The following is a 72,089-nucleotide window of genomic DNA, read 5'->3' as shown; positions in this document are numbered from 1 at the left end:
TGTCCCTGACCGGTCAGACACATCTATTACACAGCACATAGCAGGGGCACATTTATTTCCGCACAGGAATATTTTTTCATAAACACATCCAATTGTGGAGCTTATTTTTATTCCAAAATCTATGAATTAAAATTTACTTTGTTTGTGGGAAAACCCTATTAAATCTCTCAAAACCTATATAAATCATGATATGCGGTTCCTTTCAGCTTCGGTACAGGCTCAAAGAATATTCTAGGAATCTAATGCGCCTTATACTTAAACGCGCTGAAGAGGAATATGAAGAGGCCGCTGTTGAACTATGCAAGGTACGCATAGAATTATGCACTCGCGCTACTTAACAGCAAGCACAACTGTACATAAAAAATATAGAAGTCAGTTCCTGTACAAGCTGATATAAAATGGAAACATATAAATTCTTGCATAATAAGCAAGATTATGAAGCGGGACACTTTTATTGTAGAAATCCAGAAAAGGCAAATAACTGTGTAAAAAGAAAAATGCAGATTATTGGAAGACAACATAGGAGGACTTTCGAAAACAACGACAGTAGGCGGCCAATAAGGAATGTGACTCATTTAGGAAATCTACAAGATGGGGAAGAAAGAAAAAAAAAGAGCCAAAGCATAGATACAAAAAGAAAAGAAGTCTACTGGAGATAAGTATACATGCTCCAGAATGTAGCGCCGGCGTCCCTGCCCTCTGTTAGGCAGGGACGCTGTTCCCCTCACCCCTCTGCTCCGAGCCCGGCGTCGTCCTCCCGCTCTGCTGGCAGCGCGCGCTCCTTCCCGGCCACTGTGCTTAGGCCGCGCGCGCTCCCTCCCTCTTAAAGGGGCCGCGCGCGTCGTCCTAAGGAGTCCCCGGCCAATGGCCGGAGGACTTCACCATATATAAGGCACCTCCTCCAAAATGGAGGTGCCCGAGCAATGTTGTTGCACTGTTCACTACTCTGCTTCAGCCCTCAGGTCCCGTTGCCTGTTACCTGCCAGTTTCCTGCCTGATTCCTGCCTGATATTCTGCTTACCTGCCTGCCAGCCTGAGGTCCGACGGTCTGCCCTCCAACTCCTGTCAGTCTGTCTATGGACCAGCTTGCCCGCTCACCTGGGAGCGAAAATCTGCTACCTGCCTGCTAGCCTACCTGGAAGCTCCGCCGTCATGTGCTGTGACCACCTGCCATTCCAGAGACTCCTGCCCGCTCACCTGGGAGCACACACCTGTTACCTGCCTGCTAGCCTACCTGGAGGCTCCGCCGTCACGTGCTGTGACCACCTGCCATTCCAGAGACTCTCGCTTGCTCACCTGGGAGCACACATCAACCATCTGCCTGCTAGCCTACCTGGAGGCTCAGCCATCACAGGTCGTACCTACTCTTTACCCAGAGACTGCCCCGGTCACTTGCCGTGACCTCCTGCCCGTTCATCCAGAGACTGCCCCGGTCACTTGCCGTGACCTCCTGCCCGTTCATCCAGAGACTGCCCCGGTCACTTGCCGTGACCTCCAGCCCGTTCACTCAGAGACTGTCCCGGTCACCTGCTGTGACTGCCTGCCCGTCTTCCCTGGTCGCCACCCGCTCCCTTACAAGGACCGCCCCCTTGTATAGTAGCTCAGAGGTTCCGCCTCCCAGACCCGTTACAGTTTGCTCGGGCCATGGAACCCGGTGGCACCCAAGCTTCCTCACTCTCGGACCTGTGTCATGAACTGTCCCGTCAGAGGTCCCAACAGGAGTCCATCCTGGGTCACCTGCGGAATGTCAATACTCGCCTGGACACTCTGACTGCTCCACCAGCAACCACCGCTAGAGTCATGACTCGCAACCCGGCAGCGCCGCTGCCCACCAATACCATGGTATCCTGCTCCGGACCCCGGCTTTCTGCACCTCCTCGCTTCGGAGGCGACTCCGCTCAGGCTCGGGGCTTCATAAACCAGTGCACCCTGCACTTTGAACTCCTGTCCCACCAGTTTAATTCCGACCGGGCCAAAGTAGCCTTCATCATGTCTCATCTCACGGGGGAGGCACTGGCTTGGCTGAATCCTCTATGGGAGAGAGGAGACCCCCTGGTGTCCGACTTGCCTGCCTTTCTCACGGCTTTCCGGAAAGTCTTCGACGAACCTGGACGAAAGACCTCATCCGCATCGTCTCTGCTACGCCTCCGTCAGGGAAGTCTCACCGTGGGCCAATATGCCATACGGTTCCGTACCCTTGCCTCGTAGCTGGCCTGGGATAACAACGCTCTGGTATCTGTCTTCTGGGAGGGTCTGTCCGGCCGTATTAAAGATGAACTCGCCGGTCGGGACATTCCTACCACTCTCGATGATTTAATAACTCTTGCCACCCGGATTGACCTACGGTTCCAGGAGCGTGCCAAAGAGGTCACCCGTGAGAGGAGGTTTCCACGTTTAGCTCCTTCCTTCCAGAAACCCGTCACTCCCTCCGTTTCTCCCCAGGAACACCCTCCTGAGCCTATGCAGGTCGACCAGACCAAGATGGTCAAAACCCGTCAGGACTTACGCCGTGCCGAGGGGAGCTGCTTCTACTGTGGCAGTAAGGAGCACCGGATCCGTACCTGCCCGGAGAGGTCGGGAAACGCCTGTGTCTAGGTTCGCTCAGAGAGGTCGACCTAGACAAGAATAAATCCTCTCCATCTCTGCTGCTGTCAGTCTCAATCGTCTGCGGGGAGAACCGTTATTTCGAACTAGCCCAACTTGACTCTGGAGCAGCCGGGAATCTTATTTCACAGTCCCTGGTAGAGAAATACCGCATCCCCACCAAACCTCTGGCTGTACCCTTGTCTGTTGCTGCCGTGGATGGGGGCCTCTTACCACGTCCCATCCAATTCATCACCGAATCCATTACTCTACAGGTGGGAATGCTGCATTCTGAGAGTATCTCCTTTCATGTTCTGCCTGGACTCTCTCACGCCCTCTTGCTAGGCCTACCTTGGCTCCAGAGACATGCACCCGTGCTTGACTGGCAGACCGGAGAAGTCCTTCGCTGGGGGCAGGACTGTCATAAGTCTTGTCTGGTTCCCGTTCATCCCGTCCGTCCTTCTCCTACCCCAGCTAATCTACCTTGACTTCCTATTCCTTATTGGTCATATGCTGATGTCTTTAATAAAAAGGAGGCAGAGACACTACCCCCTCATAGACCATACGACTGCCCTATCGACCTGCTACCCGGTACTACTCCTCCCCGTGGGCGTATTTACCGATTGTCCGCTGCTGAGACCCGGTCTATGTCCGAGTATATTGAGGAGAATTTGGCCCGGGGATTTATCCGGAAATCTACCTCCCCGGCGGGAGCAGGCTTCTTCTTTGTTAAAAAGGACGGCTCTCTCCGTCCCTGCATAGACTATAGAGGCCTAAATCAGATCACGGTGAAGAATAAGTACCCCCTTCCGCTCATTCCGGAATTATTTGATCGTCTGAGGGGGGCTAGAATCTTCACCAAACTGGACCTTCGTGGGGCATACAACCTGGTCCGTATCCGTCAGGGGGATGAATGGAAGACGGCATTCAACACCCGGGACGGCCACTACGAATATCTGGTAATGCCCTTCGGTCTCTGTAACGCTCCCGCCGTCTTTCAAGAGTTGGTCAATGACATCTTCCGGGACCTTCTCTACTCCTGCGTGGTGGTGTACCTGGACGACATCTTGGTCTTCTCTCCGGATCTCCAGACTCACCGGAGGGATGTTCGTCAGGTCCTGCTCAGGCTCAGGCAGAACCACCTCTTCGCTAAATATGAGAAGTGCCTCTTTGAGCAGACCTCGCTTCCGTTTTTGGGCTACATAATTTCTCAGACCGGCCTACGAATGGATCCTGAGAAACTGTCTGCCATCGAGAAGTGGCCTCGACCGGAGGGGTTGAAGGCCATTCAGCGGTTCCTGGGCTTCGCCAACTACTACCGCCTCTTCATACCGCACTTCTCTTCCCGGACTGCCCCAATTTCCGCGCTCACCCGTAAGGGCACTAATCCCAGAGAGTGGCCGCCCGAAGCAGAGGAGGCCTTTCATTCCTTAAAACAGGCCTTCTCTTCTGCCCCGGTGCTGCATCACCCTGATGGCAACAAGCAGTTCTTCCTGGAGGTTGACGCCTCCTCCTCTGGAGCCGGAGCGGTACTTACCCAAAAATAGTCTTCCTGGAGAATGGTAACTTGTGGCTTCTTCTCCAAACTCTTCTCCTCTTCTGAGCGCAACTATTCCATAGGAGATCGAGAGTTATTGGCCATCAAGCTGGCATTGGAGGAGTGGCGTTACCTGCTCGAAGGGGCTCTTCACCCGGTAATAATTTACACTGACCACAAGAACTTGGCTTACCTCCAGCATGCCCAGAGACTTAACCCGCGCCAAGCCCGGTGGTCCTTGTTTTTTGCTCGCTTTGATTTTGTTCTTCATTTTCGCCCGGCTGACAAAAACATCAAGGCGGACGCCTTATCCCGATCCTTTATGGTGTCTGATCTCGAGGAAGAACCAAAACACATCATCGATCTAGCCAGAGTAATGCAAGTGGCTCCCGTGAGTCTAAATCGTCTCCCTCCCGGTAAGACGTTCGTATCAGTACCTGATCGGGAGAAGATCCTACACTGGGGTCACTCGTCTAAACTAGCTGGCCACGCCGGTCAGAAAAAGACCCTCCAGCTTATTTCCCGGCACTACTGGTGGCCTACCCTGCACAAGGACGTAATAGACTTTGTTTCTGCCTGTGTGTCCTGCGCCCGCAACAAGGTTCCGAGACATCTGCCAGCCGGTCGCCTCCTTCCGCTCCCAGTACCTGCTGCCCCCTGGCAGCATATAGCAATGGACTTTATAACTGATCTCCCCGTCTCTGCCGGTTGTACGGTCATTTGGGTGGTCGCTGACCGCTTTTCCAAGATGGCTCATTTCGTTCCCCTGCCAGGCCTCCCGTCTGCACCCGAGCTGGCTAAAGACTTTATCCGCCACATCTTCCGTCTTCATGAACTGCCCCTCCACATAGTGTCGGATCGTGGGGTACAGTTCTCCTCACACTTCTGGAGAGCCACTTGTAAACTGCTAGACGTCACCGTGGACTTCTCCTCCGCTTACCACCCACAGTCTAATGGTCAAGTGGAGCGGATCAATCAGAACTTGACCAGTTACCTCCGGCACTTCGTTAATGCCCACCATTCAGACTGGGTGGATCTCCTGCCATGGGCCGAATTTTCTTACAACAATCACGAGAGCGAATCTTCCTCCAAATCCCCGTTTTTTGTTGTCTTCGGTCAGCATCCTCGGATCCCATTTCCCGTCTCCACCTCGGTGGACAATCCGGCTGCGGAATCCCTTGTTAACAAATTTTCCTCCATATGGGAGAGCACCCGGTCCGCACTCCTTCTGTCATCCGAGCGTATGAAAAGACATGCTGACAAAAAACGTCTGGATCCTCCTCAATTCCGTCCAAGGGATAAGGTCTGGCTCTCGTCCAAATATGTCCGGCTCAAGATTCCTTCCTATAAGTTAGGGCCTCGGTTCATCGGTCCTCTGGAGGTCATCAGTCAGATCAACCCGGTGGCCTATAAATTGAAACTCCCGGCCAACTTGCGGATCCCTAACTCCTTCCATGTATCTCTCCTCAAACCTGTGGTACTTAACTCTTTTTCCAAGTCTACAGGTACGCCTCCTGCTCCGGTTTCCGCTGAAAACTAATTTGAGGTAGAGAACATTCTGGCCACCAAAAGGGTAAGAGGGAAGACCGTTTTTCTGGTAGATTGGAAGGGGTTTGGTCCGGAGGAGAGAACGTGGGAGCCCCGGGAGAACATCCATGCCCCTCTCATCCTAGCTAAATCTCTCTCTGGCCTAAAAAAGGGGGGGCCTAAAGGGGGGGGTACTGTAGCGCCGGCGTCTCTGCCCTCTGCTAGGCAGGGACGCTGTTCCCCTCACCCCTCTGCTCCGAGCCCGGCGTCCTCCTCCCGCTCTGCTGGCAGCGCGCGCTCCTTCCCGGCCACTGTGCTTAGGGCGCGCGCTCCCTCCCTCTTAAAGGGGCCGCGCGCGTCGTCCTAAGGAGTCCCCGACCAATGGCCGGAGGACTTCACCGTATATAAGGCACCTCCTCCAAAATGGAGGTGCCCGAGCAATGTTGTTGCACTGTTCACTACTCTGCTTCAGCCCTCAGGTCCCGTTGCCAGTTACCTGCCAGTTTGCTGTCTGATTCCTGCCTGATATTCTGCTTACCTGCCTGCCAGCCTGAGGTCCGACGGTCTGCCCTCCAACTCCTGTCAGTCTGTCTATGGACCAGCTTGCCCGCTCACCTGGGAGCGCACATCTGCTACCTGCCTGCTAGCCTACCTGGAAGCTCCGCCGTCACGTGCTGTGACCACCTGCCATTCCAGAGACTCCTGCCCGCTCACCTGGGAGCGCACACCTGTTACCTGCCTGCTAGCCTACCTGGAGGCTCCGCCGTCACGTGCTGTGACCACCTGCCATTCCAGAGACTCCTGCCCGCTCACCTGGGAGCGCACACCTGTTACCTGCCTGCTAGCCTACCTGGAGGCTCCGCCGTCACGTGCTGTGACCACCTGCCATTCCAGAGACTCTCGCTTGCTCACCTGGGAGCACACATCAACCATCTGCCTGCTAGCCTACCTGGAGGCTCAGCCATCACAGGTCGTACCTACTCTTTACCCAGAGACTGCCCCGGTCACTTGCCGTGACCTCCTGCCCGTTCATCCAGAGACTGCCCCGCTCACTTGCCGTGACCTCCTGCCCGTTCATCCAGAGACTGCCCCGGTCACTTGCCGTGACCTCCAGCCCGTTCACTCAGAGACTGTCCCGGTCACCTGCTGTGACTGCCTGCCCGTCTTCCCTGGTCGCCACCCGCTCCCTTACAAGGACCACCCCCTTGTATAGTAGCTCAGAGGTTCCGCCTCCCAGACCCGTTACATAGAAGCACCTGTAACTGTGATCAATGTACCATACATACAATTTCGCAGGTTTAGAAAAATAGATATCAATGATATTGATTTTATGTCACAAGCCTAATAACTAAAAACTAGTGTCAGGCTGTGTGCCACCTATGCAGTTTTTCAAGCGTTTTTGCCGCGGAATTTACGCAGTGAAAACTCTTAAAAACCGCTTGGTAATACGTGCCCCATGGTCCCCAATGATAATCCGCATGTGCTGTGCACATACTGTGGAAATTTCCGCTGCGGATTATCATTGCGGAAAAAATCCGCAGCATGTCCATTCATTTTGCGGACCCGCAGCGTAATTGCCGCCATTGACTTGCATTAAAATACATAATATCCGTGTCAGTACATTTGTACACACGGATATTATGCGTTCCTATGTGCGGATGGTACCCGGGTTTGGAGAAGAAGAGACTCTCCTCCAGACCTAGGTACCATAGACCATGTTAAAAAAAGAATTTATAATTAAAAATAAAGATTATACTTACCTTCTGATGTCCTCCCGGTGTTTTCTCCGCTCCGTCTGGTCGGCTGTATGGGTCGTGGTGTTGTGAAGGACCTGCCATGACGTCATTGAGTCATGTGACCTGACACATGACTCAATAACGTCACCACGGGTCCTTCACACCACCGCGAGCCGCCCAAGACACCGGACGCAGCAGAGAAAACACAGGGAGGACATCGGAAGGCAAGTATAAAATGTATTTTTTACCATTCTTATTCTTTTTTTTTTTTAACCAACTTGGTCACACTAAAAGCAACCAGCATAGCCAGAATAATAAACAGAATTTTTAGAAAATTTCAAAAATCAAATTAGAAAATAGCAAAAAGGCAATGGAACTTACCAGCCACAGGTTCAAGAGAAATGCACACCAGGATGCGCCCCCCCCCCCCCGCCGTAGGAAGGAGATGACACAGGTGCGGAATGCCATGAGCAATCACTCTCAACCACTCACACTGGAGGAGTGACTGCCCAGCGTATAACCGCAGCGGATGAAACCTGCAAATAGGGTGCTATTCACACTTGCGGCAACCGTGCCTGGCCGGCATCCTATTAAACGCCCTTCCTGTTCGATTAGGCGGGATGCCCGGCACCCTCTCCGTGCATCGCAGAGGTGCAATGCCCCCATTCACAGGGTCACCATTAGTCACCTGTGTCATCTCCTTCCTACAGGGGGGGGGCGGCCGCGTCCTGGTGTGCATTTTTCTTGAACCTGTGGCTGGTAAGTTCCATTGCCTTTTTGCTATTTTCTAACTTGGTCACACTACTATAAATCCATGCCGGTTGCATGGATTTATATAGTGTGACCCAGTTGTCAAGCACTTTTCCAGGTGATGCTAAAATCGCTTGGAAAAGCGCTTGATAACCCGCATGCAGAAATGCATGCAAAAACACTTGACAAACGCTTCTACCTGGCAGGAAAAACGCATGTAAAATCCGCATGCGTTTTTCCTGCCAGGGAGAAGTGGAAAAAATATGCAGCATTTCTGAATCGTGGGAACATAGCCTCAGGATATCGCAGCCTGGGAAGGTCACGCAGAACCACCCACTGTGATCTTAGTGTTGAACACCTCTCTGCTGCCCCCTCTGGACAATTACACGATTGGCTGACTAATAACGGAGGAGGTCGCAAGCTGTTAGCACTAATAGACCTGTTATCACAAAACTAACAGTGTGCGTATGGTATATATACCGCCGATTCAAACGCCTGGTAAAAATGTATATATCTCCCCGATACGGTCATTGTGAATTCCACAATAACCCAAGAAAGATTATTAGCTGCCACCACCAGTCGTTTTTTTTTCTTTTTACAGGCTGACTGGAGGCCTGGTAGGTAGCGTATGGCTCAGGGGTGCGGTTTACAGAACAAAACTATTACATTTTATATTTAATCCAAAAGGAGGCAGCGTTTGTGAAAAAAATAAAGATTTTACAAAGGGGAAAAAACAATACAGCATATACAGTTACCGAAAATAACAGGGATTAACAAAAGAACTTACTATGCCGATCACAGAGATGAGTCAACTTAGCCAAAGGAGAGCGCTTCGCTTGGAGACATTTAGGGAACGGGATCATGCAGACACGATATGCATCTCTCTACAGGAACCAAGATCATCATAATTTGCATTGATCTTTTATAAGCACCTGAGTTACACCCACACATCCCACTCGTGATTGCCTCACATGGGTCGGGTTGTGGGCTGTCCTCAGCATTTGAGGATTTTATGAAATCCCCAACTTATGCGATAACTTCACTCTTAATGGTCGCAGAAGTTCGAGATCGTCGCCATATTTTTTATTGGGATTTTACCATTACCTAGAGACCAAACATGACATGGCTGTTGTCAATTATCTGTTCACTATTGATTTGTGGCTTATAAGCAAGGGTTACAGTTATGAGAAAATATGCATCTTCTTCCCTGGTTCACCCTAGCATGGAAAATGTATGTCCCATCACTATCGGATTTATACAAACTTCAATATTCAATTTTTTTTTGGGATAGGTCACATCTAGCTGAAGCTATTCTTATGAAATAAATGTGTATCCTGGGTGGGAATAGCCATTTCAAAAAAGCGTTAGCCATTAGCTCTAATCCTCTCAAAACTTAAAAAGGCTTTTCCTGCCTATTAGGTAAATCTCAGTCTTTCATCATAGGAGCCTTATCCTGCAAGGACCAACAGTTCACACTAGGGGGGGCCTGGGCTTCAAAAATAATTTCCTGCATTTTTAATTAAGATTCCTCACTACACCATATGTTAACTGTGTGGTCCTATTATCAAAAGAGGCTGGTAGATTGTCAGCTCTTGTTTCCTTACTGCAAATGCAAGCTGGGAGGAGGGAGAGGGGTGAAAGGAGTTTCCAAGATTTTAATATTTTCTAAAACAACTAGTTTCTCCAAACAGGTTATCCAGTTTCACAAATACATACAGCTTGTGATAAAGAAGGCAAATGATAATCACACCAAATATTGGTTTAGATTTCTCTACCAAATAAACTAGTAACACTTTGCAAAACCCTTTCTAAATTTTGCACACTACTGTGTGTGTTAGATACAGTTATATGAAATAGTTTGGGCACCCCTATTAATCTTAAGCTTAATGTTTTATAAAAATTGGTGTTTTTGCAACAGCTATTTCAGTTTGATATATGTAATAAGTGTTGGACACAGTAATGTTTCTGCCTTGAAATGAGGTTTATTGTACTAACAGAAAATGTGCAATCTGCATTCAAACAAAATTTGACAGGTGCATAAGTATGGGCACCCTTATCATTTTCTTGTTTTAAATACTCCTACCTACTTTTTACTGACGTACTAAAGCACTTTTTTGGGTTTTGTAACCTCATTGAGCTTTGAACTTCATAGCCAGGTGTATGCAATCATGAGAAAAGCTACTTAAAGTGGCCACTTGCAAGTTGTTCTCCTGTTTGAATCTCCTCTGAAGAGTGGCATCATGGGCTCCTCAAAACAACTGTCAAATGATCTGAAAACAAAGATTATTCAACATAGTTGTTCAGGGGAAGGATACAAAAAGCTGTCTCATAGATTTAATCTGTCAGTTTCCACTGTGAGGAACATAGTAAGGAAATGGAAGAACACAGGGACAGTTCTTGTTAAGGCCAGAAGTGGCAGGCAAAGAAAAACATCAGAAAGGCAGAGAAGAAGAATGGTGAGATCAGTTAAGGACAATCCTCAGACCACCTCCAGAGAGCTGCAGCATCAACTTGCTGCAGATGGTGTCACTGTGCATCGGTCAACTATACAACGCACTTTGTACAAGAAGCTGTTTGGGAGAGTGATGCGAAAGAAGCCGTTTCTGCAAGCACGCCACAAACAGTCGGCTGAGGTATGCAAAAGCACATTTGGAGAAGCCAATTTCTTTTTGGAAGAAGGTCCTGTGGACTGATGAAACCAAGATTGAGTTGTTTAGTCATACAAAAAGGCATTATGCATGGCGGCAAAAAAACACAGCATTCCAAGAAAAACACTTGCTACCCACAGTAAAATTTGGTGGAGGTTCCATCATGCTTTGGGGCTGTGTGGCCAATGCCGGCACCGGGAATCTTGTTAAAGTTGAGGGACGCATGGATTCCACTCAGTATCAGCAGATTCTTGACAATAATGTTCAAGAATCAGTGATAAAGTTGAAGTTACGCAGGGGATGGATCTTTCAGCAAGACAATGATCCAAAACACCGCTGCAAATCTACTCAGGCATTCATGCAGAGGAACAATTACAATGTTCTGGAAAGGCCATCCCAGTCCCCAGACCTGAATATCATTGAACATCTGTGGGATCATTTGAAGAGGGCTGTCCATGCTCGGCGACCATCAAACTTAACTGAACTGGAATTGTTTTGTAAAGAGGAATGGTCAAAAATACCTTCATCCAGGATCCAGGAACTCATTAAAAGCTACAGGAAGCGACTAGAGGCTGTTATTTTTGCAAAAGGAGGGTCTACTAAATATTAATGTCACTTTTCTGGTGAGGTGCCCATACTTATGCACCTGTCAAATTTTGTTTGAATGCAGATTGCACATTTTCTGTTAGTACAATAAACCTCATTTCAAGGCAGAAACATTACTGTGTCCAACAGTTATTACATATATCAAACTGAAATAGCTGTTGCAAAAACACCAATGTTTGTAAAACATTAAGCTTAAGATTAATAGGGGTGCCCAAACTTTTTCATATAACTGTATATAACTAACTCCTTTTACGACATCCACTGTACATGTATGGCGCCAGTCGGTAGCATGTGTTAACCAGTTAAATGCTCCTGTCAAATTCTGACAGTGGCATTAACAGCACGTCAGCAGATCATTCTATGCACCCATCAGCGCCCCCATGACGCGATCACAGAGTGTAGATGGGTTGCTATGACAGCCAGGGGTCTGTTGAAGACCTCTGTGCCTATCATTACGGAGATTCCATGAAACCCAGGGTTTCAAAGGAGACCGTGATTTTTACTATATGCAGCAACACTGTGCTATTGCTGTGTATAGTACAGGCGATCAGCCAATCACAGATTAAAGTCCCTTAAGGGGAATAATAAATGCAAGGAAAAGTTAAAAAAGAAAAGTTTTAAAAGACAGATAAAAATATATAAAAAGTTGAAATCGGGCTCCTTTTTCCTCATTAAAAAGAAAGATAAAAAAAGTACACATGGCATTACCGCGTGCAGAAAAGTCTGATCTAAAAAAAATATAAAATGAGCCTGATCAGTAAATAGAAAAAATTAAAAACTACAAGGTTGCGCTTTTTTGGCTGCCGCAATACCGAAAAAATGCAGTTAGAAGAAATCAATGTGTCATATCTATTTCAAATATCCCATTGCCACATAATTTTTACCACACAATGCATGCTGTAAAAACAATTCCCAAAATAACAATGTCAGAATTGAGTTTCTTCACTATTTCACTGCACTTATTTATTTTACTCACTTATACAGCGCCATTAATTCGACTGCGCTTTACAGACATCATCATCACTGTCCCCAATGGGGCTCACAATCTAAATTCCCTATCAGTATGTCTTTGGAGTGTGGGAGGAAACCGGAGACCCTGGAGGAAACCCACACAAACACAGGGAGAACATAAACTCCAGATGTTGTCCTTGGTGGGATTTGAACCCAAGACCCCTGCACTGCAATTTGTTTTTATTATCACCCATGACAGCACCGGACATAGAGTGTGGATTCGCTCTTCAAAGATAGGAAATGTACAGAATAAGAGGGAGGAGCCTCTCTAATGCATCAGTTAGTTTCCCGTCCTTGGTTCGAGTGTTACCGTGGGAAATCCTGACAAAGAACTGTGCATTGAAAGAGGATTAACTATCTCTTCAACAACGATTCAGTCTCTTCTCCAGTAGCTAGAAACAGAAAACCTGTTCAAAGTGGTTTCCTGGACGAATCGGATATTTCAAATTATTACAACAGATGCGAGCCCCCGGGGATGGGGTGCACATCTAGGGGATCTCTCAGTCTGGGGTCTATGGTTGGAAGAAGAGAAGTCTGATTTCCCCAACCTGATGGGGCTTTTGGCAGTAAAGCGAGCAACTTCCGTCCATAGAAGGCCACCATGTGAAAATTATTTAAGACATCAGGATAATTGTGGCCACTCAAAAAAAAGAGCTAATCGGACTCATCACTATAATTAAAATGGGGTGGAGGGCTGAACACTGTGGTCAAACATATGTGAAACCAAAGATCCGGAGGTGCTCAGCTAACAGTCCCAAACGGGGAAAGCAAGTAAAATGTCCAGAGCAAAAAAGGTTTAGCGGCACTCGCTGGCATCGGTGAATGCTTCTAAACCTTTTTTGCTCTGGACAAGACCGCTTTTACTCATTCCAACACCATGCTTGTATTGCGCGGCTGACAACCCAGCATATGCAGGGAGGAGAAGAAGAAGGACTTCTTGTTCACCTCCTCCCTGGGTAGTAATTGACAGTGCTTCGTGAGAACACATGAATTAAAAATTGTATAAGGGTGTGTTCCCCCATAATGTTTGGGTTTTTTTTTGTTTTTGTTTTCAGGCAGCCAAAAAGGTTAATTTTTCAAGCAGATGACGCTTCTGGAATCTCCTCTGGCGTTTTGTAAACCCAAAGAATCTTTTCTTAAGCGATTTTTGGTAGTTTCCTGAACGATTTGTCTACGTTTTTTGACTGCTTGTGGTTTTTAGAGCATGTTTTTTACTGGCATTTTCCACATTTTTAAATCAATGAAGAAACCTTTAGCGGTTTTTTAAGCCTAAACGCTGACAAAATGCTCAAAAAGAGGCTAAACGAGCTTTTCAGCCTTCCCACTGACTTGTATTGGAAAGTAGAGTAGAACGTGTTCAGAGCAGAAAACACCTGAAGTGCATTTCTCATGACTTTGGAAGCCTGAAGTGGTTAAAATATACTGAAAAGCCTGGATATATGAACAGCAAGTGTTTTTTACATAGTCCTGAAAATGTTCATTATTTTGAGAGTTTAGTTAGCGCTTTTTCAGGAGGGGGTTTCTGAGCAGTAAAAAAACCAAAAACGTAACATACTCTTATGGGGCTGTTAAAACCCTGCCAATCAGACTTCTAGGCACTATTCTTTCTGTCAAGTTTCCTTTTAAGTAACAAGTGTATTGGAAAAAAAATTGCGGCTAAAGCAACAATTTAGTGTAAAAATGTAGTTTTTATTTTTTTTCACTTCGCTTTGTATTAATTCCTGTGAAGCACTTGAAGGGTTACATTTTGTGACAGCAGGTTTAAAATAATATGGGGGATGCAGTTTTTAAAAATGGTATCACTCTTGAGGGTTTTCCTATATAGAGGCCCCTTAAAGTCACTTCACAAGTGAATAAATACCATCCAGCCCCTTCCTCCCTATTTGCAGCATTGTAGCATTGCAGAGGTATTAACGCAAAATGACAAGTCAGATTTGAAAAAACAACATGCAAAGTAGCCATTGCCAAGTCATTTTCAACATGTCTGGCATCTTTCATACACTTTAACAGGAATTAGTCTGAACATTTGTCACAAGAGTTTTGTCCTACAAAAAGTGCTACTTTTTTATAGAACATTTTATTTAAATATTTAGCAGAAGTGCAATGCGAGCACTTGTTCTGGCAGTTTTAATCCAGGAAGAATAATGATGTTTGGTTAATTTATAGTTTTTTGTCTTTATTTTCTTTTCAGTGGACTTTCTTTTTGAATTTTCCACCTGTGACTTTTTTTCTCACTCCCAAAGAACCTTCTGCATCATCTGCTTCCTCGTCACGAGGCCGTTTCTTCTTTTCACCTTGTTCTCGTAGTTCCTGTAAAGAATAAATGGGAGAATCTCATTTCCAACCCTTTAACTTTTTTGGTCTTTCAGCGATTAGTCACATCAGGGCTTGCATTTATTGGTATGAGCTGTATGTCAGTGGAATAACTTTATATAGCTTTTAAATATTACACAATTTGTCATGCTGCACAAATAAAGAGCTACAATTATTCTATAGTTTAGTACAATCATGGCAATATTAAATTTATAGTTCAACTATTATTTTGGTACAATAAATTGCGATTTTTTTGTTATACTTTTTGGAAGCGAAATGAACACAGAAATAAAAAAACGTGTTTATTTTAATTTCTTTATTTTTAATGTAGAAAAATGGGGGGGTGCAAGTCAGTTTTATATTTTATTATATGTTATTAAAATACAGATTTTTTTAGTCCCTGTAGAGGACTTAATTGCTTGTACTATATACTGCCTGGGCAGAGACTCACTGGAGTACAAATTTGGCAAGGACTGGGGCCCTTCAGCTGCCATGCTAACCCACTGGTGCCCTATCCCATTACAGGTGGCTAACGGGAGCTCTGATTCGCAAGCATCGGAGAGTGTTCTATTTAACCCCTTCACCACCAGGCTAATTTCAGTTTTTGCGCTTTCGTTTTTTGCTCCCCTTGCTCCCAGAACCAAAACTTTATTTATTCAATATGGCCGTGTGAGGACTTATTTTCTGCAGGACAAGTTGTACTTTTGAACTACACTATTGATTTTACCATATAATGCACTGTAAAATGGGAACAAAAATTCCAACAGCAGTGCAATTCCACAATTTTTTTCTTTTTTACCACGTTCACTAAATGCTAAAACTGACCTGCCATTATGATTCTCCAGGTCATTACGAGTTCGTAGACACCAAACATGTATAGGTTCTTTTTATTTAAGTGGTGAAAAAAAAATCCAAAAAAGTAAAAAAAAAAAAAAAAAAAGTGCCATTTTCAGAGACCTGTAGTGCCTCCATTTTTCACGATCTGGGGCCGGATGATGGCTTGTTTTTTCTGCGCTGAGCTGACATTTTTATTGATACCATTTTGGTGCAGATGCGATGTTTAGATCGCCCATTATTGCATTTTATTGCAAACGTAATTCTAGCGTTTTGATTTTATTTCTCGTTACGCCGTTTACAGATCGCATTACCGTTTTTTTCAGACTATAAGACGCACTTTTTTCCTCCAAAATTTCGGAGGAAAATGCGAGGTGCGTCTTATAGTCTGAATGTTGGGGGGGGGGGGGTGTATATATATGTGGGGGGAGCGGTAGAGGAGCGGGGCACAGGAGGCAGGAGCTGCCCGATGCAGCCTACACTGTCCCCGCTGCTAAAGAAAATGAATATTCCCTGCTCCCCACGCCTGTGCCCGCTATTAAAGGGCATGAATATTCAACTTCTCTCCACGCCCATTGGCGTCGGGAGGGGTGAATATTCATGCCCTTTAATAAGTGGGCACACGCGATAGCCCAGCAGCAGCGCAGCTACACTGTGTGCCGGCTATGAAGGAGAGTGAAGTCACTGCTCCCCGCGCAAACAATCCCGGCGTGGGGAGCAGTGACTTCCGGCAGCTGATCTCTCCTTGTGAGCCGCGCATGACAGTGACGTCATGCGCAACTCACATGGAGAGATCAGTGCGGGCAGACAGGACGCAACGCTGGAGGAGAGAAGAAAGGTGAGCATAAGTGTTTACATTTTTTTTATGTGCAGCCTGATGGGGATGGAGGGGTGCCATGCATACCAGGACAAGGATGGAGGGGTGCCATGCATACCAGGACAGGGATGGAGGGGTGCCATGCATACCAGGACAGGGATGGAGGTGTGCCATGCATATCAGGACAGCGATGGAGGGGTGCCATGCATACCAGGACAGCGATGGAGGGGTGCCATGCATACCAGGACAGCGATGGAGGGGTGCCATGCATACCAGGATGGGGATGGGTACCACGTATAAAAGGAAGGGGGGGGGGGGCATATATACCAGAATAGGGGATATTGTCAGAATTGGGGGATATTACCCCTAAACCAGTGTCAGCAGAAGACCCCCTCCCCCTTAAGGGTATGTGCCCACGTAGCGTTTTTTCAAGCGTATATGCTGCGGAATTTCCGCAGCGTAAACGCTTGTGAAACGCTATGTAATCCGCCCTCCATGGTCCCCAATGAGAATCCGCAAGTTCTATGCCCATGCTGCAGATTTTTCCGCAGCGTTTATGCTGCGTTCAAAAATCCGCAGCATGTTCATTAATTTTGCGTTTCCGCATGCGGAATTGCCTTATTCAATGCATGAAAAAACGCAAGGCAATTCCGCATGTGGAAATCGCGCGATAAACGCGTGCGGAATTCCGCATGCGTTTATCCGGGAGAGGACATGCAGAAATGAAGCAGAAAATTTCTGCTTCATTTCCGCAGCGTGGGCACATAGCCTAAAAGTGCATCATGAACACAATTTTTACTTAATTTTTTTTTTATTATTATTATTATTTTCCTCCTCTAAAACCTAGGTGCGTCTTATAGTTCGAAAAATAAGGTAATTCTTTTTATATTTCGACAGATCGAGAAACTCTGAAGGCGGCGATACCAAATGTGTATTTATTTTTATTTTGAATGGGGCAAAAAGGGAGTGATTTGAACTTTTATATTTTTTTAAAACATTTTTTTCCACTTTTTACCTGTTCAACAATCTCCTTAGGAGACTTGAAGCTGCCATCTTCAGCCCTGTGTTGCAGAAATACTCATCTGCCATGAACGCTGACCCAGGGCGGCGCTCATAGCAGATAGGCTATGACAACCACAGAGGTCTCCTGCAGACCCAAAGTTGTCATGCCAACCCATTGGTGCTCTGCAATCATGTGACGGGCGGGTCTTATGGCACGTCCGATGGGACCATGTTAATTGCCGCTGTCGGAGATTGACATCGGCATTTAACATGTTAACAGCTGCGGGTGGATCGCGTTTCCACCTGCGACTTTTAGGGGCACATGACAGCTGATCAGATCAGCTATCATGAGATTGAAACGATGAAGGCTCAGCGCCAGAGAATGCATCAAAGGGAGAGAGGCGACATATGACGTAAATATATGTCATATGTCGTGCAAGGGTTAAATGCATATAAATTGTTAGCAATCAGAGTTCAGCTCTGGCCACTGACATTAGAGAAAAATGTAACAGTCAACATTAGCCGGGTGTGTAGAGAGCAGAACTCCTGAACCATGACCCTGGTATGAATGTACATCTACATATACATGTGCAAGGATTTAAGCATAGCTATGCTGTACTGTTTACTCATATATTGAGCCATCAAGAAAGATATCAATATCTGTACTTCTGTAGCATAAGGCAAAAAGGAAGACGTTGTGTAGGTTGCTAAAATAGGTAAGGCTGGTTTGACACATGTAACATTCATGGTCAGAATATGGACTGACTGCCTATGAGGCTGTCGAATTCTGGTAAGGAGAGGCGCAGCTAGTGCTGTACTCCGAGCAGGAATGTCAGACATGTGAGACCGGTGTAAGGATGAGAGTGCAGCTCCCCAATTCCCTGATCATGCCAACTGTGCAACATCTATAGAGACTCCGGAATGACATACTTTGCATCACGACTCATCCTGAAATGTTAATTGCCTCCAACCCTTTATTTACGAGAATACTTCCAGCACCAACAAGAATCAACGTGACAGAGTATAAAGTTCATCAAATGTCATCAGAAAACTTACTATGCGAGCAAATCTCTGCGCCTCAGATACTCTCTCATTTAACATCATTACTTCTTCTTCTTGTGTTGGAAAGGCTGGAAGCTTTTTGCCAATTAGATGTTCTATTCTTTGAAACAGCTCCACGTCATACCTAAGAAATGCAATGACAAAACAAGGTTACATTTTTCATGACATGATTTTCCAGGTTAATTTACTTCAATAGAGCAACACTGTAACACAAGGCACAGACCTGTGCCAGCCAGAGAAAAGCTTTTCGAACACCGTGACACCATCAAATAACTGATCGTTGGAAGTGTCAAGAGTCAGACCTCCACTCACGCTCGGATACTCATGGCCTACCCCATCCTGCTGCACTAGTTACAATCATTTATAAATTGTTTATTTTGAAAACCTATTGTAATTAGGTTGCTGCCGGTCAGATTTACACTGCATAACTGTGGAGAATAAATATGTTAGAGTATGTGGACAATTTTTGTCATCTTAAGACAACCCCTTTATCTGTACATACGTCAGAGCAGCATCCCCAAGTTAGAACCTCCTCCGTTATGAGCCAGAAAATGTATAGGCTTTGGTCATATGTCCGAGATTAAGAACAAAGTGCTCAAAACGCGTTGGTTTTTCTATTTCTTGGTTTTCCTCCTGTCCAACAATTTCCATTTGGATGTATCATCATGTTATACTTTCTTTTCTTTTTTTTAAGTGACCAAATAAAGATTTTTCCTATATTTTAAACTGGAGCTGGATCCACTTTTTTCTTCATGGAAGTTCACTCCACGTTCAGCAGGAACGGGACTCCGTGCCCAGCACCGGAACATAACCGGAATTTCTCATAAGGGTGAGCTGAAAAAAACATATTTTTTTTTTGTCTACTACATAGGCTTTGGTGGACTTGTGCCCACCACTTACGCTGCATTCACACAACGGTGATCCATGGACTGGCTTTGGGTCTTCTGACCTGAGCTCAACAGCCTCGTAGGAATATAGGAGGATGTCAAGTTCGAGTCAGGAGACCCATGGCCAGTCTGCGCACCTCAGTCCGCACTCCAGCGGTGTCACAAATTTGTGAATCTGGCCTTACTTGAAAAGATATTCATCATGTACTGTGTGCTACATTTCCTCTACATGGGCAATGTATGGAGATACAACTTTACTGAGTGACAGCAAGAGGTTGTAACATTACTACTGTTAAAGAACAGTCTTATTTTGCCCTCTACTGTTCAAAACGGGAACCTAAAGAAACAGAGTGTTACCAACCTTCCCGTAGCCAAACGCTGTGGGGAGAAAATGAACTGTATTCCCCGCCTCGGCAGCATTTGGCTTCAGTCACGGGGATGGTGGTGGCGCGGGTTCAGTCACTGCTATAAGTATATAGAGCGGCGGCTGTAACCGCACCCCCGGTCCAGACAGAGCCGACCCTAATGTAGAGCCAGTGTCAGTTGGGGCCAGGGGCGTAGTTAGAGCCGCCGCTCTCTGTACAGTGCCAGCAAAAAAAAAAATCTTTACAAGTTCAACGAAACCAAGAAATCTTAAGATTCAAGTGTTTTATTGTGTATATTTCATTACAATTAGTATTTCATCATTAATTAATATTTACATTTTATTAAGCCAGTTTTGCTATCAGACAGTTTTTGATTATCTTCCCCATTGTGTGCACTTTAAAGAAGTAAAATCATGATGCAGATTTTACATGCATAGTTTTTTTTTTTTGCTGCACAAGTGAAAAGATTTTTTTTTTGCAGACACTATATACTCAGACTGAAACCGAATGCTGCCAAGGGGAATAAAGTTCACTCTCTCCTCGCAGCGTTCGGATAAATGCAGGCGCCGGGCAGGTCAGTGACACTAACAACCTGCAGATTAACACCATCTGCAGGTTAATAGCGTTTTTGCTGGTGACAGGTTCCCTTTAAACCCTCTCAAACCATCATCTCAGAGAGCCCAAGCAACAGTAGAATGGGGGTCCTGAGTTTCCCATACTTCTTCATGCTTAATGTATTGTCTATAGGGCCAGCAGAGGGAGTTCAGCATTGCAGTGTAGGTGAATACGTTTTTCTGTGGGATCACCCCCTATTGAAAAGGCTGGAATTAAAGTTTTAATCTTCATTCTTCATCAGAAGACTAACATCCTTTCTTAATGCAAGTCTATGAGAGCGTCATTCTGAATCTCAGATTTACATTGAGAAAGTTACTTCTGGTCTACACAGAAATGCTGTTGTGAGTCGGCTGGTCATAAGCATGGTCCAGGAAAGGGAAAGGAGCATTGACATCACTGGAGAAACATCGGCAGTACACTGGTATTTTCATTAGCACAAAAAACATGCATTACTCAATGCTAAAAAATGGAGAAATAGTATAAAAATGCTGTTGTTGTACATTAAATACAAGTCTGTTAGATTTTCAGAAAAGGCTTTCATCAATTTGAGAATGTTATAAACTGGCCACACTATGGAATAGTAGCTGCAGACCTGAAAGGAAGATTGTGGGCACTGACTGTAAAATCTCTCTCGGAGCCTTTATTGGGGGACACAGGAAACCATGGGTGTATGCTGCTGCCACTAGGAGGCTGACACTATGCACAAAAAGTTACCTCCATACACCCATGGTTTCCTGTGTCCCCCAATGAAGCCACAGATAAAAACATATTAAAAATCAAGACAAAATGTGCAGAGACCAAAGTATTTGTGAATATGTAAGAAATTACATCTATTAAAATATGCAATAAAAGGCATAAATGTGTCCAACATAAACACATACATATTGGTTAGTGAACCGACAATGAAACCCTCATCGTAAGATTGCCACTAATCACAAAAAATGCATATATCCCAAAAAGAGAAAATATATAGATGTAAGAGTATAAACATTTAGTATGATAAAACTGCTAAAAAATTCTCTTAAAGGCCCAAAATTCTGTTGGTATCCACAGGCAATTGTAACCCTTCTGTCAGAAAAAAAAAAGCTTTCAATGGGCAACTTGGTAAACTCAGAGTTACAGTGCTGGGCATTGTAGCAGTGTGAAGCCTAGACACTCTGATCAGCCTATGGAGCAGTAATGACACCAAGCTGCTGAAGGTCGTGTGCCATACAGAGGCTGCTAAATTTAAAGGGGTTGTCTGGGACTTTTACATTGATAACCTAGGATAGGTCATCAATATCCGATTGGCAGGGGTACGAAACATGGCACACCACAGATCAGCTGTTCCCGATGCCGGCCGAATGTGCAGAGTTGCGGAGCTGCACGGAATAGTGGTTGTGGCTGGGTACTGCACACCCCCCTCCTATACGAATCAAATACTAGGAATGCCCGCTTCCTGATATAAACAGGCTGCCAATCACCTTATGAAAATAAGCATAGAATGAAAGGAAAGTAGATAATACCAACTCCACGTCCTAATGGTTTCCTGGTCTACTCACCCAAAATATATATTAGTATATCAGCAAATAGTGAGTGATTTAAAACATATATTTTATATAACAGTTATTAAAAGTTATTTGCAGCCACAAACCATATTTACAGGAAAGAACACAGAAAAATGCAATATTCACAGTGGTGGAGTCAAACACGACAATCAGACTTGAGGAAAAAGGTCGGGAGGCACGAAGGATATATTTAGGGTGTCTTTTGCATAGGGAAAGCCGTGGACTGCCCCTGTTAGGGCGGAAGTCTTGGGGTAACCAGGGCCTTAATAGCCATTATAGGGCCTAATAGGGTTATTTCCAGACTACTGCATGGAATAACATGCAATGACTCCTTTGGACTGACAGATGGGCGAAATTCTCCTTTTTTATATATTTCCCTATACACATCAATGGTTTTATGGATATTTGCTTTGAGATGGGATTTTGATATCCCTTAACAGGATTGGTGGGTCCTTTGTATTTTTAAATCATCTTTGTAAAGCTGACCACTGTCAGCACAAAACTTTGATATTCATATATACCATTGTTAATGAGTGATTGTTGTGTTAGACTCCACCACTGTGGATACTGCATTTTCCAGTGTTCTTTCCCGTATTGATCAGGTTGTTTTTGTTATGTGCGATTCATTATATGGTTTGTGGCTGAAAATTAATTTAATATAACATTAAAAGTTATGTTTTAAATCACGCACAATTTGCTGATATACCAATCGCCCTATGAACTAGAAAAATGCTTTTCCGTGGACTGAAAAGATTTGAAAGCTCGCTTAAAAATAATCGTTCTTGGCAGCACATCATCCTATGTAAATGACACATTTGCTCCCGAGTACAATGACAGTTTATGTTGACAGAACGATCTATTACCGTTCTTTTGTGACAATGGGAAGTATGGTCAGCCTGTCTAATAAGGCTATTAACCGACCACCACTCAGCTAATTAAAGGGTTTGTAATGTGACAAAGCTAAACTCTGCTGTGCTGCCCCTCCTCACACTGATTCATGCAGGAGGTTAGAGCAGGAGATCAGGGCTCTATCATTACATCTCACACACAGACGCCAGCTCTAAGCTATGGTGCTGCAGTGTCGTCCTTTCTTCTGGGTGTTGCTGACTGCTTATGATAGGTCAGTATCCTACAGGGGAAGTAGTACACGCCCTCAGTGAAAACCGTCTGATAACACTCGCTTGGCTGTAAAGAATTTGACCCCTAATGAGTTCATTTTCATTGAATTGATGTAAATAAAAAAAAAAAAAACACCTTTTCTTTTGCTCTGCAGACACTATTACATCCTGTTTCTAGTGCAACATGAAAAATTTGGTGAAATGTCCACTTTAAGCAGCTTTATACAAAAATAATAATTATAATTATTATTATTTACAAGCTTAGCAGTGTTTGCTTGCTATGGGTAACATATAACTATCTGCCCCATGGGCGAATCTTTTAGTCTTACAATTTTAATGCAGAAAACAACTTACTGTGTCACAAAAGTAATGGCTTTCCCGGATCTTCCAGCACGAGCTGTTCGGCCTACTCTGTGTATGTAATCCTGTAAGAGAGAAATCAGAAGCTAAGAAAAAGAAGAAACATTTCTATTCAACCTTCAAAATTACCAAACCAGCAAATGTTCTTTAAGTCCTGATCGAATGCACAAAACCTGGAGTAGCCAAACATCCAAAATCATACCCAAACATATATAATCATTTTCTATCACATTTATTGATCTGTAGTAACATATCTGCCAAGTAATCTACACTGATATAGATACTTTTTAAATGCTTGTAACCCTTTTCTGACGATCTTTTGTGCAGCCTAAAAGAATATTTCACCCGACGAACAATAGTTTTGCTCGTTCATCGACTGCCCGTTAAGACCGCAAGATTAGTGTGAAACTAATGTTCCTAGAAATGCTGGTTCACAAGTATATTGAGAAGTAAATAGACCTTAACAAAGATCAGATTAAGGTTCTGAGGATAGATGTCAAGCCCAACATCTGCACTTGGTCTAAAGGTTCCTAAAATCAGCTCTAAAAGCCAATATCAGAACCTGAAAAGAAACCATATGCTAGTGTCCGTAACAGATCTTTATCAAGGTAAAAATTAGTCTCAACAAGAATCCTTAGTGGGCTGGATATATCCGACTGAATTCTGTGCTATGAAAGGAGATTTTTGTGTACTCACCTTAAAATCTCTTTCTCTTAGCCTCTAATTGGGGGACACAGGACCTTGGGTGTTATGCTGCTGTCCACTAGGAGGCGACACCATGCTCATCTGAAAAAGATTAAGCGTGGCTCCTCCTCTGCAGTATACACCCCCGGACGGCATCAGCCTACTCCAGTTTTGTGCAAAAGCAGTAGGAGGAACGTAACATAGATAACATAACCATGCCTATAAGAAGGCAACTATGTAAGAACTCAAAGGAAAACCAATATGAGAACTCAACTTAACAGCCCGGAACGGGCAAAGGGTGGGTGCTGTGTCCCCCAATTAGAGGCTAAGAGAAAGAGATGCTACGGTGAGTACACAAAAATCTCCTTTACTCTGTCGCCTCATTGGGGGACACAGGACATTGGGACATCCCAAAGCAGTCCCTGGGTGGGAAGCAATGGACGAATATTATGAAGACGGGTCCCTACAATTGGGGCACCGCCACCTGCAGAACACGTCTGCCCAGGCTCGCATCTGCTGAGGACTGGGTATGAACGTTGTAGTGTTTTGTAAACGTGTGTAGGCTAGTCCAGGTGGCTGCCTTACACACTTGTTGTGCCGAAGCCTGGTGCCGAAGGGCCCAGGAGGCCCCTACCGCACGTGTAGAATGTGCCGTAATACCTGCTGGAATAGGCAAATTTTTGAGGCGGTAGGCCTCTTGTATGGTGGATTTGATCCACCTGGCAAGGGTAGCTTTGGAAGCTGGTAGACCCTTGCGGCCGCCTTCCAGAAGAATGAAAAGAGAATCAGACTTCCGGAAGGGCGCAGTCCTAGACACATAGATACGCAGTGCCCTGACAAGGTCAAGCGTATGCAAAGCCTTTTCCACTCTATGAACCCGAACCGGACAGAGGGATGGTAGTGAAATTTCTTCATTGAGATGAAAGCTGGATACAACCTTCGGAAGGAAGGATGGAACCGTACGGAGAACTACCTTGTCCTGGAAAAAAATCAGGAAAGGCTGTCTGCAGGAGAGTGCCGTGAGTTAAGACACCCTGCGTAGTGAGGTGATTGCCACGAGGAAAACCACTTTCTGGGATAGAAGACGGAGTGGGACTTCCCTAAGGGGTTCAAAGGGTGTTTCCTGTAATGCTGTCAGCACCAGGTTGAGGTCCCACGCTTCTAGAGGTCGTCTGTAGGGGGGAACCAATCGGGAAACCCCCTGGAGAAATGTTCTTACTTGCGGTTTATGAGCAATGCATTTTTGAAAAAGCACTGAAAGAGCTGACACCTGGCTCTTAAGGGAGGCCAGGGATAGTCTGGCTTCCAGACCCGATTGGAGAAAACCGAGTACCCTGGGTAGGGAATAAGGGAGTGGGGTCTGGTTACGAGATTCGCACCAGGTAAAGAAAGTTTTCCAGGTACGGTAGTAAATCTTGGCAGAGGTTGGTTTTCGTGCTCTGATCATGGTTTTAATGACGCCTGGCGAAAAACCTGCCTGGGTTAGAATCCAGGTCTCAATGGCCACGCCGTCAAATTGAGGGCCTCTAAGTTCTGGTAGTAGAACGGGCCTTGCGACAGAAGATGCGGGCGGTCGGGAAGACGCCAGGGAACGTCTGCTGTGAGTCGTACAATGTCGGCGTACCATGTACGCCTGGGCCAGTCCGGTGCGATTAGGATGGTTGGAACTCCCTCCTGTTTGATCTTTCTCACCACTCTGGAAATCAGGGGGAGAGGTGGAAAAATGTACAGGAGCTGGAACTGGGTCCAGTCCTGAACCAAGGAGTCCGCCGCTAGAGCTCTCGGGTCGCGTGTTCTGGCCATGAAGTTGGAGACTTTGGCATTGAGGTGAGACGCCATTAGGTCCACGTCCGGAGTGCCCCAACGATGGCAGATCTGTTGGAAGATTTCGGGATGGAGAGCCCACTCTCCCGAGTCTGTTCCTTGTCGGCTGAGAAAGTCTGCTTCCCAGTTGTCTACACCCGGAATGTGGACCGCAGATATAATGGAGCTCGTTTTCTCCGCCCAGTGAAGGATGTGTGTCACCTCTCGCATCGCTCTGGCACTGCGGGTTCCCCCTTGGTGATTGACATATGTCACGGCTGTGGCATTGTCCGATTGTACTCTGAAGTGAGAGGCTGCCAGTAAGTGATGGAAGGCTCTCAACGCCAGGAGGATGGCACGAATCTCCAGCATGTTGATGGGGAAGGTTGCTTCCGCTGGGGACCACTTGCCCTGTGCTCTGTGGTGTAGGTGTACTGCACCCCAACCTGTCAGGCTTGCGTCGGTGGTCAGGACCTTCCATTGACCTGGGAGAAAAGATTTCCCTTTTGTTAGAGAGGTCCGGTTGAGCCACCAGTGAAGGGACTTCCTGGTTGACGACGTCAGCTGGAACTTCCTGTCGAGAGAAGAAGGGTTCCTGTCCCATGACTTGAGAATGTCTAGTTGGAGAGGTCTGAGGTGAAGCTGGGCAAATGGAACCGCTTCTATTGCCGCCACCATCCTGCCAAGGACTCTCATTGCAAACCGGAGAGATCGAGGGGGTTTGCTGAGAAGGGTGCAAACTCCTAGACGGAGAGGCAGTACCTTGTCTTTGGGGAGAAGCACTAGGCCCTTGGAGGTATTGAATAGCATTCCCAGGAATGTCAGAGACTGGTTTGGGGTTGGTGATGACTTTTGTAGGTTGACTAACCAACCCAGGCGACTCAGGGTGTCGATTGTGATTGAGACACTGAGCTCGCAGTCCTTGAAGGTAGAAGCCTTGACGAGAAGATCGTCCAGGTATGGAAAGACTACTATGCCTCTGGAGTGTAGAACGTGCATGGTGGCTGCCATGACTTTGGTAAACACTCTGGGAGCCGTGGCGAGTCCGAACGGGAGAGCCACGAACTGGTAGTGGTCCTGGTCGATTGCGAACCTGAGAAATCTCTGATGGGCAGGTGCAATCGGTATATGCAGGTATGCATCTTGTATGTCTATGGAGGCGAGATATTCTCCTTTTTCCATTGATGCAATGATTGACCGGAGGGACTCCATACGGAAGTGACGTACTCGTACATATTTGTCGAGTTGTTTTAGGTCTAGTATGGGGCGTACTCCTCCTCCTTTCTTGTGGACTACGAAAAGATTGGAGTAGAACCCCTGGAAGCGCTCGGCTGCGGGAACAGGTATTATGACTCGTGCTTGAAGAAGCGATGAGACCGCTTGGTGGAAGGCGCGAGCTTTTACTGGCGATTTTGGGGGAACAGATATAAGGAGTCTGTTTGGTGGGTTGGAAGTGAACTCTATTTTGTATCCTGAAGATACTAGTTCCCTGACCCACTTGTCTTCTGTAATAGGTAGCCAGACTTGATGAAAGAGTAAAAGTCAGCCTCCTACAGGTGGAGTGTCTTCCTGAGTCCGTGAGTCATGATGAGGAGAAATTCTTAGATTTTCCTCCTTTGATTTTGAGTGACCTGCCTTTGACTGCCAGGATTTGTCCGACCTTTGTGTCGGCCTCGAATCTTCCCTGCGTGTGAAGCGGATGTTATTTTGTGGTGGCCGTGAAACGGACCAGCCGGAAGAGTTCCGAAAGGATCGGAATCGAGCTTGGTTACGCTTGTTATAATTGCGCTTGGGTTTCAGTTGGGGAAGAGAGGTACTCTTACCCCCTGTGGCATTGGATATCATCGTGTCCAAGCTTTCACCGAAAAGTCGACCGCTGAGGTATGGAAGGTGCGTGAGGGACTTCTTTGAGGCTGCGTCCGCTTTCCATTCACGCAGCCAAAGGATACGCCGAATTGTGATGGCGTGTGATATTGCGCCTGCTGCACCTCTTGCAGAATCCAGAGCTGCATGAAGCATGTAATCTGCCACAACTGCTATCTGTACTGCTTGGTCCGACAGTTCAGGGGCAGAAGCTTGGAGGCCAGTTTGTAGATTGTTTGCCCAAGCCAGTATGGCCTTGGCTGCCCAGACTGAAGCGAACGCGGGGGCTAGGGAGGCCCCTGTGGTTTCGCAAATTGAGCGAGCCATACTTTCTACCTGCCTGTCTGCTGCATCCCTAAGGGTTGAGCTATCTGGCAGTGAAAGAAGTGTCTGTGCTGCCAGTCTGGAGACTGGGGAGGTCCACTGCTGGTGGGTCTGCCCATTCTTTGGTGGTTTCCTTTGGTAAGGGGTAACGGGCCTCCAGAAACCTGCGATTGTTAAGCTTCTTGTGAGGCTGTGAGAATTGTTTTGTGAGGATAGATTTAAATTCTGGATGATCCAAGAAAACCTTAGGTGGTTTCAGAGCTCCTTCAAATGAAATCTTATTTTGTGGTGCGTCCGGGATCGGATCAGAGATGTCCAGCACCCGATGTATGGACGAGATTATGTCCTCAACTAGCGCTGCATTGCTAGGTGGGATTGGAGTTAAGGATCCATCAGTTTCCTTGTCTGAGTCAGAATCGCAGACGCCTTCTGACTCCTGTGTATCACTAAGGTGTGTCCTAGGTGACCCAGAATGGGGGATTTCTCTGGACGGAGATTGGTGCGGAGAAATATCATGTCTGTCCCTGGTAGGGGACTGTGTAGATGACCTGTGACTATGGTATCTCTCCTTAGACAGGGATGACCGTGTGCTATGGGATGACGCAGATGAGAGTGACCTACGGGTGCGCTTGCGTCCTGACCTTGACATGGATGTGCCTGGGTCAGTATGTGACTGAGTCCGGCTTTCCCTTTGTTGGGTAGCATTCATAGTCGAGGTATGGCTTTGCAGAGCCTGAAGCAATTTGGAGGTCATGTTATCTATGGACTGTGTCATAGATTGTGACATTTGAGTGACCCATTCCGGCGTAGGATTAGACACTGAAGGGTTGGTAGGGGCTACTTGGGACTCTGGCACAGTAGTCCGAGTACAATCCTTGCAATGCGGATATGTGCTGCCGCTGGGAAGAGCATTACTGCAGGCTGTACAGAAAGTGTAAAAGCAGTCCTGCCTGGTTTTCTTAGACTTTGAGCCCGGCATAGTGCACCTGGAGTGGCTATGCAAAATGGCTAACTGTGCAGAGGAGGATACAGAGTAATAAAATTCACAGCTGAGGTAACTCAGACTGTGAACTTACCCCACCAATGTGCCCCTGCGAACAGCGCTGAAAGAGCCTGGTCCTGTGCCTCCCCGGAGACTTGGCTGGCCTGTATGCGTCCTGCAGCTTGATATGGCCGCCGTAGCGCTTCTCCTGCTTGCAGAGATGAAGGAGAAGGGGGGCGGAACGCTGCAAGGGCGGCAGTTGCTATGGAGATGCGCGCCCTGCAGCCTAGATCCGCGCCCTGTATGACGCCGCAGTGAGTAAAAATCGGCAGAAGCCGCGGTGTAAATTTAATTTCTATGCCCAAAAGGGCTCCAGGCCAGTGCGGTAGTCCGGGGGGGGGGGGGGTCGGATCAGAACCGGACCCCCCCGGATTGAAAGGCAGAATGGCGGTGGGGACATAAGTGGAAGGGGGTCTCTGAAAGGAGTCCCCCTTAGGCGCTTAAGATGAAAAGCTGCCGCAGGTGCAGGGCCTGTGAAGGCCTGTGTCTATGTGTGCCATGGCGGCCTGCACTCCCCCCGGCTCCTACAGGGTCCCACAGACAGACTGGGGCTCCTGTATTGCTGCTGGTCCTCGGCTGCGGTGTGCTGGCTGGTGAGAGCTGCAGATGCTGCCGTCCAGGCCCTACCTGATGGTGTCTCAACCTAATACCCCCAGGGGGGATTAGGGAGGGTGCCGCTGTCACCTGTCAGGGGGCTTTGTCCTCGCCTCAACTTCGGACCAAGACCGAGGGAATTGGGGAAGGAGGGGGGTTCTCAACTTCGAGCCTGACCCGAGGGGCCGGAGAAGGAGCAGCATGGTGGCTACGCCATCTCAACTTCAACTGTGCACCCCATAGTAGGGGGCAGAGGAAGGAGCCATGCCGGGGGTCTCTTAAGAGACCCTCTTTTCTTCATCTGTAATCCCGTGCTGAAGCGAGGGACGAGTGAAGGTCTGAGGTGTGCCTCCTTGCGACACTAAGCAAAAACTGGAGTAGGCTGATGCCATCCGGGGGTGTATACTGCAGAGGAGGAGCCACGCTTAATCTTTTTCAGATAAGCATAGTGTCGCCTCCTAGTGGACAGCAGCATAACACCCAAGGTCCTGTGTCCCCTAATGAGGCGACAGTAAGTATAGATTGAAAACCCGGGTATGCTAAATTGGATATAGAGAACAAAAAAAAAAAAAAAAACACCTGAATTTGAAAAACTACCCCAGTAAAATAACTTTTAATGGAAAAGGGATATTAATAATAATAAATTAGATCTTCGCTATTCTGTATTTCTATTTTGGTGTGTCCAATTAGGGAACAACCTCAAGTCCTCCTCAAAAAAATTAAATGGTGCTTTATAGCCAAAAAAAAACATTGCAGAAAAATAATTAAATCCATGAGAATTACTGGCAACTGCTGCCAAAATCCAATGTTGAAAGATCTCCCACAATTAGACCAAGCAAAACTAGTCTGAGCCATCCATGATAAAGAGCCATGTTCATATATTTTTATAGAGCAAGACATGTAAATACTTTTATGCCAAAAATGACAAAAGTATTCTCGGAGTGATACCTTTATTGGCTCACCAGAAATACACGGCACCACAATATAACTTTGTATTGTACATATAGAGCAAGACAGAATTATCTCATTCCCTATAAAGGCATCATCTGCACACTACAGCCATGGGAATGGCTAGATGAAAATATTAAATGCATAACTGATTAGTCTTGTAACAATCAGATTGAGAAACAAGAGCATTAGCCATTACATTTCAGTTAAGAATGGAAAGGGACTAATTTAAAAATCTAAATGATCTCTCTTAACCATTCCTAACTTAATAATGTCGGCAGGGGCCAGACGGGAGCCAATGTGCTCAAGTGCAGTGCTGATATCAGACATTGACCGCTGCATTTAAATGGTTAACAGCAGTGATGGGAGCGCAGCTCCGGCTGCTGCTTTTAAACACAGGTGACAGCTATGTAATACGGCCGGTATTAATTTTGTGTACAGAGAGCTCAGCTCTTGAGACAAACTTGCACCCCAGCGCTGAGTTACACATTTGTCATTTTGCTTTAAGAGGTGAAAAAATGGAAACAAAGCTGTATACTTGTTTCGCTGGATGCAGCAGTTAATTTCAATCTACATTTTACAATTTGCGCAGCTGCAGAAGGGAATATTTTAAAGTAGACCAGAACCCTGTCTCTAAGAATTTAACTATTTTATTCAACTGTTTATAAAGGGATGGTCTCAACTTCTTAAATGGGTACAATGGTAATGTGCTTCCAAAAAAAAAAATAAACTTTTCAAGTTATCTTTTTAAAAATCCACTCTTATCAAGAAGGAAAGGAATTCCTTCTACAGTGCTGCTCACCATTATTGGCACCCCTTCATTTTTTCATAGACACTACAATATCTTCAGAAATAAATTGAAATGTACCAAAGTTATATCCTCAGGATTTTTTAATTAGTGGTCCAAAGTAATACACACTAAAACATGGTCTTTAACTTCCATGTTGCGGTTTCAAAGAAACAGAATAAGCAGCATGTCCAGCAATAAAGGCACCCCTAATTAATACTTGGTTGCACACCCTTTGGCATTGCTGACAGCCTCCAAATGTTTCTTGTAGCCATCTATAAGCTTCTTGCACTTCTCAGCTGGAATGTTCTCCCACTCTTCCTTTGCAGTTTGTTCAAGCTTTTTCCTAATGGCAGATTTCAGTGGGATTGAGGTCAGGACTCATTGCTGGTCATTTTAACACAGTCCATTTTTTCTTTTTCAACCATTCTTGTGTACTTTTGAATGCGTGCTTTGGATTTTTATTTTATCTGTCCACAGAACATTTTCCAAGGATTGTGGTTGGTCAAGATCAGACATTCCTTTTCATGTTTTTTCTTCAGCATTGGTTTCTTCCTTGGCTTTCGCCCATAAAGCTCTGCTTGGTTTAGTGGGTGGCATATGGTACTTGTTGAAACCATAACCCCAGACTGTTCCAGGTTGGCCTTCAGGTCTTTGGATGTTTGACGTGGTGTTTTTTCCACCATTCACACCAACCTTCAAAGACATCTCTTGTCAATTTTCCTCTTTGCCCCACATTCAGGGAAGTACTTGATTGTTCCATGCTTGACAAACTTCTTAATAACAATGCACACTGTGGAAACTGGGATACCAAGGTCTTTGGAGATGGCCTTATACCCTTAAGTCTTGTGTTTGCTAATAGCACTTCTGATGTCCTCAGACAGCTCTTTTGTCTTCACCATTGTGACAAAGGAACAGAGTCTACCATGTGGCTTTTTAAAACACTGAAGTCATCATTCATTGGCTAATTCATGTCACATGGGCACCGACAATTAATCACAGGTAAATCTCTTTTGATTTAACACAGGCAAGTCAAAATGTGTTTCCATACTAAATTAATGTAAAGGGTGCCAATACCAGTGTCACAGCAAGCTTTAGGTTTTTCTATTTTTTCCTCTCATTGTTTTTGTTTTAAATTATAGTTTATCATTTGCTCTTTTGTATTTAACACGAGTCTCTATACAAGAAAACGGTTTCACTTGATTCATTTTTTTCAGGAGATATTCCACATTATGTATTTAAAATCATGGGTGCAAATAACAATGAGCAGAACTGTATAGTTTGCTATTCATTGCCTAGGTTACCGGCTACCTCTGCAATCTATCACAGATGGGCGTCTCGTATGCAGGGATCGCTGGATTTCATCAGCTTCAGTGTCCCTGCACTCCTTCAATGCTATAGAGGCTGCAGACCACCAGCTCAAAAACACCACTGGTCCAAATTGTCATTCAGGTGCACATCAGCCAAAGTCAAATAGGAAGTCAGCAGGCAGGAGAGTAGTGAGCTCCTGAAGACAGAACTTGGGAAATACCTTTTTAAAAGGACCAGTCACCAGGTCTGAAGTGAACAGCTTTTGCACTTACTTTATTCCCATTGCTGCTTGAGTATAATGGTTTATCGGTTATAAATCTGCCATGCTGATGCAGAAATATCCTTTTTATTTAGTGCTAGTTTGTATGGTGTTTAACAAGCAGGTGTGGCTCACAGGATTCTCTTGGGTGTGCAACATCACAATGTGAGAAACCGCCCCCTTTGTAGAAACCATAACAGTTCTCTGTAAATACAAAAAGGCCTTTATTCTCTGAAACCGCATGAAGAATATAAAAAAGAAAAAAAATCGAATACGCAAGAAAGCAGTGTGAAAAAAATAAGAGCAGAATCTGGAGACCAGTCCTGTATGAGGGCACAATCATTATTTAGGATATTGACTTAATACTGTCCACCATGCATCATAATATACCATACAAACCAACAATCCTCACCTTAGAATGTGTGGGAATGTCAAAATTTATAACCACATCCACATGTGGAATGTCAAGCCCTCGACTGGCGACATCAGTGGCCAGGAGAATGGAGCGGGTTTTTGCCTTAAACTTATTTAGAGAACCAAGTCTTTTATTCTGCAAATAAAAAAAGAAAATATAAATTACACATCTGCTAAGTTTTATTTATTAACATTTCACTACTGTCAAAAGCAAATGTAACTTACAGAAAGATTTTTTTTTCACACCCCTATTATAAGTGTGAAGTGTTAATACAGTGATACACAAGTGATGAGAAACATACCGTACGTCTATTTTTGCTTTTTTATTGCTTCTACGTTTTCACGTGAGGACACACATTTATATTTAACATTCACCTAACAATGTCAGCCAAATTGTATTAATATGAGAGATAGAGCTGAGCATACAGATAGGCAGGACCCTGGTCCTGTGGCCACATCAGTAGTCCTTGGCCACCAGACCAGATTACTGTGAACCTCCTCCTGCCTGCAGATTGGGCATGTCTCAGCCCTAATGCCCTAACTCATATAAAGTATAAACATATAAATATATGCCAAGACTCATTCCAAAAAAGATCTTTAATAAGCAACATGAAAACAATTTTGATCTTACCTGACTCATTTGGCCATGGAGGGGAATGGCAGTGAAACCAAGATTACGTAGCAAGAGAGCAACTCGCTGTGTATTGTTACATGTGCTGCAGAAGATCATGAAGGAATTCCCTGCTAGTTCATTCAAGATGTACACAAGATAGCTGTCCTAAAGGTAAATCACAGAATAAGCATCGAAAGAGCACTTGAAATTTGAGGCGGAAAAATACAACTCAACCATGTTCTGAAGATCAATCGGCACAACAGAGAATACAGAAATGGTGGCTGTACGGAGCTTGTTCTGATTTCACTGCGGACCTGTGTGTGATGAGAGCTGACTGTCAGTCAGTCATTACATGTCTCACACGGTTTAGGCCACCTTTCATTTAAAATAAGATCTGGAGGCAGATTCTCATACAGATCTATGTACATACTCAAGCTATAATATTAATTTGCTAAGGAACAACCACTGCAATTAGACCAAGGCTCAATAGAAAACTTGCAATTGGTTCCAAAGTCTCAAAATATCCAGGAAAAATTGTTGTCTAGTGTCGAATTAAAAATGGCCAAGGGCAGATCAATGCAAGTTAAAAATATTGTAACCTGAGAGACTGTTGTATGCAATTTCCTCATCAACGCTGAAATAAATACCTTGAACTTGGAAGGGATGAAGATATAATACTGTTGCAGTTTTTCTACAGTTTGATACTTCGAGGACACTGCACATTTCACTGGGTCTTTTAAAGCCGCACGTTGCAGTTTTTGCACCTGAGGAAAGAAGAAAAAAATTGTCAAATAATTACAGCTTTAGGCCACGTTCACACACTCAGTATTTGACCTCAGTATTTGTAAGCCAAAAATCAGCAGTGAAGCAATCAGAGTGAAAGTATAATAGAAAACGTCACCATTTCTATATTTATCACCCACTCCTGGTTTTGGCTTACAAATACTGATGTAAAATACTGACCAAATACTGAACGTGTGAACGTGGCCTAAATGAGGATGTTACAAAATATATCTGAATTTCTCAAAGCGCCCCACAGAAACATTGCTTCTCAATACCAAACATACTAAAATACCAACTATACCAAACATGTATAGTTTTGTTGTAGCTTTTTACTTAAGTGGTGCAAAACAAATTCCAAAAATTTTAAGAAAATTTATTTTTGCTTATGTCGCCATTTTCCATAGGCCTGTAACGGTTTCATTTTTTGGGATATGGGGCCGTGTGAGGGCTTCTTTTTTGCGCCCTGAGTTGACGTTTTTATTGATACCGTTTTGGGGTAGATACGATGTTTTGATCGCCTCATTACATTTTTTTTGCAATGTTGCGGCAACAAAAAAAAAAATCTTAATTCAAGATTTTTTTTTTTCGTTACTCAGTTTACCGATCAGATTAATTTAGTTTATATTTTGATAGATCAGACTTTTACGAACACAGTGATACCAAATGTGTAATATGTTTTTTTCAATTGTTTTATTTTTAATATGGCAAAAGGGGGATGATTTGAACTTTTTCTCACTTTTTACGGTATTGAATACTTTATAATGTACTCTTTTGGACACTTGAAGCTGTGATCATCCAGTAGCCAGTGATATACATAGCCTTGCATTAGCACTGCTATGTATAGCAGAAATCACGATCTCCTACGAGCTCCGGCCGGCGTTCACAGGAGGATCGTAACAACGGGGTCATCAGCAGACTCCCTGCTGTCATGACACATGACAACCTAACGACACCCCATGATCAGACAGGTTCGCCGATGGGCAGGATGAATGACACACTTCCGGCCGGCTCTTTTTAAATGCCGCGGTTAGAGACTTACAGCAAGATTTAACTGGTTAACAGTTGTGGGCGGAGCACCACTCCACCAGTGGCTGTTAAAGGCACACGATAGTTGATTTAACTCTAGAACGTATACCTGGGGCCTCGCAGGCCCGCCCTGTTAATTGTTTTCTGTTTTCTGCAAGATTTCTTTAGTTAGAATTTTGAAGCTCTAGGTATTCCTCAGATATATAGTTGTTTTCCATTTCCAGTTGGTCATTTATTTATTATTTGCACACAGGCCTAAAAGGCCCCAGGTATGTGAAAGTGTAGATTTTTATGGTCATGCGTTCTAGGGTTAATGAACTATCATGTGCGAGAAGAGATGTGGGTTCGGCATGCAAACCCACATCAGGCATGGACACGACCTTTTAAGTAAATGTACGTCAAAGGTCGTGAAGGGGTTATTTGTTGATTCACTACAAAAGTTCAAGGTGGGCGTGGATGCCTAACTTAAAAGAGGGAAAATATATATCTTTGTACTGTGTTAGCCAGTAGATAGAAAAATATTTAGATTTGAGAGTCCTTCGTGGTTGATACCTTTTAATGGCTAACTGAAAAGATGGTAAGATGGTGACTTCAGATTTTCTGTTATTCTATGCCTGATGAAGAAACCGGAGTAGTTTTGAAAGCTTGCAATTTGTCACCATCTTTTCAGTTAGCCATTAAAAGGTATCAACCTCTGAGGAATCTCAAATCTAAATATTTATCTTGAAAAATATATTACAGGTTATAGGCACTAGATTCTGTGATGGGACATTGATCCAGGGAACTAGTCTGATTGCTGTATGTGGAGTCAGGAAAGAATGTTTCCCCTAATATGGGGCAATTTGTATCTGCCTCTTGGGGCTTTTGCCTTGGTCTGAATCAATATGTTATGTTATAGGCTGAACTCTATGGAATGTCTACCTTCAGCCTTAACCCATTATCTACCAATGTCCTTTTTTTGGGACGCCTAATTTTTTGCTTCTAGCAACTAAGATTTTCTAATTAGATCCAATTAGGTCCAAAAAAAACAAAAAATGAAAATTGCTAATTTGGCAAGTAATGGGTTAAAGAATATGAAAGCTGCCCAGAGAATAGAAAGGAAAGAAAGCAACTCATTGAACTGGGCCCTGTCCGCTCTTTTTTATATGCTGTTCACTATACAGTATTCTATCCGTCCTTCCAACACACAAAAGCATTCCCCCTGGTTTATATTAGTCACAGTGTGTTCTTCTTCTGAAGGCTCCATACCTTTTACTTGAGTTCTTTATTACTGTGTTTAAGTGTTTTATCATGATACAGTGAAAAAAGGTTGGTTTTTAGCTGCTGATCTGGGTCCTACATGTAGAAGATTTGATGTGAATATACATTATCTTTATCCTGAATTGCACGGTTAGTAAATCACTTGAGTTGACATGCCACCATTGTAAGGGTCGGTTTACACAGACTGACTAGCAGCACTAAATGACTGCCGTTTGGTAACTATGGCATTTAACGACTGGAGGTTGTTAAATAGCCTGGCAGATTGCGGTGAACAACGTGCACTGAATGATCTGGTTGTCATTGTTCTCAATGGCAGCCAGATCAAGTACATAATACATTTTGCCATAAAAAAACACATTTGTTAGCGTTTCAGCGACATTTTTTTTCTCTGTTCTTCCACATATTAGGTGTGCAGCGACCTCTGTATATCGTAAACCTGGAACCTAGAAACTCAACAGCCCCATGCGACCACGCACTGTCATAAAACCACTTAGATGCCACTGACACTACTGATCGCACCATCTAAGGGTGTAAATGGCCAGGAAGCCAGCTCCGATCTCAGCTGTTGGATGTACATACCGTTACATGCATGATTGACATCTGTAACTCCCTAACGTCACCGGCTATCATATACTCTCTAACCTATAAAATTAATACAAAAGTATCAAGCCTGTGTGTGTCTATTTGACAACAGACCATATGGGTAGGCTACACTATTTGGAGTATTCTCTTGTTCTACAAACCTACATGGTAAATGGATGTTACATATACATTGTGAACAGAGTACGTTAAGAAAAACAACTCACCTTTTTTGTCATTGTGGCAGAAAAAAGAAAGGTTTTACGATCGCGAGGAATAACTTTGAGAATTTTGTCAACCTATGGCAGATAAAATAAAATGAAGTTTAGCTCTGGGATTTAAGCAGTAGAAAGCACGGAATTCTACTTTATATTTTCTATTATTCTTTATTTAAAACCTTACAAAACGTTAGTACATTTTTAATATTAAGGAATTTGTACATGAGGACAATTATTTAGAAACAGTGGGCAATCATTTCTGGTTCCTGAAGATCACATCAGATTCTTGCCTTACAGTATTAGGCTATGTGCGCACGTTGAGTAATTGACGTAGGGTCTCCCTATAAAATCTAACCAGCATAGGCTAAACATACAGCTGTGAGCTGATATTAATAGCTAGGGAAGGGGCCATGGATACTGGCCCCCTCCGTGGCTAATATGAGCCCTCATAGACCCCAGAAATGGCGCATCGCCTTGCTCTTCCCACTTGCCCTGGTACGGTGACAAGTGGGGTAATAGGGCTGGGGCTCATGTCAGCCTTGTATTGGCAGCTGATTTGAAGCCCAGGTTAGTAATTGAGGGCGTCAATAAGACGCCCCCACTACGAACCCCATGGTCAAAGTTTTGAAAGAAAAAAAAAAACAACATACGGCCTGAAAAAAATACTTTATTTGAAATAAAAGTCCTCACTGTTTTAATAAATTGAAAAATAAAAAACACTCTATACTTACCCAACGCCAAATCCGAAGCCATTGTCCTCTGTAAAAAATACAAAAATAAAAAACCATCTCCCTCACTTGTCCGCAGTGATGACAATCTACAGTGTCCCACGAAGATCTGGGTCACTCCTGTCAGTGTATAGCTCTGAGCTGCCAGGACATAAGTCACATGAGTTGATCAGCTGATGAGCTCCGGTGACCTCACTTACTGCACCGATGCTGTGTGAGAAAATTCATGTGACCTTTGTCTGGCAGCTCAGTGCTATACACTGCCAGGGACAATCGCGCTCCTGTCAGAGTATAGTGTGCTGCCGTGTGATCGGATCGCCGTGGGACACTCGAGATTATAGCGGATAGGTGAGTATATGGTGTTTTTATTTTAACATTAATTTATTTTAACTTTTTTTTTTCACTGTGAGCACAGACGCCAGCTGATGTGACCTCTCCCCATCAGCGGCACCTGCTCTTGCTATTATCAATGGCAGCAGCCATAGGCTGACAGGAGTAGTCTCTCATCAGCCGACACCTTTCACCTGCAGTCAATTCTTTGTGTGTTTTTGCAGTGTTTTTGACCCATTGACTTTAACTGAGTGAGTCAAATCCGCAGCAAAAATCCGCAGCAAATCCGCAAATATTTTTACCTGCGTTTTTGCTGCGGACTCAATTGAAGTCAATGGGTGAAAAATGCGGCAAAAATGCATTGACATGCTGCAGATTTAAACGCAATGACAATCCTGACTGGGAAATTACTGATCATGTGCACAGCACTTCAGGATTGTCATTGCATTAGCTGGCACATGGATTACCTAGCGTTTTTGAGCCATTTCTAGGTGGAAAAAATGACGCAAAAATGCACAGTGTGCACACAGCCTTGAGTTAAAGCCAAAAACACTAACATGAAGCAAGAAAATCTACTTAAAGGAAGTCTGTGAGCACAGAATGACTTCAAACCAAGTACAGGAGCTTGGTGCATCATGACGGGGCCAGAAATGGGTGAAGATAGATGGCGAGACAAGTAGGTGTGAAGGAGCACTTAAACGTTTGGCCCCGCCATGATGCAATGAGCGCCTGTACTTGGTTTTCAAGTCATTCTGTGCTCACAGAGTCCCTTTACCTCATTGAGAATTATCTGGTTAAAATTACAAGATAGTAATCACTATCACGCTACTAAAAACATGAACCTACAGCTTATAAATTCCCATGGTGACTATATAATGTTGGTAGAAATACTGGTACGTACTAAGCCATAAATACAAATATTGATATACTTGTGTCTAATTGCATTTAGGTCTTAGTACCTACCAATAATGCTACAACACTGTATAGTCACCTTGAGGATGTATAAGCTGTAGGTTCCTGTATTTAGTAGCGCGTCAGTGATTACCATTTGATATGCTCATCCATGTGTTGGACAGGCTGGCACTCAGAGCCGGCTGCTCTACCAGCAGCTTCACCCTCAAGGCACTTAGTGAGCACCAGTGTGTTTTTAAACTTCTTACAAACATTTGATATATACACAAAAAGATCCAATTAATAAAGCAGCAGTTGATTGGCGAATGAAATCCTAAATGGCTGTTCTGAACCATCACTACAATATTGTTCTCAGAATGGGTTCCAACTCTGAGACTCTCACAAATCTTGAGAATGAAGAGGCTGCATGAGGAACACAAGCATTTCCTAAAACAGTCATGTCAGGAAAGCGGACAGGTGTTCTTGAATCTAATGGATAACACCGGTCTACAAAAAAAATTCTCTCATGTGCCAAGGTTTTTTGAGGGTGCCGAATTCAAAAATCCCATTACTTTTGCTGAAGTGTTCGAGTTTTTGAGATAATTCATCCATGAAAATAATGAATTCTCCCAATGCGACTGGTGTGTGATAACAAATGCAATAGCTTTTGGTCTGTCTTGTCTCTTTAACAGTGTCTTAGGTAATGAAATATTCCATATAATTATTTTGGATTTCAATTTGTAGGCTTACAATGCTATTAATGCGACTTTTTGAATCCAGAATCCTATTATAATTAATTAACTATTAAATATCTCGGAAACTAGAGCCAATCTGGCAAAACCAAAGTCATATTCTTAATCAGCACAATAAACTTAATATAAAACCGTTCATACATCGTTGGCACCAAAATCACTGTAAACCAGTGTAATCATAGAATATTTTAATTGAGAATTTAAAGGAGCTTGTCCAGGGAAAGTAAGTTATCACCTAAACATAGGACTGATTAAATCGTGATCGGCTGGAGTTCAACTGAGTCAGAGCCACGCCAATAGGCAGAATACGGAAAGTGTCATTTTGTAAGAATGAATGAATTCTCAATGCGCATGCCCCACAGCGGCTCCATTCATTCTCTATGGAGCCGATTAGCACTGCGCTCGACATTTTCTTGCAACCCCATTGAGAATGAATAGAGCAATGTTGGAGTGTTCAACCTGTTGCTCCGTTTTGTAACAGGGAAAATGTGTCCCACCGGGAATAAAAAGTACACCACTGTGCAGCTCAGTTACGGATCAACAAGACCAACATTTTGTTCACCAGTCTTAATCCACGGTGCCCTGGACTCACAGGTGTGTACCAGTGCCAGAGACATATGCCAGTCAGAAAACTACATATCCCAGAGCTCAGCCCACTTTTCAAAAAGGTTGAAGGAGCTGGCAAAATACAACAAATGCGATAACTTGTATTAAACTGGAAAACCCTTCTAAGCCCTTCACGACATATGACGTACATTTACTTTATATGGTGCATCTCTGCCTTTGATGCGGGCTCAAACCCCCCTTTTGTCCGATTAAAATAAAGCAATTAAAAGACGAAAAGAAAAAACACACACATTTGGTATCGCTACATTCAGAAATGTCCATTCCATCAAAATATAGCATACATTTAACTTGATTGGTAAACAGCATGATGAGAAAAAAAAATCTAAATGCCAGAATTATGTTTTGGCTGCAGCAACATTGCAATAAAATGCAGTAAGAGGCGATCAAAACATCCTATCTACTCCAAAATGGCATTAATAAAAAAATCAACTCGAGGCACAAAAAATAAGGCCTCTACCAGCCCCAGATGCCGACAAATGGAAATGCTACGGGTCTCGGAAAATGGCGACAAATGCAAAAACATTTTTTCATATAAATTTTGGAATACAAATTAAAGAAAAAAAGAAAAAATAAACTATATATCTTTGATATCTGAATACTCATACTGACCTAGAGAATCATATTGCCTGGTCAGTTTTACCATTTAGTGCACATGGTAAATAAAAAAAAATAAAATAAATAAAAAAATTGTGGAATTGCACTTTTTGCAATTTCAACATACTTTGATTTTTTTTCCCATTTTCTAGCACACTATGTGGTAGAATGAATGGTGTCACTCAAAAGTACAACTCGTCCTGCAAAAAAAAAAAGCCTTGTACGGCTATGTGGATGGAAAAATAAAAAGTTAAGGCTCTTGGAAGAAGGGGAAGAATAAACGAAAGTGGAAAATAGCCATGTCATGATGGGGTTAAGTTGGTACAATGTGAAGAATTTCCCTTCATTCATTTAATGTATCCAGTACTAAAGAATCTCTCACCTCTGTCTCAAAGTCCATGTTAAGTATACGGTCAGCCTCATCCATCACCAAGTACTTAATGGCTCGTAAATTAAATCCCTTTGTGTTTTCAAGGTGGTCAATAAGGCGTCCAGGAGTCGCTGTTTAAAAAAATAAAATAATCAGTGTCATATAAATAAAGCACAAACAAGACTTTTTCTTATCAGTGTTCCCAGCATGGCATATAGCATGCACCATTCCCTCCCCCCTCCTCCATCACAATGCAGCTTCAGTGCCCAGCGGGTACAGGTGAGCAGATCCTGTACTCTGCAGAGCGTCTCACTCCAAAATAAGGATGTCCACCTGATTGAGGATTAGCAAAGCAACTTTTCTCTTCAGTCTGAGGTAAGCAGTGTGCTATTAGGATACTACAAAAATCAAAAAACTGTGTGAACAGGTGCAAGCTGCCATGACTGCATAATAAACAGAAGAATACAGCAGCCTCTGTAAGCGCTAAGATGGATGCAAATATTGAATATATGCAATTTGAACTGCATTACTGCTGTATAGAATATACTTATAAAAATGAAGGTGCTTAGCACATAAATTGGCTAATTCATGATAGGTTGTGACTGCCTCCTTTCTGACTGAGCACTCCTCCCATCAGCCTAAGGCTGTTTCTATTTAGAGCTGGATCCTACCTTCCCTTTAAAGGGCTTGTCCGGTCCAAATCGATAAGTCTGCAGTCACTCCGTGTGCCTGCAGACTTCTGAATCCGCTGGTTTCTGAGCCAGGACCAGAGGGTATGTATGCTTTATCCATACTCCAGGCCAGGGCAAGTCTAGAGGGCGTGGCCTCGCTCTCCATAGACTTGTATAGAGCAAGGCCACGCCCCATCTACGGACGTGGCAGTCCAGTGGGTGTGGCCAACTGGAAGGTGCAACCTCACTCCATATGAGCGTATGGAGAGAGGCCTCACCCACTAGACTTGCCCCGGCCAAGAGTATGTATAACACATACATACCCTCTGGTCCGGTCTCAGAAACCAGCGAATCTGTGTGACTGCAGACTTATGAATTCCCCCAGCACAGGCGCGGGATTCATAAGTCTGCAGTCACATAGAGTGTCTTGAGACTTATCAATCTGGACCGGGTAACCCCTTTAAATTTGTAGACTTACAGCCCGGGAGAGACATGTTTGAATATTAGGTCACCCTGTTATGGCTGGTAGAATCTCATAAATTGGCCAATTTATGTGCTAAGTACCTTAACTTTTTTAAGTATTTTCTATATAGCAGTAATACAGTTCAAATTCCATAGATACAAAAGGTGGCCTACATCTTGGCACTTACAGAGGCTGCTGTATGCTTCCATTTGTATATTCAGCTATCAGAATAGTCTGGGAGCCGCCCACACACACAGGCACCAATCCAATAAGACTGGCATTTTTCACCCCTCACACTAAGCTCCGCCCATTTGTCAAAAAAGGGTTGAAGAAATCGGAATAAAAACACCAAATGCCTCAAATCATTTTACAAGTTTTGTAAAAGAATTTCCAACATTTCGAATAAGGTATGAGCACACGTTAAGTATGCAAACATTTCTGCTGCAAATACTAAAGTGTTGCCAGAAAAAATGCTGCATAAAATATGCAATTTTTTATGCGTTTCTCCCTATTTGTTAGAATAAGTGAAAAACATTGTAAAATCGCTGAAAGAATTGACATGCAGCAATTTTAAACTGCAACTCCTTAAAGACAGGGCGATTTTACATTTTTTCCTTCCCTTTTTCCAAGAGCCATAACTTTTTTCATTTTCTGATGATATAGAGGGATGAGGGCTGGCTTCTTGCAGGAAGAGTTGTACTTCTGAATGACACCAACCAATTTATCATATGATGTAATGGAAAGCAAGAAAAAAAAAAACAGTCCAAGTGTGGCGAAATAGCAAAAAAAAGTGCAATTATGCAATTGGTGTTTGGGTATTTTATTTACAGCGTTCAATTCTCCAGGTAGATTATGGTAATACCATACAAGCAAAGGTTTTGTTTTAAGTGGTGATAAAAATGCTGAAATTTGTAAAAAAAATAATTTGCTTGTGTCTCCATGTTCCCTGAGCCGTAACGTTTTACATTTTCAGGATATGGAGCTGTGTGAGGGCTTGTTTTGTTCACCTCAAGCCAATGTTTTTTATGGATATCATTTTGGGGTATATGCAATGCTTTGATCATCTATTATTAATTTCCTTTCTGTCATTGTGGCAGCCGAAAATACGCAATTCTGGCGTTTTGAATTTTTCCTCGTCACGTCGTTCACCGATTGGATTAATTTATTTTATAATTTTGATAGAACGGACATTTACGAACACAGCTATTCCAAATATGTGTATTTCTTAATTTTTAACGTAGTAAAAGGGGGTGATTTAAACTTATTTTCTTTCTCACATTTTTTGAAAAAAAATGGGTTTTTTTTGTTTTACATTTCACTGTATTTGTTATTCCTTTTTGGGGACTTGAACCTGCGATCATCCAATCAATTATACTATATACAGCAATGCCACAGCATTGCTGTAAATAGCAGAAATCACGGTCTCCTATGAATGTCAGCTCCATTCAACCGGCTGCTGTTAGAGACAGATGATGGCTGATATCACAGCCATCATCTGCAGGGAAAGATATGGGCTCGGCTTGCGAGGCAGGAAGACAACTTATGACTGACCTAATACATCAGAAGTTGTTAAGGGGTTAAACCTGCAAGAAAAAAAATAAGCAACATGTATACTTTGCTGGTGCTAGGAAATCCTTCAGGTTTTGTGACAAAACTGCGCAGGGAATAAAACGGCAAATACTTAACGTGTGCACATATTCCAAGCCGAGTTGCAATCCAGGTTCATGAAATGAAAGAAGTCCAGGCACAGTATAGTATAAAAAACTGGCAATTTAACGCTGAGCACCCAAGCAGCTGAGCTGCACATGTCTATAAGAATATTAGTGACAGCTATTGTACACGTTTATAGTCATTCCAAAGGTTATTGTCTTATACAAAATATCAACAGTGCTGTGCAAAAATTCTAAGCAGGTGAGAATGATTTCAAAAACAGAAGTGTCAATAGTTTGTGGTTATCAGTTACCAAAATGCAAAGTGAATGAGCAAAAGCGTATCCTAAATCACATCAATATTCGGTGTGACAACCCTTTCTTTACCTTCTAAACAACCTCAATTCTCTAGGTCCTCGAACACAGTTTTTGAAAGAACTTGGCAGAGAGATTCTTCAAGATCATTGGAGCAACTTCCTTCAACCTTAAAACTGTTACTATCCACATTTTTTTTGCCTTCCTCTGGATCAACATGTTAGGCTATGAGTTGAACTAGATGGACTTAGTTTTAAGGTTGAAGGAAGACTATGTTAACTAACCACATATCTGTAGATGTAGACTTGCGCAAATCCTTCCATCTCTTCATGTAATCTCAGGCAAACTCGATGTTGAGATCAGGGCTATGTGGGGGCCATATCCTCACTTCCAGGACTCCTTGACCTTCTTTAATATGAAGATAGTTCTTAATTTCATTGGCTGAATGATTGGGGTTATTTTCCTGCTGCAGAATAAATTTGGATCCAGTCAAATGCCTCCTTGCTAGGACTGCATGATGGTTAAGTAAAGAAGAACGAAGAGTCTTGGAAGTGATGATATAGACCCCACAAAGACCAGATCTCAACATGCGCCTACATTACATGTAGTCTCATATAGACTCAGTGACAGAAGCATTTGCACAAGCCTACATCCACAGCAGACCTGTGGTTAGTTCTACAAGATGTTTGGAACAACCTCCTGGCAAAGTTCCTTCAGTCACTGTATGCAAGTACCTAGAAGAATGGATACTTTGATGCTGTTTTGAAGGCAAAGGGTGGTCACACCAAATAATGATTTGATTTTAGATTTCTCTTTTATTTATTCGCTTTGCATTTTGTTAGTTGATAAAGAATAAACTATTAACACTTGTTTACAAAGCAGTCTTAATTTGAAATATTTTTTCTAAACCTGTCAAACTTTTGCACAGTACTGTGTATATTTTTAAGTTGTACAAAATAGCCAACCCTTTAAGAAAAAAAAAAATCAAGATTACTTTTCACCTGTTAGACACAAATGCTATGTACTGATATCAGAATTCTAAGACAAACAATGGTTAGCAAATCTAGTAAATACAATGTATTCATACCAATGACAACATGAGGCTTCTTTGCCAGTGCAAGGGATTGGGACATCATATCAATTCCACCGACAATAACAGCTAAATGCAGAAAAAAATAAGCACATTAAATATGTTGTTTTCTTTTTAACAAATGGAAGTATGATTTAGTACTATTTTACATAATTATAATACAGACTTTTATCATCATAAACTACCTTTGGCTGAATCCAGGTCAATACAGGGTTATATGAAAAACAAGTCACTAATAAATATCAGTTCTTCATTATCCTCTTACATTAAGTTTACCCAATGGAGGCCACAATGAGACTCTTGACAGGTGAATGTGGGTCTATAGCTATGTTCGGCATATACACCAGGAGCTGTAAGAATGATAGCTTTTCTATGCTGTATTTCCTGAGGATGCTTTTTTTTTTTTTTAACCTTCTGCTTGTAAAGGGTTAATATAAGTTTCTTACCACACATGTACTCAGAGCCAGTGGTACTGAAACACTGATGGTGTATATACTTCAATTGTATGAATACACCAGACTCCAACTATGTGCCCGGTATATTTTCTGATATCTCTAAACCGTAAAGTAGCGCTACATTATTTTGTGCTATTTTGGAGCCTTGTCCCCCCCATACCATGCTAACTTTACATCAAACAGAATGAGATCCAACATACCACTCTTAACACCAATGGACGAACCAAGCGCCTCAAACTGTTCTGATATCTGAAATGCTAACTCTCTTGTCGGTGTGAGAACCAATGCATACAGTCTCTGTGGGTTCTCCAGCAATGTCTGGAGGATAGGCAACGCAAAGGCTCCGGTCTTTCCTGATCCAGTCTCTGCCAGACCGATGATGTCACGACCTAAATAGTGTTAAAAGAACAAATGGGAAAGAAAAATCTTGTGATGAGCAATTATTTCCATTTAGCGTTAATAAAAATATGTATTTACACACATATGCACACACTCAACATTGAGACTGCAATACCAAGGAAAAGACACCATGGAAAAGTCGTGGAGTTATGGAAATCACAGTATGGAGAGAGATGTGAATGACATGCAAATGATAAAGTAAACAACATTTTCAGAACATCTCAATATATTTTGTGTTGAATATGAGCAGCACATGAAGAAATGCACACTATCAATGAGGCTATTAATGCTTGTGTGAGGACTGTTCTGCTGCATTGAATGCACTTGTGCAAATAATCAAGATCCGCTGCTGGCAGCTCCCTTTGCAATTGCCAACCAATGACGTCCCAGATGTGCTCGATGGGAGACAAGTTCGGAGACGCTGCAGTCCATGGTAGCACAATTAGGCCACGCAGGCTACGCACAGCAGCACAAGCAACATGCAGCCTGGTTTAAGTAATGTTAAACCTGTGTGCTGTGATAGACCCGCCCCTCCCGCAATGCCCCACCACTTTTACTGCACTTTAGGCCTCATTCAGATGTCCGTGTTTCATGTATATGTTGTATCCATTTTTTTTTTTTTTTTTTCACCGATACCAGATGTACCCATTATAATCTATGTTGCTGGTCACATGTCTATGTTTATCACAGACCGTGTGTCAGTGCAAAACACATGCAGACATGACTTTTTCGGCACCAAGGATGAAAAGGGTCAATACAAGTCTATGGGTCCATGAAAAACAAGTTCAGCACACAGATATGCCATGTATACCATCTGTGTGCTGTCAATGTTTAACATTGCAAAGTATAGGAGTATAGTAAGATCTGGAATTTATTTCTTTATCCCTGCGTGATAAACCCTGATGACACACGGATGGTACAAGGATGCACAACACTGATGAAACCGCTAACATTTTTTCACGTACGTGTTTGAACATTAATATATAAAGAAGGTAAAATCCGGTGCCACATGCGATAAATCCTTTTATTCCAAAAATAAAAATCACAGCATGTCCCTAGGAGGGGAACAACTGGACGCGTTTCGAGGACACAGCCCCTTAATCTTCAGTATCGAATTTGAATTTTCGATTGTAAAATTTGCTTGAATAATTAGCGGAAGCCATGTTGCGTTTGGAGAGCCCCTGATGTGCCTAAACAGTGGAAACCCCCCACAAGTGACCCCATTTTGGAAACTAGACCCCAATGGGAACTTATCTAGATGGGTGGTGAGCATTTTGAACCCCCAGGTGCTTCACAAATTAATCCGTAAAAATGAAAAAGTATTTTTTTTCCAGTTTTTCATTTTTACGAATCAATTTGTGAAGCACCTGGGGGTTCCAAGTGCTCACTATGCATCTAGATAGGTGCCTTGGGGGGTCTAGTTTCCAAAATGGGGTCACTTGAGGGGGAGCTCCAATGTTTAGGCACACAGGGGCTCTCCAAACGCAACATGGTGTCCGCTAACAATTTGAGCCGATTTTCCATTCAATTTGTTAGTGGACACCATGTTGCGTTTGGAGAGCCCCTGTGTGCCTAAACAGTGGAAACCCCCCACAAGTGACCCCATTTTGGAAACTAGACCCCTCAAGGATTTTATCAAGGGGTATAGTGAACATTTTGAACCCAGAGGTACGACACAGAATTTGATAACATTAGGTCATCATATTGAATAAGTTGTCATTAGTCTTGAGCGCAAGTGCTCGCTACTTGAGTTTGCATCGGGTACTCAGGTATGCACCATGTACTGCGTGTGCTTGAGTGACATGCTCGAATCCCTGCCCCGCATGTTTCACGGTTATTAGACACCCAAAAAAAAACATGCAGGGATCGCTCGTGCATGGCAGACAATCCCCGCAAAGTTTATTTTGGCCGCGAAGCATATGGGGCGGAGACTCGAGCATGTCACTCAAATACCCACGATACTCAATGCATACCAGAGCACCCGATGCAAACTCAAGTAGCGAGCACTTGCGCTCAACACTAGTCGCCATATCGTCATCTTTTTTTCTTACTTTTGAAAAAAATCCCAACCGCAACCCCAACCCGAGAGTTTATTTTTTACGCCGTTCCTCGTGCGGTATAAGTGATTAGACGACCTTATTCTTCGGGTCGGTGCGATTACAGTGATACCAGAATCATATCGGGTTTTTATGATTGACAGCTGTCACACACTAAAAGACGCATTTTTTGTAAAATCTAGTTTTTGCATCGCCATATTTTGAGAGCTATAATTTTTCCATATTTTGGCAGACCGAGTCATGTGATGGCTTGTTTTTTGCGGGATGAGTTGACGTTTTTATTGGTGCCATTTTCAGGCACATGACATTTTTTGATCGCTTTCTATTCCGATTTTTGGGAGGCAGAATAAACAAAAAACAACAATTCAGGAATTTTTTTTTTTTTTTTTATTCTGCTCCGGGTGTGGTAAAATCGATAAGGTACCTTTATTTTTTGGGTCAGTGCATTTACAGCGGTACCACATTTATATTGTTTTTATATGTTTTGGTGCTTTTACACAATAAAAGCTGTTTTATAGAAAAAATAATTTTTTTGCATTACTTTATTCTGAGAGCTATAACTTTTAGATTTTTCGGATGATGGAGCTGTATGGCGGCTTGTTTTTTTGCGGGACAAGATGACGTTTTCAGCGGTATCATTTTTATTTATATTCATCTTTTTGATCGCGTGTTATTCCATTTTTTGTTTGGCGGTATGATAAAGCATTGTTTTTTGCTTTGTTTTTTTTTTACCGTGTTCACTGAAGGGGTTAACTAGCGGGACAGTTTTATAGGTCAGGTCGTTCCGGACGCGGCGATACCAAATATGTGTACTTTTATTGTTTGTTTGCTTTTTTTTCATAATATTTATTGATGGGTACATTATATTTTTATTTTTGGTGGATTATTTTTTTTTTTATATTTTTACAATTTTTTTTTTCACTTTCTGGGAGTTTTTTTTACTTTTTTACTTTGTCCCACTCTGGGACTTTCACTTTTTTTATTCTGATCGCCTGCACAGCATAGGGATGGAGCACCATCCCTGTGCTATGCAGGCAGTCAGCGCTGCACAGTGAGAAGATTGTGTGGTCGTGCACTGCGCATGACCAAACAATGTTCCTGCTGCCTGGTGACTCGGATGTTGTCATGACGACATCGGGTCATCATGGCAACACCTGGGAAGCCGCGGCAGACAGCGCTGGAGGCCGGAAGAGGAGGTGAGTATACCGATCACCTCCCCTTGCCACCGCAATGCTGCGATCGACTTCGATCGCAGCATTGCGGGGGTTAATGTGCCGGGAGCGGTGCGGGACCGCTCCCTGCACATAGTACCGGGTGTCAGCTGTGACAATCAGCTGACACCCGGCAGCGGTCACGCCCGCACAGCCTGTGTGCGCGCGTGATCGTGATGACGTACTAATACGGGTCAGGCTCTTAAAGCCCAGGGCACAGACGCTTATTAATACGTCATGGGCTGTAAAGGGGTTAACCCCTTAGTGACGGAGCCAATTTTGACCTTAATGATCAAGCAAAATTTTACAATTCTGACCAGTGTCACTTTATGAGGTAATAACTCTGGAACGCTTCAAGGATCCCACTGACTCGGAGACTGATTTCTCGTGTACTTCATGATCGTGGTAAAATTTGTTCAATATGACTTGCGTTTATTAGTGAAAAATATCGGAAATTTGGCGAAAATTTCACAATTTTCGAACTTTTCATTTTTATGCCCTTAAACCAGACAGTTATGTCACACACAATAGTTAATAAATGACATTTCCCACATGTCTACTTTACATCAGCACAATTTTTGAAACATAATTTCTTTTTTAGGAAGTTATAAGGGTTAAAAGTTGACAAGCAATTTCTCATTTTTTCCAACAAAATTTACAAAACTTTTTTTTTTTTTTTAGGGACCACATCACATCTGAAGTGATTTTGGGGGGCTTATTTATGTAACAGAAAATACCCAAAGGTTACACCATTCTAAAAACTGCACCCCTCAAGGTGCTCAAAACCATATACAAGAAGTTTATTAACCCTTCAGGTGCTTCACAGGAACTGAAGCAACATGGAAGGAAAAAATGAGCATTTTACTTTTCTTCACAAAAATTATACTTTAGACCCAATTTTTTATTTTCACAAGGGTAACAAGACAAAAAAGACCATAAAACTGTTGTGCAATTTTCTCCTGAGCATGCCGATACCCCACATGTGGGGGGAAACTACTGTTTGGGCACACGGCAGGGCTCGGAAGGGAAGGCGTTTTTGAACGCAAAATTGGCTGGAATAGAGAGCGGATGCCATGTCGCATTTGGAGAGCCCCTGATGTGCCTAAAAAATGGAAACCCCCCACAACTGACCCCATTTTGGAAACTACATCCCTCAAGGATTTTATCCAGGGGTATAGTGAACATTTTAAACCCACAAGTATGACACAGAATTTGATAACATTAGGTCGTCATATTGAAAAGGTAAATTTTTTTTTTTTTACAAAAATCTTGCTTTAGCCACACATTTCTCACTTTTGCAAGAGGCAACACTGAAAAGTGGACCCCACAGTTTGTTACTCACTATCTTATGAATGTGGCGATACCCCACATGTAGTCAAAAAGTTGTGTTCTGGACAAATGGTAGGGCTCAGAGTGGAAGGAACAATATTTGAATTTTGGAACACAAATTTGGCTGAAAGATGGTGGGCACCATGTCATATTTGCAGGGCCCCTAAAGGTGCCTAAACAGCAGAAACCCCCCACAACTGACCCCATTTTGCAAACTACACCCCACAAGGATTTTATCCAGGGGTATAATGAGTATTTTGAACCCACAGGTAAGACATAGAATTTGACAACATTAGGTCGTCATATCGAATGAGTCGTCATTCGTGTTGAGCGCAAGTGCTCGCTACTAGAGTTTGCATCGGGTTCTCTGTTATGTACAGAGTATTGTAGGTCCTCGAGTAAAATGCTCGACTTCCCACACTGCATGTTTTGCGGCTGTTAGACACCCCCCAAAAAATGGGGGGGGATTGCCTGTGTATGGCATGCAATCCCTGCGTGTTTCTTTGGGCTGTCCAACAGCCGCAAAACATGTGGGGCAGGGACTTGACAATGTCACTCGACGACCCACGATACTCGGTGCACACCCGAGCAAACTCATATACAGGTGCATCTCACTAAATTAGAATATCATCAAAAAGTTAATTTATTTCAGTTCTTCAATACAAAAAGTGAAACTCATATTATATAGAGTCATTATAAACAGTGTGATCTATTTCAGGTGTTTATCTCTGTTAATGTTGATGATTATGGCTTACAGCCAATGAAAACACAAAAGTCATTATCTCAGTAAATTAGAATACTTTATAACACTAGCCTGAAAAATTATTTTAAAATCCAAAATGTTGGCCTACTGAAATGTATGTTCAGTAAATGCACTCAATACTTGGTCGGGCTCCTTTTGCATCAATTACTGCATCAATGCGGCGTGGCATGGAGGCGATCAGCCTGTGGCACTGCTGAGGTGTTATGGAAGACCAGGTTGCTTTGATAGCAGCCTTCAACTCGTCTGCATTGTTGGGTCTGGTGTCTCTCATCTTCCTCTTGACAATACTCCATAGATTCTCTATGGGGTTAAGGTCAGGCGAGTTTGCTGGCCAATCAAGCACAGTGATACTGTTGTTTTTAAACCAGGTATTGGTACTTTTGGCAGTGTGGACAGGTGCCAAGTCCTGCTGGAGAATGACATTTCCATCTCCAAAAAGCTTGTCGGCAGAGGGAAGCATGAAGTGCTCTAAAATTTCCTGGTAGATGGCTGCGCTGACTTTGGTCTTGATAATACACAGTGGACCTACACCAGCAGATGACATGGCTCCCCAAACCATCACTGATTGTGGAAACTTCACACTACACCTCAAGCAGCTTGGATTGTGGCTTCTCCACTCTTCCTCCAGACTCTGGGACCTTGATTTCCAAATGAGAATTGGAACTCTAGGACCTTGTGGAGTGTGTCAATGACTGCCTTCTGGACATCTGTCAAGTCAGCAGTGTTCCCTGTGATTGTGGAGCCTACTGAAACAGACTATGGGATCTTTTTAAATGCTTAGGAAACCTTTGAAGGTGTTTTGGCTAATTATTCTAATTTATTGAGATAATGACTTTTGTATTTTCATTGGCTGTAAGTCATAATCATCAACATTAACAGAAAAACACTTGAAATAGATCACTCTGTTTGTAATGACTCTATATAATATAGGAGTTTCACTTTTTGTATTGAAGAACTGAAATAAATTAACTTTGTGATGATATTCTAATTTAGTGTGATGCACCTGCAGTCTTCATTTTTTTTTTTTTTTTTTTTACTTTTGAAAAGTAACCTTAACGAATGTAAAAAAAATAATTTTTTTTATTTTAGAATTTTTATCTAAGCAGATGACAAAGGGGGATTTGATTTACTAATTTGGGCTTTTGATCACTATGATAGGGTCTATCACAGTGATCAAAAGGAACCAATAGGAAAAATTCCCTTTTGTTGCTGGATACCGGCCAGCAGATCTCAGTGGGCGCACTGCGCTTGCACCCTCCATTGTTTTTCAGGAAGATGACGCGAAGGGTCAGGGACGGAGCAGGAGAGACCAAGGGATGTCAGAGTTACCGGGGGAGAAGCAAAGGAAGGTGCTCAGGGGACATCATTTCTCTCTCCTCTGATATGATATCATGTCCGAAGAGAGAGAAATTATTTTAATAGTGGGAATAGATTTTTTTTTTTTTTTCGTGATCGCAGTTATTCACTGACGGCAATCGCGTAATCGGGGACCAAAAAACCCGGCGCTGAACATCTTCTCCAGGCTCTGAGCTACCCACGGTAACTGAGACCATGGAGGTTTTCCAACTCTGGGAGGCGCTATAGCCTTATTCCCAATCGTCGTTTTAAAATGGCAATGAGGGAATAAGGCCTCTTAACAGCCGTCGTTTTAATGCGTATCGGTGGTCGTTAAGGAGTTAAAAGATAGAATCAACAGAAAGCAGCATGCCTTAATATTTGGTGATAAATCTACACTTTATATCGAACTGCTCCCTAGTAGCAGAGTCCTCATGTGGAGCTGACAGCACAGCACTGAGCGCAGCGCAGGGTGTTACGTTTAGCAGCTCACCTTGAAGGGCCACAGGAATTGCTTCTATCTGAATCTTGGTTGGATGTTTCCATCCGAGTTGTTCACACGTTTCACATAAAACATCTGTTACTCCCTGCAACAGAAATATGATTGTCATTATAGGAACCGTATCTTTAATGATTTATCGATAATCCACACGGAAAAGAAGCCCTTAAAATCTGAAATAATGAAATAAAAGATGTATTCTGTTAACCCCTTCACGACATCCGCCATACATGCGAGCGCCGGCATGATCAAAAGCGGATGTCTATGAGAGCTGACACCCTGAGGCAACGCCCACGATCGGTGTTCGCACCGATCGCGGGCATTTAACCCCTCTGATGCTGCTGTCAATTGTGACAGCGACATCGATCGGCATAGCAAATTGGCACATAGCTGATTGCGTTGTGCCGATGGTCTCCATGGAGACCTTGGGCCGAAAGATGTCCGCATTGTCATTCAGGTACGGTGGCCTGTAAGCTCCTGCTCAGAGTATTTTTAGAAGTTTGTAAAATAAATTCCAGTTTCCCAATAAAAAAAATATTTTGGTTTAGAATGAAAAAGAGAACACCCCAAAACACCATAGCATCTGTAACAACCAGTACTATACAGCTATCTCAATATTTAACCCACAGTGATCCCTGTGAGAAAAGAAAATGAAAATCAATGCTAGAATTGTTGTTTTCATTCATTTGGACTCAAAAGTATTAAGATAATCAAAAGGTTGTATGCATTTCAATATGGTACCGATAAAAGATAACTACAGCACTGCACAAAAAAGAAGCCAATGTACAGCTTTGGGCAGAGAAAGGAAAATGTTGTGGCTTTTAGAATCTGACAGCCGTAAGTCATCAATATAGGATTGGTGAATGGGAGTGAAGGCAGCGGCCACTAAAAGATGAAAGGGGCTGCCGTGCCCAGCAACCACTGGAGAACTTGAAGGGGTATTCCCATCTCCAAGATCCTATCCCTATATGTAGTAGGCTTTGCAGGACCTTAGGTATCTATGGCTACGGCCACTGATATAGTGACAGTTAGGTATCCAAGGTTACAAACACTAGCAACTAGCTAACTGTCACTATATCAGTGGACGTAACCATGGATACCTAAGGCCCTGGAATGCCTGCACATGAGGAAAGACATAGAGAATCCAAAATACTATACTACATTTCTAATTGGAGGTATTTGCTAATATTATTATTATTATTACTACACATAGTACATATTGGGATAGGATCTTGCAGATGGCAATATCCTTTTAACAGCTAATGTGAACACCTCTAAAAAGGGCTAAAAAAAACAAAGATTTAAAGGGGTTACCCACAAATAATAAACTCTATATATTGGGCCAAGAGCAGTGCTTTAAAGAAAAGAAAAAAAAACAGGACCGCGCCGCACCACTGTACTCTTGGTTTATTCGTACAGTAAAAGCATCAGGTGGCCACTGAATGGCTGCAGCAGTGACCTGTGCCCCCCTCTTACCACCAGATGAGGAAGCACTGGCAGCCATATGTAACAGCAACAATGGTCCGGCAGGTATGTATTTGGAGGGGTGTGGGGTAGAATGGACTGTTTTTTTTTTTTATTAATTTTAGAACAGCCATAAACAGAAACTGTGTGATGTCTGCAGTATCAGGGTCCCTGCCAGCAGAGCTCAGAGTAACCGCAGCTGTGATAGGGGTTGTTCAGCACATCCAGAATCATTTATATTCCCTCTATACTAAATGAACACAAAAAAACCCAAGTGTGAAAAAAATAGTGTATGCTTTAGGCCAGGCTCAGATGGTTACAGCAAAACTTAAGCCAGTCACATCAGCAGATCGGCTCCGTGTACAGCTCTATGCCTGTGCGGTCACACCGCAGACGCTGCCTGTGATTGAGACGCACTAATCTGGTCCATATATAAAACCAGACTATTGCATGCTGGGATTTTTTTCCCACATGAACCACGGGTCCATTGGAAGAATTGTGTGTACAGAGGCAGACTGGTTATTATTGGATCAGTGGATTGTCTGCGGAGCACACGGAAAGCCAATCACTGAAAATATTGGGAACATACTAAAAAGAATGAAGAAAAGGAATGAATAAAAAGAATGAACATTAACATTGATCCAAAAATATGGAGAGGTAAAATGTTTCTTGTGCGTCTTAGATATGGAATGAACATGTAATATAGATAGATAATAGGGGAATGAACACATATCCAATATAAATAGGTGTATATTATATTGCTAATAGGTTATTAGGTGGGGAATGAACATGAAATATGTGTATATAAAGTAATAAGGGAATGAACACATTTCCCATGTAAACAGGTGTATATTATATTTCATGTGCTTTTTAGATGGGGAATGAACATGAAATATATGTAGATAATAGGGAAATGAAAACCTATCCCATAAAAACAGATGTACATTATGTTCCCTGTGCTCGATAGGTGGGGAATGAACATAGAATATATGGGGATAACAGGGGAATGAACACATGCATCTGTTTATATGGGATATGGTTCATTCCCCTATTGTCTACATTTCGGGCAAGGACAAGGTGTACAACCACGGCTCTCGGACAAGTGGCAGACCGTTAGTGGAGACCCTGTAAATTTTATCAAATCTACACTCCACATAGGTGAGCCTTTATAGTTACTTTTCAAAATTCCATACGTGATGTTATTTACTGCACTCAGGTAGAGCTCCTTTCTTTTCCCAGTTTCTATCTCTGCCCAGATTCTCTATAAGCACAAGGAATATAATATACACCTGTTTATATGGGATATGTGTTCATTTCTCTGTGAACTACATATGGTTCACGTTCATTCCATGTGCAAGATGCACAAGAAATCTATAATACCTCTCCATATTTTTGGAACAATAAATTATTATATTCATTCTTTTTATTTATTCCTTTTCTGCATTCTTTTTAGTACGTTCCAAAATATAGCCATCTGAAAGAGCCCAAAAAAATGACTTCACAAAGGTCTCACTCAGAGCCAACCACCTCACACTGCCCCACCGGCACTGAATACGGAGGGGACAGAGTGACCATGGCCAGTGGAAACCCCGCATGGTAACACACGACTGCATACCTGTCCAAGGTCCCCAAAAGGCTTTAAGAAATCCTCAACAGAGTTGTGAAAAGGGAATGGTATAAAGTAAGAAGTGTATAGTCCACAGTAGACATTTACCTCAGCGGCCACAAGAGCAGCCCGACCATCATAGCTGACGTAAACAAGACCTGTGCAGCGGGTGATTTATCAGGTCATTATTGGGCCTTTTTCATCTTTTTACCATTCCCCCCTCTCACCAAGAGGTGCAGATCTTGGGGAAATCCTTTAAAATGTGTTATCAGGAGCCAAATTGCTAAGGAAGATGGAGGCGCACACAATGTCCGCTATAACTAACCTGTGTGACAAAGCCGAGACCCACCGCAGCGACACCGCCCACGGCGGAGCAGCCACCGCAGCGACACCGACCCCCCGCGCCGCCTCGGCGGAGCAGCCACCACAGCGATACTGACCCCGGGGCCTCGGCGGAGCAGCCACCACAGCGACACCGACCCCGGGCGCTGCCCCGGCGGAGCAGCCACCACAGCGATACTGACCCCGGGGCCTCGGCGGAGCAGCCACTGCAGCGATGCTGACCACGGGGCCTCGGCGGAGCAGCCACCGCAGCGACACCGACCCCGGGCGCTGCCCCGGCGGAGCAGCCACCACAGCGATACTGACCCCGGGGCCTCGGCGGAGCAGCCACCGCAGCGATACTGACCCCGCGGCCTCGGCGGAGCAGCCACTGCAGCGATGCTGACCACGGGGCCTCGGCGGAGCAGCCACCGCAGCGACACCGACCCCGGGCGCTGCCCCGGCGGAGCAGCCACCACAGCGATACTGACCCCGGGGGCTCGGCGGAGCAGCCACTGCAGCGATACTGACCCCGGGCGCTGCCCCGGCGGAGCAGCCACTGCAGCGATACCGACCCCGGGCGCTGCCCCGGCGGAGCAGCCACTGCAGCGATACCGACCCCCCAGCTTCGGCGGAGCAGCCACCACAGCGATACTGACCCCGGGGCCTCGGCGGAGCAGCCACCACAGCGACACCGACCCCGGGCGCTGCCCCGGCGGAGCAGCCACCACAGCGATACTGACCCCGGGGCCTCGGCGGAGCAGCCACTGCAGCGATGCTGACCACGGGGCCTCGGCGGAGCAGCCACCGCAGCGACACCGACCCCGGGCGCTGCCCCGGCGGAGCAGCCACCACAGCGATACTGACCCCGGGGCCTCGGCGGAGCAGCCACCGCAGCGATACTGACCCCGCGGCCTCGGCGGAGCAGCCACTGCAGCGATGCTGACCACGGGGCCTCGGCGGAGCAGCCACCGCAGCGACACCGACCCCGGGCGCTGCCCCGGCGGAGCAGCCACCACAGCGATACTGACCACGGGGGCTCGGCGGAGCAGCCACCACAGCGATACTGACCCCGGGGGCTCGGCGGAGCAGCCACTGCAGCGATACTGACCCCGGGCGCTGCCCCGGCGGAGCAGCCACTGCAGCGATACCGACCCCCCAGCTTCGGCGGAGCAGCCACTGCAGCGATACTGACCCCCCCCGGCTTCGGCGGAGCAGCCACTGCGGAGGGGCTCAATAGCACCAAACACACAAGGCCACAAAACAATAGGACCTGCAGAAGACTGGGGCATGCTGTGAGTTGTAGTTTACGAACAGCAGAAACAAAAAAAGACGGGTTACAGGCTGCAGGCACGACACACCGGGGCCCGCATTCCAAAGGCATTTTGCGGACAATTAGCGATAGGCAGAGATAAGGTAAAGAGAAGCGCACCACACACAATCCTCAGCCCGGGCCTCACCAGATCTCCAAACGTTTTCTCTTCCTCCTCGGTGACTGTTGCCTCCACGTGCGCCGCCATGTTGCTGAGTTTTCCCTAAGCGCGCGCCAGCACACGTCACGTGACCGGATGTTGCTGCTCGTTTCTCGGGCACGCGCTGTTGCTAGGATGCAAAATGTAACGTTGGGTTCAGTGATAGGATGGATGCTAGAATGGAGGCGTTATGCGGCGTGACGTTGTGGGCGTCTGCGTCACCTCTCACCTGACTGTAGTCTCTATAAGGAGACTCACGCTGTTTCTCTACAGTAGATTACGCTGTCATGATGGTTGAGACGAGAATGGAGCTGTCAGGAGGAGGATCTGCCCCTGGAGTCAGTACTGTATCCTGTGCACTATATGGCGGGTTAGAATGGAGCTGTCAGGAGGAGGATCTGCCCCTGGAGTCAGTACTGTATCCTGTGCACTATATGGCGGGTTAGACTCGGGCTGCCAGGAGGAGGGTCTGCCCCTGGAGTCAGTACTGTATCCTGTGTGCTATATGGCGGGTTAGACTCGGGCTGCCAGGAGGAGGTTCTGCCCCTGGAGTCAGTACTGTATCCTGTGCACTATATGGCGGGTTAGACTCGGGCTGCCAGGAGGAGGTTCTGCCCCTGGAGTCAGTACTGTATCCTGTGTGCTATATGGCGGGTTAGACTCGGGCTGCCAGGAGGAGGTTCTGCCCCTGGAGTCAGTACTGTATCCTGTGCACTATATGGCGGGTTAGACTCGGGCTGCCAGGAGGAGGTTCTGCCCCTGGAGTCAGTACTGTATCCTGTGCACTATATGACGGGCTAGAATGGAGCTGCCAGGAGGAGGATCTGCCCCTGGAGTCAGTACTGTATCCTGTGCACTATATGACGGGCTAGAATGGAGCTGCCAGGAGGAGGATCTGCCCCTGGAGTCAGTACTGTATCCTGTGCTCTATATGGCGGGCTAGAATGGAGCTGCCAGGAGGAGGATCTGCCCCTGGAGTCAGTACTGTATCCTGTGCTCTATATGGCGGGTTAGAATGGAGCTGCCAGGAGGAGGGTCTGCCCCTGGAGTCAGTACTGTATCCTGTGCACTATATGGCGGGTTAGACTCGGGCTGCCAGGAGGAGGTTCTGCCCCTGGAGTCAGTTCTGTATCCTGTGCACTATATGGCGGGTTAGAATGGAGCTGCCAGGAGGAGGGTCTGCCCCTGGAGTCAGTACTGTATCCTGTGCACTATATGGCGGGTTAGACTCGGGCTGCCAGGAGGAGGTTCTGCCCCTGGAGTCAGTACTGTATTCTGTGCTCTATATGGCGGGTTAGAATGGAGCTGCCAGGAGGAGGTTCTGCCCCTGGAGTCAGTACTGTATCCTGTGCACTATATGACGGGCTAGAATGGAGCTGCCAGGAGGAGGATCTGCCCCTGGAGTCAGTACTGTATCCTGTGCACTATATGACGGGCTAGAATGGAGCTGCCAGGAGGAGGATCTGCCCCTGGAGTCAGTACTGTATCCTGTGCTCTATATGGCGGGTTAGAATGGAGCTGCCAGGAGGAGGATCTGCCCCTGGAGTCAGTACTGTATCCTGTGCACTATATGGCGGGTTAGAATGGAGCTGCCAGGAGGAGGGTCTGCCCCTGGAGTCAGTACTGTATCCTGTGCACTATATGGCGGGTTAGACTCGGGCTGCCAGGAGGAGGTTCTGCCCCTGGAGTCAGTTCTGTATCCTGTGCACTATATGGCGGGTTAGACTCGGGCTGCCAGGAGGAGGGTCTGCCCCTGGAGTCAGTACTGTATCCTGTGCTCTATATGGCGGGTTGGAATGGAGCTGCCAGGAGGAGGGTCTGCCCCTGGAGTCAGTACTGTATCCTGTGCACTATATGACGGGCTAGAATGGAGCTGCCAGGAGGAGGATCTGCCCCTGGAGTCAGTACTGTATCCTGTGCTCTATATGGCGGGTTAGAATGGAGCTGCCAGGAGGAGGATCTGCCCCTGGAGTCAGTACTGTATCCTGTGCACTATATGGCGGGTTAGAATGGAGCTGCCAGGAGGAGGGTCTGCCCCTGGAGTCAGTACTGTATCCTGTGCACTATATGGCGGGTTAGACTCGGGCTGCCAGGAGGAGGTTCTGCCCCTGGAGTCAGTTCTGTATCCTGTGCACTATATGGCGGGTTAGACTCGGGCTGCCAGGAGGAGGGTCTGCCCCTGGAGTCAGTACTGTATCCTGTGCACTATATGGCGGGTTAGACTCGGGCTGCCAGGAGGAGGGTCTGCCCCTGGAGTCAGTACTGTATTCTGTGCTCTATATGGCGGGTTAGAATGGAGCTGCCAGGAGGAGGGTCTGCCCCTGGAGTCAGTACTGTATGCTGTGCACTATATGGCGGGTTAGACTCGGGCTGCCAGGAGGAGGGTCTGCCCCTGGAGTCAGTACTGTATTCTGTGCTCTATATGGCGGGTTAGAATGGAGCTGCCAGGAGGAGGGTCTGCCCCTGGAGTCAGTACTGTTTCCTGTGCTCTATATGGCGGGTTAGAATGGAGCTGCCAGGAGGAGGGTCTGCCCCTGGAGTCAGTGTTGTATCCTGTGCACTATATGACGGGCTAGAATGGAGCTGCCAGGAGGAGGATCTGCCCCTGGAGTCAGTACTGTATCCTGTGCTCTATATGGCGGGTTAGAATGGAGCTGCCAGGAGGAGGGTCTGCCCCTGGAGTCAGTACTGTATTCTGTGCTCTATATGGCAGGTTAGAATGGAGCTGCCAGGAGGAGGGTCTGCCCCTGGAGACAGTACTGTATCCTGTGCACTATATGACTGGCTAGAATGGAGCTGCCAGGAGGAGGATCTGCCCCTGGAGTCAGTACTGTATCCTGTGCACTATATGGCGGGTTAGAATGGAGCTGCCAGGAGGAGGGTCTGCCCCTGGAGTCAGTACTGTATCCTGTGCACTATATGGCGGGTTAGAATGGAGCTGCCAGGAGGAGGGTCTGCCCCTGGAGTCAGTACTGTATCCTGTGCACTATATGGCGGGTTAGACTCGGGCTGCCAGGAGGAGGTTCTGCCCCTGGAGTCAGTTCTGTATCCTGTGCACTATATGGCGGGTTAGACTCGGGCTGCCAGGAGGAGGTTCTGCCCCTGGAGTCAGTACTGTATCCTGTGCTCTATATGGCGGGTTAGAATGGAGCTGCCAGGAGGAGGATCTGCCCCTGGAGTCAGTACTGTATCCTGTGCACTATATGGCGGGTTAGACTCGGGCTGCCAGGAGGAGGTTCTGCCCCTGGAGTCAGTTCTGTATCCTGTGCACTATATGGCGGGTTAGAAAGGAGCTGCCAGGAGGAGGGTCTGCCCCTGGAGTCAGTACTGTATCCTGTGCACTATATGGTGGGCTAGAATGGAGCTGCCAGGAGGAGGGTCTGCCCCTGGAGTCAGTACTGTATCCTGTGCACTATATGGCGGGTTAGACTCGGGCTCCCAGGAGGAGGGTCTGCCCCTGGAGTCAGTACTGTATTCTGTGCTCTATATGGCGGGCTAGAATGGAGCTGCCAGGAGGAGGGTCTGCCCCTGGAGTCAGTACTGTATCCCGTGCACTTTATGGCGGTCTAGAATGGAGCTGTCAGGAGGAGGGTCTGCCCCTGGAGTCAGTACTGTATCCTGGGCACTATATGGCGGGCTAGAATGGAGCTGTCAGGAGAAGGGTTACCCCTGGAGTCAGTACTGTATCCTGTGCACTATATGGCGGGCTAGAATGGAGCTGTCAGGAGGAGGGACTGCCCCTGGAGTCAGTACTGTATTCTGTGCTCTATATGGCGGGCTAGAATGGAGCTGCCAGGAGGAGGGTCTGCCCCTGGAGTCAGTACTGTATCCCGTGCACTTTATGGCGGTCTAGAATGGAGCTGTCAGGAAGAGGGTCTGCCCCTGGAGTCAGTACTGTATCCTGGGCACTATATGGCGGGCTAGAATGGAGCTGTCAGGAGAAGGGTTACCCCTGGAGTCAGTACTGTATCCTGTGCACTATATGGCGGGCTAGAATGGAGCTGCCAGGAGGAGGGTCTGCCCCTGGAGTCAGTACTGTATCCTGTGCTCTATATGGCGGGCTAGAATGGAGCTGCCAGGAGGAGGGTCTGCTCCTGGAGTCAGTACTGTATTCTGTGCTCTATATGGCGGGTTAGAATGGAGCTGCCAGGAGGAGGGTCTGCCCCTGGAGTCAGTACTGTATCCCGTGCACTATATGGCGGGCTAGAATGGAGCTGCCAGGATTAAGGTCTGCCCCTGGAGTCAGTACTGTATCCTGGGCACTATATGGCGGGCTAGAATGGAGCTGTCAGGAGAAGGGTTACCCCTGGAGTCAGTACTGTATCCTGGGCACTATATGGCGGGCTAGAATGGAGCTGTCAGGAGAAGGGTTGCCCCTGGAGTCAGTACTGTATCCTGTGCACTATATGGCGGGCTAGAATGGAGCTGTCAGGAGGAGGGTCTGCCCCTGGAGTCAGTACTGTATTCTGTGCTCTATATGGCGGGCTAGAATGGAGCTGCCAGGAGGAGGGTCTGCCCCTGGAGTCAGTACTGTATCCCGTGCACTTTATGGCGGTCTAGAATGGAGCTGTCAGGAGGAGGGTCTGCCCCTGGAGTCAGTACTGTATCCTGGGCACTATATGGCGGGCTAGAATGGAGCTGTCAGGAGAAGGGTTACCCCTGGAATCAGTACTGTATCCTGTGCACTATATGGCGGGCTAGAATGGAGCTGCTAGGAGGAGGGTCTGCCCCTGGAGTAAGTACTGTATCCTGTGCTCTATATGGCGGGCTAGAATGGAGCTGCCAGGAGGAGGGTCTGCTCCTGGAGTCAGTACTGTATTCTGTGCTCTATATGGCGGGTTAGAATGGAGCTGCCAGGAGGAGGGTCTGCCCCTGGAGTCAGTACTGTATCCCGTGCACTATATGGCGGGCTAGAATGGAGCTGCCAGGAGGAGGGTCTGCCCCTGGAGTCAGTACTGTATCCTGTGCACTATATAGCGGGTTAGAATGGAGCTGCCAGGAGGAGGGTCTGCCCCTGGAGTCAGTACTGTATCCTGTGCACTATATGGCGGGTTAGACTCGGGCTGCCAGGAGGAGGGTCTGCCCCTGGAGTCAGTACTGTATCCTGTGCACTATATGGCGGGCTAGAATGGAGCTGCCAGGAGGTGGGTCTGCCCCTGGAGTCAGTACTGTATCCTGTGCACTATATGGCGGGCTAGAATGGAGCTGCCAGGAGGTGGGTCTGCCCCTGGAGTCAGTACTGTATCCTGTGCACTATTTGGTGGGCTAGAATGGAGCTGCCAGGAGGAGGGTCTGCCCCTGGAGTCAGTACTGTATCCTGTGCACTATATGGCGGGCTAGAATGGAGCTGCCAGGAGGTGGGTCTGCCCCTGGAGTCAGTACTGTATCCTGTGCACTATATGGCGGGCTAGAATGGAGCTGCCAGGAGGAGGATCTGCCCCTGGAGTCAGTACTGTATCCTGTGCACTATATGGCAGGCTAGAATGGGGCTGCCAGGAGAAGGGTCTGCCCCTGGAGTCAGTGTTGTATCCTGTGTACTATATGGCGGGCTAGAATGGAGCTGTCAGGAGGAGGGTCTGCCCCTGGAGTCAGTGTTGTATCCTGTGCACTATATTGCGGGCAAGAATGCAGCTGTCAGGAGGAGGGTCTACCCCTGGAATCAGTACTGTATCCTGTGCACTATATGGCGGGCTAGAATGGAGCTGCCAGGAGGAGGGTCTGCCCCTGGAGTCAGTACTGTATTCCGTGCACTATATGGCGGGCTAGAATGGAGCTGCCAGGAGTAGGGTCTGCCCCTGGAGTCAGTACTGTATCCTGTGCTCTATATGGCGGGCTAGAATGGAGCTGCCAGGAGGAGGGTCTGCCCCTGGAGTCAGTACTGTATCCTGTGCACTATATGGCGGGCTAAAATGGAGCTGCCAGGAGGAGGGTCTGCCACTGTAGTCAGTACTGTATCCCGTGCACTATATGGTGGGCTAGAATGGAGCTGTCAGGAGGAGGGTCTGCCCCTGGAGTCAGTACTGTATCTTGTGCTCTATATGGCGGGCTAGAATAGAGCTGTCAGGAGGGGGGTCTGCCCCTGGAGTCAGTACTGTAGCCTAGAATGCAGCTGTCAGGAGGAGGGTCTGCCCCTGGAGTCAGTAATGTATCCTGTGCACTATATGGCAGGCTAGAATGGGGCTGCCAGGAGAAGGGTCTGCCCCTGGAGTCAGTGTTGTATCCTGTGTACTATATGGCGGGCTAGAATGGAGCTGTCAGGAGGAGGGTCTGCCCCTGGAGTCAGTGTTATATCCTGTGCACTATATTGCGGGCAAGAATGCAGCTGTCAGGAGGAGGGTCTACCCCTGGAGTCAGTACTGTATCCTGTGCACTATATGGCGGGTTAGACTCGGGCTGCCAGGAGGAGGGTCTGCCCCTGGAGTCAGTACTGTATCCTGTGCACTATATGGCGGGTTAGACTCGGGCTGCCAGGAGGAGGGTCTGCCCCTGGAGTCATTACTGTATCCTGTGCACTATATAGCGGGTTAGACTCGGGCTGCCAGGAGGAGGGTCTGCCCCTGGAGTCAGTACTGTATCCTGGGCACTATATGGCGGGCTAGAATGGAGCTGTCAGGAGGAGGGTCTGCCCCTGGAGTCAGTACTGTATCCTGTGTGCTATATGGCGGGCTAGAATGGAGCTGCCAGGAGAAGGGTTGCCCCAGGAGTCAGTACTGTATCCTGTGCACTATATGGCAGGCTAGAATGGAGCTGCCAGGTGGAGGGTCTGCCCCTGGAGTCAGTACTGTATCCTGTGCACTATATGGCGGGCTAGAATGGAGCTGCCAGGAGGAGGTTCTGCCCATGGAGTCAGTGTTGTATCCTGTGCACTATATGGTGGGCTAGAATGGAGCTGTCAGGAGGAGGGTCTGCCCCTGGAGTCAGTACTGTATCCTGTGTGCTATATGGTGGGCTAGAATGGAGCTGTCAGGAGGAGGGTCTGCCCCTGGAATCAGTACTGTCTCCTGTGTGCTATATGGCGGGCTAGAATGGAGCTGCCAGGAGAAGGGTTGCCCCTGGAGTCAGTACTGTATCCTGTGCACTATATGGCAGGCTAGAATGTAGCTGCCAGGTGGAGGGTCTGCCCCTGGAGTCAGTACTGTATCCTGTGCACTATATGGTGGGCTAGAATGGAGCTGTCAGGAGGAGGGTCTGCCCCTGGAGTCAGTACTGTATCCTGTGCACTATATGGCGGGCTAGAATGGAGCTGTCAGGAGGAGGGTCTGCCCCTGGTGTCAGTACTGTAGCCTGCGCACTATATCGTGGGCTAGACTGGGGCTGCCAGGAGGAGGGTCTGCCCCTGGAGTCAGTACTGTATCCTGTGCACTATATGGCGGGTTAGACTCGGGCTGCCAGGAGGAGGGTCTGCCCCTGGAGTCAGTACTGTATCCTGTGCACTATATAGCGGGTTAGACTCGGGCTGCCAGGAGGAGGGTCTGCCCCTGGAGTTTGTACTGTATCCTGGGCACTATATGTCGGGTTAGACTCGGGCTGCCAGGAGGAGGGTCTGCCCCTGGAGTCAGTACTGTATCCTGTGTGCTATATGGCGGGCTAGAATGGAGCTGCCAGGAGAAGGGTTGCCCCTGGAGTCAGTACTGTATCCTGTGCACTATATGGCAGGCTAGAATGGAGCTGCCAGGTGGAGGGTCTGCCCCTGGAGTCAGTACTGTATCCTGTGCACTATATGGCGGGCTAGAATGGAGCTGCCAGGAGGAGGTTCTGCCCATGGAGTCAGTACTGTATCCTGTGCACTATATGGCGGGCTAGAATGGAGCTGCCAGGAGGAGGGTCTGCCCCTGGAGTCAGTACTCTATCCCGTGCACTATATGGCGGGCTAGAATGGAGCTGTCAGGAGGAGGGTCTGCCCCTGGAGTCAGTGTTGTATCCTGTGCACCATATGGCGGGCTAGAATGGAGCTGCCAGGAGGAGGGTCTGCCCCTGGAGTCAGTACTCTATCCCGTGCACTATATGGCGGGCTAGAATGGAGCTGTGAGGAGGAGGGTCTGCCCCTGGAGTCAGTACTGTATCCTGTGCACTATATGGCGGGCTAGAATGGAGCTGTCAGGAGGAGGGTCTGCCCCTGGAGTCAGTACTGTATCCCGTGCACTTTATGGCGGTCTAGAATGGAGCTGTCAGGCGGAGGGTCTGCCCCTGGAGTCAGTACTGTATCCTGTGCACTATATGGCGGGCTAGAATGGAGCTGTCAGGAGGAGGGTCTGCCCCTGGAGTCAGTACTGTATCCTGTGCACTATATGACGGGCTAGAATGGAGCTGCCAGGAGGAGGATCTGCCCCTGGAGTCAGTACTGTATCCTGTGCTCTATATGGCGGGTTAGAATGGAGCTGCCAGGAGGAGGATCTGCCCCTGGAGTCAGTACTGTATCCTGTGCACTATATGGCGGGTTAGAATGGAGCTGCCAGGAGGAGGGTCTGCCCCTGGAGTCAGTACTGTATCCTGTGCACTATATGGCGGGTTAGACTCGGGCTGCCAGGAGGAGGTTCTGCCCCTGGAGTCAGTTCTGTATCCTGTGCACTATATGGCGGGTTAGACTCGGGCTGCCAGGAGGAGGGTCTGCCCCTGGAGTCAGTACTGTATCCTGTGCACTATATGGCGGGTTAGACTCGGGCTGCCAGGAGGAGGGTCTGCCCCTGGAGTCAGTACTGTATTCTGTGCTCTATATGGCGGGTTAGAATGGAGCTGCCAGGAGGAGGGTCTGCCCCTGGAGTCAGTACTGTATGCTGTGCACTATATGGCGGGTTAGACTCGGGCTGCCAGGAGGAGGGTCTGCCCCTGGAGTCAGTACTGTATTCTGTGCTCTATATGGCGGGTTAGAATGGAGCTGCCAGGAGGAGGGTCTGCCCCTGGAGTCAGTACTGTTTCCTGTGCTCTATATGGCGGGTTAGAATGGAGCTGCCAGGAGGAGGGTCTGCCCCTGGAGTCAGTGTTGTATCCTGTGCACTATATGACGGGCTAGAATGGAGCTGCCAGGAGGAGGATCTGCCCCTGGAGTCAGTACTGTATCCTGTGCTCTATATGGCGGGTTAGAATGGAGCTGCCAGGAGGAGGGTCTGCCCCTGGAGTCAGTACTGTATTCTGTGCTCTATATGGCAGGTTAGAATGGAGCTGCCAGGAGGAGGGTCTGCCCCTGGAGACAGTACTGTATCCTGTGCACTATATGACTGGCTAGAATGGAGCTGCCAGGAGGAGGATCTGCCCCTGGAGTCAGTACTGTATCCTGTGCACTATATGGCGGGTTAGAATGGAGCTGCCAGGAGGAGGGTCTGCCCCTGGAGTCAGTACTGTATCCTGTGCACTATATGGCGGGTTAGAATGGAGCTGCCAGGAGGAGGGTCTGCCCCTGGAGTCAGTACTGTATCCTGTGCACTATATGGCGGGTTAGACTCGGGCTGCCAGGAGGAGGTTCTGCCCCTGGAGTCAGTTCTGTATCCTGTGCACTATATGGCGGGTTAGACTCGGGCTGCCAGGAGGAGGTTCTGCCCCTGGAGTCAGTACTGTATCCTGTGCTCTATATGGCGGGTTAGAATGGAGCTGCCAGGAGGAGGATCTGCCCCTGGAGTCAGTACTGTATCCTGTGCACTATATGGCGGGTTAGACTCGGGCTGCCAGGAGGAGGTTCTGCCCCTGGAGTCAGTTCTGTATCCTGTGCACTATATGGCGGGTTAGAAAGGAGCTGCCAGGAGGAGGGTCTGCCCCTGGAGTCAGTACTGTATCCTGTGCACTATATGGTGGGCTAGAATGGAGCTGCCAGGAGGAGGGTCTGCCCCTGGAGTCAGTACTGTATCCTGTGCACTATATGGCGGGTTAGACTCGGGCTCCCAGGAGGAGGGTCTGCCCCTGGAGTCAGTACTGTATTCTGTGCTCTATATGGCGGGCTAGAATGGAGCTGCCAGGAGGAGGGTCTGCCCCTGGAGTCAGTACTGTATCCCGTGCACTTTATGGCGGTCTAGAATGGAGCTGTCAGGAGGAGGGTCTGCCCCTGGAGTCAGTACTGTATCCTGGGCACTATATGGCGGGCTAGAATGGAGCTGTCAGGAGAAGGGTTACCCCTGGAGTCAGTACTGTATCCTGTGCACTATATGGCGGGCTAGAATGGAGCTGTCAGGAGGAGGGACTGCCCCTGGAGTCAGTACTGTATTCTGTGCTCTATATGGCGGGCTAGAATGGAGCTGCCAGGAGGAGGGTCTGCCCCTGGAGTCAGTACTGTATCCCGTGCACTTTATGGCGGTCTAGAATGGAGCTGTCAGGAAGAGGGTCTGCCCCTGGAGTCAGTACTGTATCCTGGGCACTATATGGCGGGCTAGAATGGAGCTGTCAGGAGAAGGGTTACCCCTGGAGTCAGTACTGTATCCTGTGCACTATATGGCGGGCTAGAATGGAGCTGCCAGGAGGAGGGTCTGCCCCTGGAGTCAGTACTGTATCCTGTGCTCTATATGGCGGGCTAGAATGGAGCTGCCAGGAGGAGGGTCTGCTCCTGGAGTCAGTACTGTATTCTGTGCTCTATATGGCGGGTTAGAATGGAGCTGCCAGGAGGAGGGTCTGCCCCTGGAGTCAGTACTGTATCCCGTGCACTATATGGCGGGCTAGAATGGAGCTGCCAGGATTAAGGTCTGCCCCTGGAGTCAGTACTGTATCCTGGGCACTATATGGCGGGCTAGAATGGAGCTGTCAGGAGAAGGGTTACCCCTGGAGTCAGTACTGTATCCTGGGCACTATATGGCGGGCTAGAATGGAGCTGTCAGGAGAAGGGTTGCCCCTGGAGTCAGTACTGTATCCTGTGCACTATATGGCGGGCTAGAATGGAGCTGTCAGGAGGAGGGTCTGCCCCTGGAGTCAGTACTGTATTCTGTGCTCTATATGGCGGGCTAGAATGGAGCTGCCAGGAGGAGGGTCTGCCCCTGGAGTCAGTACTGTATCCCGTGCACTTTATGGCGGTCTAGAATGGAGCTGTCAGGAGGAGGGTCTGCCCCTGGAGTCAGTACTGTATCCTGGGCACTATATGGCGGGCTAGAATGGAGCTGTCAGGAGAAGGGTTACCCCTGGAATCAGTACTGTATCCTGTGCACTATATGGCGGGCTAGAATGGAGCTGCTAGGAGGAGGGTCTGCCCCTGGAGTAAGTACTGTATCCTGTGCTCTATATGGCGGGCTAGAATGGAGCTGCCAGGAGGAGGGTCTGCTCCTGGAGTCAGTACTGTATTCTGTGCTCTATATGGCGGGTTAGAATGGAGCTGCCAGGAGGAGGGTCTGCCCCTGGAGTCAGTACTGTATCCCGTGCACTATATGGCGGGCTAGAATGGAGCTGCCAGGAGGAGGGTCTGCCCCTGGAGTCAGTACTGTATCCTGTGCACTATATAGCGGGTTAGAATGGAGCTGCCAGGAGGAGGGTCTGCCCCTGGAGTCAGTACTGTATCCTGTGCACTATATGGCGGGTTAGACTCGGGCTGCCAGGAGGAGGGTCTGCCCCTGGAGTCAGTACTGTATCCTGTGCACTATATGGCGGGCTAGAATGGAGCTGCCAGGAGGTGGGTCTGCCCCTGGAGTCAGTACTGTATCCTGTGCACTATATGGCGGGCTAGAATGGAGCTGCCAGGAGGTGGGTCTGCCCCTGGAGTCAGTACTGTATCCTGTGCACTATTTGGTGGGCTAGAATGGAGCTGCCAGGAGGAGGGTCTGCCCCTGGAGTCAGTACTGTATCCTGTGCACTATATGGCGGGCTAGAATGGAGCTGCCAGGAGGTGGGTCTGCCCCTGGAGTCAGTACTGTATCCTGTGCACTATATGGCGGGCTAGAATGGAGCTGCCAGGAGGAGGATCTGCCCCTGGAGTCAGTACTGTATCCTGTGCACTATATGGCAGGCTAGAATGGGGCTGCCAGGAGAAGGGTCTGCCCCTGGAGTCAGTGTTGTATCCTGTGTACTATATGGCGGGCTAGAATGGAGCTGTCAGGAGGAGGGTCTGCCCCTGGAGTCAGTGTTGTATCCTGTGCACTATATTGCGGGCAAGAATGCAGCTGTCAGGAGGAGGGTCTACCCCTGGAATCAGTACTGTATCCTGTGCACTATATGGCGGGCTAGAATGGAGCTGCCAGGAGGAGGGTCTGCCCCTGGAGTCAGTACTGTATTCCGTGCACTATATGGCGGGCTAGAATGGAGCTGCCAGGAGTAGGGTCTGCCCCTGGAGTCAGTACTGTATCCTGTGCTCTATATGGCGGGCTAGAATGGAGCTGCCAGGAGGAGGGTCTGCCCCTGGAGTCAGTACTGTATCCTGTGCACTATATGGCGGGCTAAAATGGAGCTGCCAGGAGGAGGGTCTGCCACTGTAGTCAGTACTGTATCCCGTGCACTATATGGTGGGCTAGAATGGAGCTGTCAGGAGGAGGGTCTGCCCCTGGAGTCAGTACTGTATCTTGTGCTCTATATGGCGGGCTAGAATAGAGCTGTCAGGAGGGGGGTCTGCCCCTGGAGTCAGTACTGTAGCCTAGAATGCAGCTGTCAGGAGGAGGGTCTGCCCCTGGAGTCAGTAATGTATCCTGTGCACTATATGGCAGGCTAGAATGGGGCTGCCAGGAGAAGGGTCTGCCCCTGGAGTCAGTGTTGTATCCTGTGTACTATATGGCGGGCTAGAATGGAGCTGTCAGGAGGAGGGTCTGCCCCTGGAGTCAGTGTTATATCCTGTGCACTATATTGCGGGCAAGAATGCAGCTGTCAGGAGGAGGGTCTACCCCTGGAGTCAGTACTGTATCCTGTGCACTATATGGCGGGTTAGACTCGGGCTGCCAGGAGGAGGGTCTGCCCCTGGAGTCAGTACTGTATCCTGT

General features: G+C 46.2%; 1 protein-coding gene across 1 annotated transcript; it reads right to left on the bottom strand.

The window, feature by feature from the left end:
- Positions 1 to 12,225: 12,225 nt before the first annotated feature.
- DDX47 (DEAD-box helicase 47) lies at positions 12,226 to 59,356 on the bottom strand. The gene is made up of 12 exons (XM_073644137.1): positions 59,206 to 59,356; positions 54,349 to 54,442; positions 46,962 to 47,150; positions 46,304 to 46,375; positions 42,131 to 42,249; positions 37,836 to 37,907; positions 34,608 to 34,724; positions 33,979 to 34,125; positions 33,346 to 33,483; positions 23,313 to 23,383; positions 18,421 to 18,550; positions 12,226 to 14,708 (listed from the first exon to the last, which is right to left on the bottom strand). Exons 1-12 carry the CDS (start codon positions 59,263 to 59,265, stop codon positions 14,586 to 14,588), a joined length of 1,332 nt encoding a protein of 443 aa, XP_073500238.1. The 5' UTR covers positions 59,266 to 59,356; the 3' UTR covers positions 12,226 to 14,585.
- Positions 59,357 to 72,089: the final 12,733 nt, after the last annotated feature.

The sequence above is a fragment of the Phyllobates terribilis genome, unplaced genomic scaffold (assembly GCF_046119375.1).
Source record: "Phyllobates terribilis strain yellow unplaced genomic scaffold, ASM4611937v1 Scaffold_8__6_contigs__length_399053987, whole genome shotgun sequence".
NCBI classification, from domain to species: Eukaryota; Metazoa; Chordata; class Amphibia; order Anura; family Dendrobatidae; genus Phyllobates; species Phyllobates terribilis.
Note: the sequence above shows the minus strand (reverse complement) of the source record. Positions and strands in the feature narration are given on the sequence as shown.

Bases quoted from the DNA above. Each gene is read 5' to 3' on its own strand.
- DDX47 (XM_073644137.1), bottom strand. From the start codon at position 59,265: ATGGCGGCGCACGTGGAGGCAACAGTCACCGAGGAGGAAGAGAAAACG. The intron at 42,250-46,303 runs GTATGAATACAT...TTTTTTAAACAG, and splicing joins GAAGCCTCATGTTGTCATTG to CGACTCCTGGACGCCTTATT. The intron at 23,384-33,345 runs GTGAGGATTGTT...TCTCTCTTACAG, and splicing joins ACATTCCCACACATTCTAAG to GATTACATACACAGAGTAGG.